The 60228-nt window shown below is 33.0% G+C and overlaps 3 protein-coding genes across 3 annotated transcripts in view; all 3 read right to left on the reverse strand.

Annotated features, from left to right (window-relative positions):
- Window positions 1–7078: 7078 nt before the first annotated feature.
- LOC139510464 (uncharacterized) lies at window positions 7079–10193 on the reverse strand. The gene is made up of 4 exons (XM_071297043.1): window positions 9735–10193; window positions 9085–9182; window positions 8512–8647; window positions 7079–7218 (listed from the first exon to the last, which is right to left on the reverse strand). Exons 1-4 carry the CDS (start codon window positions 10177–10179, stop codon window positions 7118–7120), a joined length of 780 nt encoding a protein of 259 aa, XP_071153144.1. The 5' UTR covers window positions 10180–10193; the 3' UTR covers window positions 7079–7117.
- Window positions 10194–25700: 15507 nt separating this feature from the next.
- LOC139510465 (uncharacterized) lies at window positions 25701–30135 on the reverse strand. Its single transcript, XM_071297044.1, has 5 exons — window positions 30049–30135; window positions 28076–28430; window positions 27400–27497; window positions 26903–27038; window positions 25701–25840 (listed from the first exon to the last, which is right to left on the reverse strand). The coding sequence occupies exons 2-5, from the start codon at window positions 28410–28412 to the stop codon at window positions 25740–25742; spliced, it is 672 nt and encodes a 223-aa protein (XP_071153145.1). The 5' UTR covers window positions 28413–28430; window positions 30049–30135; the 3' UTR covers window positions 25701–25739.
- A 29196-nt stretch (window positions 30136–59331) lies between these two features.
- LOC139511323 (uncharacterized) overlaps window positions 59332–60228 on the reverse strand; it is a 20220-nt gene continuing 19323 nt past the window's right edge. The window contains exons 10-11 of the mRNA XM_071297965.1: window positions 60109–60225; window positions 59332–59717 (exon numbers count right to left, since the gene is read on the reverse strand). Of these exons, the coding sequence (XP_071154066.1) occupies window positions 59464–59717; window positions 60109–60225 (371 nt within the window). The 3' untranslated portion in view covers window positions 59332–59463. The remainder of the gene's footprint in view (window positions 59718–60108; window positions 60226–60228) is intronic.

Here is a 60228-nt window from a genome sequence, read left to right on the forward strand (position 1 = left end):
CCCCTTTATACGCCATAACTCATAGTGGTGATCCTTATAAAGGATGCTTATACGGAGACAAGAAGAAGAAGAAGAATGACAAAACTATTTTATTTATTAATACTACTTTTTCTGTTAAGTCTGTTTTTTATGATATACATTTGACGTGACTCTGTACTTATCTATCCCGTCATACTTTGAACCACATAATTATTTTATTTATTATTATTACTTTTACTGTTTAGTCTGTGTTTTGTTATATCTACTCTACGTGACTCTGCATTTATATATGCCGTCATACTTTAAACGACAAAAATATTTTATGTCTACCTGTGCGAATTTCAAATGCGCAATTTTACACCATTCCTGAAGACCTTCCATCCTTTATGGGTAGATTTTACATAGATAAATAAAGTCGTATAAGATAATCAAAATGAGGATGTTAAATTTGATGTATGCTTTTTTGTGCTTCTTCGTTACATTTGTTGTTTTTATAGTGATTAAGATGGTAACACAATGTTGACTGCTGAACCCCTATTTTGACATTTTTACTTATTGAGTCTGTTTGTTTTCTTGACACATCGTTGACAATTAATGTAATGGAATTTGATGCGACTGTCATACAAGTGAGAGGTCTAGCTAGCTATAAAACCAGGTTCAATCCACCAATTTCTACATAAGAAAATGCCTGCACCAAGTCCGGAATATGACAGTTGTTATCCATTGTTTGATGTGTTTGAGCTTTTGATTTTGCTATTTGATTATGACTTATATCTAGAAATTGACTATAAGGGTCGGTTGTAAACAAAACTTTACGTTAAAAGAGATGATTTCAGCTTTCCAATTGTGAATTTCAATTTTAAACCAAGAGTTCCAAATGATGAAGTTGAAATCATCGCTTTGTAAATTTTACGGACACCATCACGAGTTGGTTGACCGTTATGGAATATCCGTTTCACAGATGATATCGGATATGTTCCTTATGTCGTAACTACAATCCCGTTCCCTTTTCACGAATGTGACCTACCGAATTAGACTATTTACCCCTATTTGTGACATTTTTACCTATTGTTTTTGATTGTTTTGTTAACACATCGTTGTCAATATAATGAAATTATATGCGACTGTCATACAAGTGAGAGGTTTACCTAACTTTAAAACTAGGTTCAATCCACCATTTTATACACAAGAGAATGTCTGTTCCAAGTCAGGAATATGACAGTTGTTATCCATTCGTTTGATGTGTTTGGACTTTTGATTTGGCCATTTGATTTTGGACTTTCCTTTTTGAATTTTCGTCGGAGTTCAGTATTTTTGTGCTTTTACTTTTTTTTTATGGCTCACAAACCTCCCACTTGCATACCAAAATTTTTATAGTTCCGTTGTATATCAATAGTGGGTGTTATTTTTCTTATGTGAATGTACTGATGTTGTGTCTTGATGGACAGACATTATCCTTTTTTCTATCATAATACATCAATGTGACAATTATTGGGACCAAGCAGTCAAAACGTTGTACAAACATAGCAAACATACATAACAACTTACTGAAAAATTTAAACAAATAAATCTAGCGAAGAAACCAACAGAAACGTTGTATTTTTTTAACCTTGCAATCAAAAAACGATGAACAGACCCTTCTGAACTCACGTGAATTCGTGATTAAATAAAATATTATAACAGTAAACATAATATTGATTTGTTTGTCACATGCTCAACGAAAATTCTATCTCTATAAGAAAGAAAGAGGTTGTTACCATACTATTGTACTCTTCGTCCAAATATTTATAGATATCAACAATTGATGAGCTCTATTAATTATACTGTTCATGCAAAAACTATAAAGATTTATAAAAATTATAAACGTGAGAGTCACTCCTTCTGGATAGTTTGTAATTTAATGTTTATGTTTGTATTGTTCACATGTGCTTTAATAGTTAATATAATTGTTTATACATATATATTCTCTGTAACTATGTTATTTGTAGTTTATAAGAAATAAAATTTATTCATTCATTCATTCATTCATGAGCAAAACAAATGACTATTCGGAAGTATTTTCAATTCCTAAAAAATCCCATAAACACACAGTAAAGTAAACACATATAAGAACAAACATCTAAATTTTTGAATAACTTTACAAATCGATCACTCAACTCAAGTACAGCTGTAAAAAAATTACCAAGACTGAAAACACAATTCAACTCGTCGTATTAATCCTATAAAACATATTGACAAATTATATATAATGTTCCGAAATAACGCAATACCGGATTGGTAATTGACTCTCATCTAGCATTAAGACATTATCAAATTCGTAAATCATTGGTCATATTATTTTTATAGCCATAAAACTTTACAAAATGAGAATTTGACAAAAGATACACAAAAATAATGCCAACTGAAAAACACACATATTCAAGAAATATAAAAGTGCATTTGAATAAGGTAACCACAAAATTTGCAGAGTAAAAATAATAAAGCGTCCATTTGTTCTTTGTTTTTGTTGGCAAATGATGCGTCTTTTTTAATTCTCTATATATCAAAGTGAGGATATCGGACTGATGTGTTGCAGAATCAGTGATAGATTCTGAAAAGTTTTTTGTGATTTTTCTGGTTTTTACTCTCTCAGTTACATTTACAGATCAGAAAAAAAATATTCTAGATTCGAGTTCGTCATTTGCAATTCCTCGGCGTGAATTGTTAATTTCGATATTGTGGAATAGAAAATGAAAAACCGTTCCTCAAATGTTAATAAATAAATTTGGTGTATTTACTGTCTTCTGATTGGTTAAAAGAATTAGCTTTATTTTCAATGTTATCAATTTTTATGGCGACACGCCCACTCTAACGTTGTGTATTCATACGCAAACATCTGCGTACGTTGTTATTCGTATTAATTCACATCTTTGAACCTTATTTTTGATAGAAATTTATGTATAATGAATGGTTATAATTTATTTTGAATTTATTGAACCATAAAATTAATTTTTGACTCTTCACATTTAACATAATCCGCTTCGCGGATTATTCAATGTGAAGAGTCAAAAATTAATTTTATGGTTCAATAAATTCAAAATAAATAATAGCCATTCATTAATTGTGGAAATGCGTTCAGCCTTAAACGATACCATTGATTATATAGATGTCACTGTGTTCCTTTCAATGCATATATTTGTATAACTAACGATCCGTTATTTACGCAAACTGTTTGTAAAAACTGCCATATGAGGCTCACATGATAACATAAACGGTATTAACAGATACACATTTTGACAATAAATGTATCTTTTGTGATGCTCATAACAAAAATAGCAGCAAAAACAAAGATTATAAAAAAGCTATAATCTATAAAAGGTGAGTCTACGTAAATAAATGTTCAACAAAAACAGAATGTTTTCCCTGAAAAACGTACTCTAGTTCAGGATGGTTTAAAAACGAAAGATTTTTTAAATTCATTTCATATTTCGGTTTTGAACTGACCGTCGCTGATGAGTCTTATGTAGACGAAACACTCGTCTGGCGTATTGCATTTTAAGCCTGATACCTTTTATAACTATTAACACCACTGGGTATATGCCACTGCTGGTTGACGTTTCGTCCGCGATCGCATCAACATTCCAGTAGTCAGCACTTCGATGTTGACATGAAAATCAATTATATAGTCATTTTTATTAACTTACTGATTGCAAACGTATGAATTATTTGAAATACCAAGGATTTTCTTAACCCAGGCAAAGATAACCTTAGCGGCGTTTGCCACAACGTTTTGAAATTTTGGGTCACCAATGCCCTTCATCTCTGCACTTGTTTCGATTCCAACAATTTAGATATGAGCGTCACTGATGAGTAAAATGTAGGTGAAACGTGCGTCTGACGTTTTAAATTATAAGCCTTGTACCTTTTAATAACTATTTACACCACTGGGTTGATGTCACTGCTTGTAGAAGTTTCGTCCCAGAGGGTATCATCAGCCCGCTAGTAAGGACTTCGATATTGACAGGAAAATCAATTATATGGTAATTTTTGTTAACTTACTGTTTGCAAACGTATGAAATATTCGAAATACTAAGGATTTTCTTATCCCAGTCATAAAAAACCCTAGCCGTATTTGGCCCAACTTTTTGAAATTTTGATTCATCAATGCTATTCAACTTTGTACTTGTTTGTCTTTCCAACTGTTTTGATCTGAGCATCACTGATGAGTCCTATGTAGACGAAATGTGCATCTGGCGTTTTAAATTATAAGCCTTGTACCTTTGATAACTTTTTACACCACTAGGTCGATGCCACTGCTCGAGGATATCACTAGCCCAGTAATCAGCTCTTTGGTGTTGACTTGAATATTAATTATGTGGTCATTTCTATAAATCTACCATTTGCAAAAGTATGAATTTTTCGAGATGCTAAGGATTTTTTTTATCCCAGGCATAAATAACCATAGCCGTATTTGGCACAACATTTTGAAATTTTAGGTCATCAATGATCTTAAACTTCACTTTGTACTTGTTTGTCTTTCGAACTATTTTGATCTGAGCGTCACTGATGAGTCTTATGAAGACGAAACGCGTGTCTGGCGTAATAGATTATAAGTCTGGTACCTTTGATAACTATTTAGTGAATTTACCTTGCTTTGCGTCTGTTGTTTTCTCGCAATCGATTTATGAATTTAAAACAGCGGTATACTACTGTTGCCTTTATGTGAGCTGATTGTGGTCAAATGTAAAAGTTTATTGGCTCTAATATAAGTTTTAAAGGGGGAGGGTTGGGATCCCGCTAACACGTTTAACCCCGCCACTTTATTTAAGTATGTGCCTGTCCCAAGTCAGGAGCCTGTAATTCAGTGGTTGTCGTTTGTTTTATGTGTTACATATTTGTTTTTTCATTTTTTTTTATATGAATAAGACCGTTAGTTTTCTCGTTTGAATTGTTTTACATTGTCTTATCGGGGCCTTTTATAGTTGACTATGCGGCATGAGCTTTGCTCATTGTTAAAGGCCGTACGGTGACCTATAGTTGTTAATGTCTGTGTCATGTTGGTCTCTTGTGGACATTTGTCTCATGGGCAATCATACCACATCTTCTTTTTTATATTTGAACAATCCTGAACAACTTTTGCAATGCTCAAATGACAAGTTATTTCATATTGTTAAGGAATAGACATCCGTGTTGAAGGCCGTACTTTAACCTATAATGGTTTACTTTTTTAAATTGTTATTTGGATGGAGAGTTGTCTCATTGGCACTCACACCACATCTGCCTTTATCTATTTATCGGAATGACAAATACAATTTATTATTAATATAGAATGTGGTATGATTGCCGATGAATTAACTCTTCAAAAGAGACCAAATGACACAGAAATCAACAGTTATGTGTCACTGTACGGCATTGACAATGTGCAAAGCCCATACAACATTGTCAGCATTATCTGCTCACATTTCCGGATTCACTGATATTCACCAGTTTTGTTTGGGATTCGTGTTGTTCCATTATGTGTTTTGATTTCAGTTTTGTTTTACTACTTCCTCTTTTGCAATGGTTTTGTCAGTTACAATTGGTTTTAATGTTCATTTGGTACATTTCGCTTCTCTTTTATTTATTCGTTCTCTCTTTTCCAAAGTTTTTCTGTGATCCGTAGATCATAACCAGATTTTGGTGTGGTTTGTGTTCTTCAGTCTTTACTTTTCAACGTAGTGTTTTTGTACAAATCGTAATTTTTTATTTCTTTGTCTTGACGTGAGTTCCGTCCGACCTATGGGTTTTGAATGTTTCACTTAGTACCTTAAGTCCTGTGTAACATTAGTAGAAATACTTTTTGTTGATATGACCGATTATCATGAGTAGAATGTTCTGCTCTTTGGCGTGTTCATTATCCGTTTACAATTCAAACCCAAATTACCGTAAAAAAGATTGCCAACTACTGTTGGGTTTCATAACCATGTACATATAGGGACATACAATTATCAGAATACTCATGAACAAAAAGAAAAATTCCATTAGAAGGGACACACAGTAAGTTACTTTTTAAATAATATAGGATAAAAAAAGAAATAATTATGACAACAATCATGTTCAATGAATGGTATTAAGCCAAATTGTCTATTTCGTTTATGTATTAAAGATAGTGCATGATGAATAGACATGTACATGTAAAAATGCACACTTGGAGATTTGGACTTTAATGAAAATTGTAAGATCTTAAAGAATTTTAAACAAATAAAATATGTGTTAGTCAGTAGTGTCGTATTTATTTAAAAGAAGTTTGATGAGTAATTTTCAACGAACTGTCAATCTGTATGACGATTCAATTACCAGTTCACGTACTGTGCTATCTGTAAACTCCTGCCTCTTTTTTTTTTAATATGTTTTTATAACATTTTAAAAGTCATTTTCATATTTTTAAGAGTTCATATGCAATGAACTTTTTACAGGTTGGACCATCAGTAGGTAAAAATAGACAATATTGAACCGTCCTTGAGTTATAAAAATACCACACTTTGAACTTTATCATATACACGTTTTGTTTTGTTATACAAAGACAATGCAAAGAATACAGTTCAAGCCTTTTTACATTAAAATAAAAACCCGAAATATTTGTGTAAATATAAAAAAGAAGATGTTGTATGATTATCAATGAGACGACCCGCCACAAGAGTCCTAAATGACACAGAAATTAACAACTATAGGTCACAGTACGGCCTTCAACATTGAGTAAAGCCTATTCCACATAGTCAGCTACAAAAGGCCCCGAACTGACAATGTAAAACAATTCAAACGAGAAAACTAACGGCCTAATGTATGTACAAAAAATGAATGAAAAACAAATATGTAACACATAAACAAACGAAAACCACTGAATTACAGGCTCCTTTTTGTTTTATATGTCTTGCTTTTTTCTGTTTTCCTGCTTTAAATTGCATTTTGTGTCAACTATGTTTGTCGTTCGTCAACTAGTCAGTTTTAATTCTTTTTTTGTAACTTCCTTTTTTTTATTGGCCAAAACATATGACTGGGTACAATTTCTAACAATGTCATGAACTGTGTCCTACAATTAAAATATTACCACAAAGTGCGTACATCAAATAAAAAAAACCAATAAATTTAATCGATTTTATTTTCTTTTGCAACAATCTCATCAGTAGTGTGGACACTTTGCATAACCGCAGTGAACACGTTCTGGAGGATAACATTGATCTATGTTGAAATACCTGTAGCGACTTCGCTTTGTTGTGTACCCTAAAATATAAATAGTATTAATGACATTTCTATCACAGACAGTTATTTTCTATAGTCTTTTGAAATCGGCATGAAAACCTAATAGCGGCTTAATAACAAAATAGGCGATATATTATCAAAACGAGATGATGTTATTTACGAGTTCATTTATTTGACAGCAATTCGGCATGACCACATCAAGATATAACAAAATGCTTTCTGCACTATCAGTGACAGTTGTGGCAATATAAATCTTCTCATATCTTCCTAACGTTGCATATTATTTTATTTTAAAGAAGAGCAAATATATTGCTGCTTTATATGCGGATACCTTTTACATCATAATTAGTTTAATGTTTTGATCAAGGTTTTGTGTTTACTATATTTCATGATATATGCCACTCGATAAGATATCAAAAAAACTTTCAACACGACGTTTTTTCATTTATTAAAGATGGCAGTACAATTAAAATAACACTTGATAAACTTTATGTTTGAAGCACACTTATTCATTTCCTTTCGTCATGAACACTAGCAAAAATTAGGCAAGTGTTCATATGTATTTCAATGTGTAAGTTAAAAAAGAACCATTATGAAAATTGAGGTATTACTCAGTCAGATTTGTCTGAGGAATATCTTTCGTACGTTTCTCAATAATTTCAAAATTTATCAAGGTCGATTTAAGAAATGTGTTTTATGGAATCACGTGTTCAAAAGCCGAGTTGATGATGTAATCGGAGACAAGCAGCGATATTGACTCAATGCATGTAAATCAAAATACACTTGGTGCATTTAAATACAATATCAGGACTTGGGTTTAACATAAACTACAATATATAGATAAAAAATATGAGCAAACAAATGTACCACTTACTAGTGCTCCTCATCATTGATTGAAAAAAATTATGTCCAGCAGTTCATTATCTAGAGCTGTATATTTAAGATAATAAACTACTCATATGATCTAATAACACAGTACTGTATGATAGGCCGACACACTCAAATGGACCAAATACCTTAGATTAGATAACACTTCACAGGCGAACTCATAATTTTGAGTTCAAATCGACTAGTATTTTTTCTTTGAACCTTGCATATTGCAGGCTTAAGGGGGGGAATCGAGACAAGCCAACTTGTAGGTCTTAGATTCAACTGAAATCCAGTCTACATATAGTAAGTATAACAAATACTACACATGAATCAAAATCTAGAATATACAACATGGTTTAGAAGATCAAAAGCATAGCCAGATATTTGGATCGTGTGGGAAATTCTTAGATATGATATTGAAACAAATTAAAAATTGCTATTAACCTCTGACGATATAACATTCTCCTTCTTTCATTCGATCAAAAGGTCCACAACCGGCACCTACATTTTTAAGTGTTTCAAGTCTAGCCATTGGTTGGCTGCTGCCTCTCCCACTGTACGGCTCCTTTTTCTTGTCATTCTAAACACATGCAATATAAGAGATAAATAAAATTCGTAATGACAGATTAATTAAATTCCTTTTTGTAGATATCGCTGAATAATACTTTAGGTTGTATTTTCTGCAAGGTTTGTAATGCTTATTTAAATGCAGTATATCTAATTATTAAATAACTTTAACGGAAATTTCCTATGCATTAGTAAAACTCGTTATAAGTTCATTAAAAAAAATGAAACTCGACTTGATATTTAATATCTTACTGCTTCAAATGGATACATAAAAATTGGCAAAACGTCAGGGTTGCAAGATATGAAATCCCAGCTAAAAGTTAATGTGTGACAGTGCTTATATAAAATATATAATAATATGCTAAACTTTATAACTTTTTTAGATGGTTTATCAAATAAATGTTACATGATGTTTGTGTCAGATGCTTTCGTTGCATAAATATCACTAACCTGACAAACTGTCAAAACATCAGTATGAATAGAAACAAATCCATTTCGTCTGTGATCTCGTGGTTTATAGTTTTTAGTAACCAATTTGATAACGAACACTGCAAATTGACAAGTATTGAATATATCATTATGTATCTATTAAATAACAGTGATCGTGTATTTGAAATCACATTGGCGGGGAAAAAACATGTTTTTCTTTATTGTTTTATTACTATAATCACTATACACCAAATATTTGGTCAAAACTAAGGCCCCCAACCACGGTAACACTAGGTAAACTTCATTATGTTTTCTTTCTTTTTCACTTTACAATATACATGAAATAACTCGCACATAAAGTCTTGTCTATTTTGTTATCCTAATTTGACCCTTAATAGAAATGATTCTAACGCTTTTACCCTAACAAAACAGTTTACTGGAGATGCGTTTTCAATAACACTGGAAGTCAATACTATACAAAAACGTTTAACATTACAAAACTGATTGATGAAATTTATGTTCCCATTAGGGTTTTGCATTAAAAGTGTATCTTATATAACTTAATTTTAAATAAATTTTAAATTTGAGATGACTCTGAATAATTGTACATGCTACAAAACCTTTCATATGCTATTCTTAGTAATAGAATATATGCAGATCTAATAACTTACCAAAGTCAATTTTCTTATGAGGTTTGCTACACGGGCAATGCTTTTGGTAGTAATCATAGCCATACTGTGCAGGTTGACCCTGTCCTGCATAATAGGGATCAACACCTCCTCCATATTGTGGGGCACCACCTCCTCCGTATTGGGGAGCACCACCTCCTCCATATTGTGGGGCACCACCTCCCCCATATTGAGCACCACCTCCAACGTAATGAGGATCACCATCATTAACTGTATGATGGGGATCACCTCCTGTTACTGTATGATAGGGATCACCACCTGTTACTGTATGATGGGAGTCACCACCTGTTACTGTATGATGGGGGTCGCCACCTGTTCCTCCATCATGCGGGTGACCACCTCCTCCAGGATAGTAGTTATATACAGGATCATATGCAGTCACCACAGCAAAAATTACAAAGAAAAGGACTGCAACATATCTTGACATATTTGTTTTCTGTTCTGTCTACAAAATATGTCATTCACATTTAATGTAACGAAGAGGGTCACGTTGAAGAGGGTATATCGGGGTTATGGGTGACAACTATTTAAAATGTATTGGAAGTCATTTGTGCGTTTTAACCCAGCAATAATTAAAACAGTGATCAGTCACTTATATTGTTTATATTTGCATGATACTGTGAATAACAAAGGAGCATCTCAGAAAATTTTACAATCTTCAGTCCACCAAGTATTAAAGAAAGGAACTATATTATGATTTCAAGAAAAAAAATCAAAGATTGTAAAGGCATAAAATAAACATTCATACACAAAATGCTTTGAAAAATGTACTGGTGAGATTTTGGAGGAACATTATTTAGAGAAAAATGGAATAATCTTAATCCGATAGGCAGCATGATTGTCAAAGGGAGAGAGAGTTGTTGCGTCGACAAGTTTGATGTCTCATGTTATTCATGCATTACACGCCATGAAAATACAAACTCAGTCTCACTGTTTAGCTATATATGCAATATGACAAAAACTTAACATTTCTAGAGCAGACTAGTATTATTGTATGAATTTATTTAAGGCCACAAAAACTACCCTCTTATGACTTAGTTAAAGACACGTCGTATTGGTCAATCAGTTCCAAGAGATGATTGTAAAGCTCATGTCAATTCTTAGATTATTTGTTTTACCAGGCACTTAAATAGTAATTTGTTATGTGAATAAAAAGATAAGTATCTACTATATTGTATGGTAAAACATGATAAATAATCCAATACATTAAAGATAAGTTTTTCAGCGATAAACAACTTGTTAAATGGAATAAGTTATGTATACAACAATGCCTTACCTCAATGAAGAACAAGATACCAAAAAAGTCAGGTTTGAATAAAAAGTGATGACATCCAGCTACTTATATACGTTTTTACCTGGTATGTTTGGTTCTCTACATTGTAACAGATGAGAATGAAAAGGTCAATAGACAGTTCGTTCCTCGGTGACCATTAATAAAAAAAAAATAGGTATACTCGTGTATTCATTTTTTATGATGTTGAAACCGTTTGACCTTTTCAATATTTTTTCGCCTTTTTAACACACGATTTGGAATAGGTGAATCACCCTGTATAACCCCGATACAGATGAAACCGGACGTTGACGCGCTCGAATCGAACACATCGTGTAACACTGAGTTCAGACAGTAAGAAATTAATACTTTTAAAGAAAATCCAATATCTATTCTTCGGATATTTTGCTCCAATATATTCTTTGCCATAATACTCATTAGTTACTAAAAGGTTTTTCAAATATGTGGAATTTTTATATACAAACATCAAATAACGCACTACGATATCAATGATAAAACGTGCTTGGTATTTTTAAATATTCAAAACTTAATGTTTCTTGTACCTCATAGTTTTTATAACATACATATTTGAAAATTTCATAGTTAAAATTTACAAACTTATAAAGGTCGTATGTTTGTGTTGTGTCTAGAAACAAAAAAGTACACGTTTTAAAGTGTCTTTATGTTCATGTTGTGTACGCTTCGTTGTCATTACACCTTTTTATACTGTACGCTTCGTTGACACAATATTGCGTTTGTCAATGAATTTTACGTGTATGAAATAATGCTTTGATATGATTATAACCAATATGCATGTTTAAAAAATAAATAATTTACCACCATAACATGCAGACAGCAACCCATAATATCCGTTGTATTGTCGAAACACTCTTGGAGGTATTTTGTACATGTAAAAAAAATCTTTATGTATACGAAAGTTGAATTGGTAGAAATACATTAACTCGACAGATGCAAATATGACTAAGCATACAGATACACACGTCCGAATATCTAATTTGATAGCATTTCAGAAAATGTTTACCATACGACAGTCAATGTACGGTTAGGGGTGGGTTAGGTGCCCGCTAACATGTTTAATCCCGCCATATTCTGTATGTGCCTGTCTAAAGCCAGGAGCTTGTAATCAGTGGTTATATATATTTTTGTGTTCACTATTGCAAAAAGTAGGCTGTTAGTTTTCTGTGTTATTTTTTAGCTGACTATGCGGTATGGGCTTTGTTCATTGTTGAAGGCCGTACAGGGACCTATAGTTGTTCATTTTTGTGTCGTCTGGTCTCTTGCGAAGAGTTGTTTCAATACCACATCTTCTTTTTGATGTAGACGGCAATCAAAAACAATTAATGGATTATAGGCTTTTGGTCTGAATCTCAGAGGCGGGTCCAAGGGGGTCATAGATTACAATAGAGTTACATTAAGGCTAGAGAATATGTGTATACAATGAACATGTAACTTATAGCCGTCAATAGTAATACAGTTTCTTGAATGAAAAGATATAAAGATGAAGAGATACTTCTTAATATTAACTGAATTGCTTTCTTCGATTATGTATTTTTTGTTTGTTTATTTTTTAAGGTATAAAGATAATGCTTAGTTTCCTCGAACATTACAGTCTTTCTACTGTGATGCGAAAATTTACATGATTGGTAATTCTGGTACTTTAAGCACCTAGAAGTCTATACCCACCCATATGCATTTCATTCAAATTTTGACTTATTTCGGAGAAGACCAAAAGGACCATATTTATATTCCCCAGTTACCTTTGGCGTCATCGGTAAATTATGCAATTGAGCAAAGCATCAATCAGTAACCATCAACCTAACCTTACACATTTGCTTAGTTTCTTTTATCATGTCTTAATAGTTATCAATAAAAAATTGAAACGTTTCACAGTTGATACTTTACAATTTCTGGACCCCTTTATTTGTTAATGACACGCGTGCGTAATAGCTGATTGTTGTCTGCTTAACGTTCAAGATAAGCACAAAGTAGCAACACATACTACATGTATGTCCTGGAAGGAGGCCCTCCGGAATTACGTCAGAAAAGTTTGGACTGCCACTTGATAAAATGAGGTAAATTGAATAAGGACACAAATGTTGCCTTTCAACAGGCCATTTATGGACCTCTCAAAAGGTTTTTCAAGGGTTCGTAAAGTACACGAGACATTGTATCGTATATTCCCATTCGTCCTTTGACGATAGTTTATGTATACTTCTTAATATAAGTCAGACCGTACGCATACGGTCCGACCGTATAAGTAATTTGAAAAAGTACCATACGGCCCAGACCGTACTCGTACGGTCCAAATACTCATACGGTCTGGAACATAATCACAGACTAATACTTTAGATACACATGATTTACCTCTTAGTTTTAATTCGCTTTGAAATAACTATCAGTTACTACAATTACTCTTTTGTCGAAATTTTATGTATATGGTTTTTGTGCCTTGTACCGACATTTTGAGTTGAGCCAATTGCAACTGTACAGGGTTTTTTATGTGTTTTTTTTTATAAGTTGTGCTGTTACACCAGTGTCCCAGGTTAAGGAGAGGGTTGGGGGCTCACATGTTTAATCCCGCCGCATTTTTTCGTGTCGGTCCTACGTCATGGGCCTGTATAACATAGGTCATATAGATCTGTCATATTTTTTTTCTTTGATAAATATACATAAGTTATAAATAAATAACCGTTAGTTTTCTCGTTTTTATTTTTTCACATTTTTTTTATATTGGTGTCTTTTATAGCCGACTATATGGTATAGGTTTTCCTCACTGTTAAATGTTGTACATTGAACTATAATAATTGCTTTATTCACCCACTTCATTTAAACTTTGGTGGAAAGTTGTATCACTGGCCATCACACCACATCTAAAAAGCTTTATATGTATAAATAAAAAAAAAAAAAAAAAAAAAAAACACCCATAGATAAAGCCATCAAAGGCATTCGGCAAACAAAGTTCAACGAGCTCCTATGTCTGCTTTCGTCTATGCGAATTTGGACCAACATCAGCATTTTGAAGAGCCTCAAATTGTGAAAAGGAAGTCATTAATGTTTTAATGACTGTTCTATACTTTTTGAAACTTTATTTCCTCTGGAATATATTTATCAACTGTTCATTTCATCTGGAATAACGTTGAAAGTCCCAATTTTCAATAGAAACATTCCTATCAGATGTACGCTGGTTGAACACTGCAATTTTGGCTTTGGGTGACTGGTGACTTAAGTTATACTATTTTGACTAATTTAAAGGATAAACATTTACAATAAAATACAGAAAAAGGGTTGCCGACATCATCTCGAATACCTTGACAAGAAAGTGATTTGTGACGGTTTTTGTCAACGAACTGTACAGTGATTTTTTTAAAAAGCACAACGAACGCGACACATTTAGTGGAACGAACAATACAGTAAGAGAAAACTTATTTACTATGATATTGCGTTTATTCTTAGTTCTAGGGAACATTTGAAGGCACGTAGTAATTCAAAGTATAGTTATTTGTTATTGCTTAAGGTATTAATACGCAAAGGTGTATGCACGAAAAGATATTCAGCATTGTTTATCTCATAAAACGTATGAAATTGCACCATGTCTGTGCGTTTTGCATCTAGCAGTTTTATCAAACGTTCTATGCAATATTTAAAACTAACAACAATTGTATAATTGAATAAATAAACTAGCATGCACATTGACATATTTATATATACTCAAATAAGTTCTAGAGAGGCATTCCAAATTGTTGTCATCCTAAATATTGTCCTGATTATCGCTTCGAACGCGTCAACGGCCGGTTTCATTTGTATCGGGGTTATACGGAGTGTAAATACTCAATTAATATTTGCTGATTGAAAGCTATGATTGAAAGCTATGCCCCAATCCATGATACCCAATATGAAGTTAAGATTTCATAAACATTTAGTAAATATCTAGAGACATAACCCCCTCTAATAAAAATGACAAGCTAAAGTATCTGTTCTATGTAATACTAGGGTGTCAAGCAAACACTTTATTGATTACGTTTTACATAATAAAATTGAGAAAGGAAATGGGGAATGTGTCAAAGCGTAAGCGTATTTACAAGTAATATTATATTGATTTGTTTGTCATATGCTATACAAACCTTCTTTTCCTATGAGCTGTATTCGTGCTCATGTCTTATCTATCTGAAATACGTGTAGAGACTTTATGAATCAGATGTTGGGAGTAGCATTTTACCGATTTCTGATGTATGAATTAGGCAGATGTTTTTGTCATCATAAAACATTTTAAAAGGGGAAAACCAACGGTTTAATCTATATTAAAAAACGATAAACGAGAAACACGTATAAATTACATAAACAAACGACAACTACTATACATAAGATTCCTGACTTAGGACAGGTGCTAACATTGGCAGCGGTATTAAACGTTTGAATGGTACCAAACCTTCTACCTTTTTCTGAAACAATAGTAGTCATAGAAAAACACACGATAAGATATCAAGTGGAATGCTTAACTCATAAAACAAACGTAAATTAACACACTATGAACGAATTAATTTGATCTGCGATACTTATATATATATATCTTCGTATTTCTGCACTCAGTAACAACTTTGACTAAAACGTGCCGTTGCACGCGTGGCTTATTTACAATTTAAAAGAAATAAAATGTTCAGTAATATTACGTTACATTAAATTGGTGCATGGAAAAAAAAAATATATATAAAAAAGTAAAATCACAAAAATACTGAACTTAGAGGAAGATCAATTGGGAAAGTCCATAATCACATGGCAAAATCAAATAACAAAACGCATCAAAAACGAATGGACAAAAACTGTCATATTCCTGACTTGGTACAGGCATTTTCAAATGTAGAAAATGGTGGATTAAACCTGGTTCTATAGCGCTAACCCTCTCACTTTAATGACAGTCTCATCAATTTCCGATATTTTTACATTGATGCGTTAAATAAACAGACACAATAAATATAACAGTGATTTAATTAAAAACTCTTTTTTGTTGTTGTGAATTGTTATTATCCTATGTAAATTTCTCGGTAAAACTATGTACATGTTATGCAGTTTTTTTAGAATATATGTGAAAGAGCAGATAGAGAGATCTGCTCTTTGAAGCCGTCGACCTTTGTACAAATGATTGCTGATGTAGGTCGTAGGTTCCATTGTACTATTGTATGTGGATATACACATCTTCCTATATCTATAGAAAGACAACTTGTAAGAGTCTTTATTTGTTTGAATTTGTTTAAAGTGGTTGGTATGTTTATGTCTTGTTCTATTGTCTGATTTAACTAGACGGTCTTTAGGGTAGATTGCTATGTGTTGGTATATGATTTATAGAACATCCCTAGTCTTGTTTGTATTTGTCTCAATTGTAATATAGGCCACTGTATATTTGCAGACTATTTTAAGAATCAAACATAAATGGCTAAATCGAAAAATAAACCGTAAGGCTTTTATGGGCAGACAAAATGACATACCAACACTTGTTTACTTGTCTGTTATTTGTCGTATTGTTGTATATGAAATGTGTATATTTCTTGACCTGGTTAAACTCTACATATATCTAGACAGTCAGTCTTAACCGATATTATTGACAATATAGAAAAAAGTAAAACAACAAAAAAATCAAAACGGAAAGTTTCTAATCAAACGGCTAAATCAAATGATAAAACACGTGAAACGAATGGACAACAACGGTCATATTTCTGACTTGGTGTAGGTTTGACTGTGTTCCTACCAATGCACATTGGTACTGCTAACGACAAGGAGTAAAACAGTTCCTGAGGCTGATATAATATCATACACGGTACCAAATATCTTCCAAGTGCTCCACGAAACCTCTTTCTAAATTATTAACATCTATTTTATCAGCAATCAAAGACGGGCTTCAAAGTTATTGTGAAACTGCTTATTCTAGAGGTGGCGTGAATCAGATGTGGATACTTAAAAATTCCAAAGATCTTTTAGAGTACATACAATCTAACTCTCTTTCATCTTGTAACAGTATTAAAACATTTGACTTTCTACTCTTTACACAAGTATTCCACATTCCAAACTAAAAGACAAATTGAAAGAGTTAGTATTACTTTCCTTCATAAAAAAGAATGACCAACGTAGATACAAGTATCTTGTCTTAGGGAGGGATAAATCCTACTTTGTAAAGAAACATTCTGATTCAAACAAAAAATTTTCTGAAACCGATATTATCAAGATGCTGGATTTCTTGATTGACAACATATTTGTAACGTTCGGAGGACGTGTTTTTCAACAGACTGTCGGCATCCCAATGGGAACAAACTGTGCCCCTCTACCTGCCGACTTGTGTCTTTATTATTATGAGGCTGACTTCATACAGGAACTTCTTAGGAAGAAAGATAAGAAGTTAGCAATATCCTTTAACTCTACTTTCCGCTATATAGATGACGTTCTTTCACTAAACAATTCAAAAGTTGGTGACTATGTGGAACGCATCTATCCAATCGAATTGGAGATAAAGGATACTACAGATACAGTTAAGTCGGCTTCATATCTTGACTTACATCTAGAAATTGACAATGAGGGTCGGTGGAAAACAAAACTTTACGACAAAAGAGATGATTTCAGCTTTCCAATTGTGAAATTTCCATTTCTAAGTAGCAACATTCCAGCAGCACCTGCATACGGGGTATATATCTCCCAATTGATACGATATTCCCGTGCTTGCATTTCCTATCATGATTTTCTTGATAGAGGGTTACTGCTCACAAGGAAGCTATTAAACCAAGAGTTCCAAATGGTGAAGTTGAAATCATCCCTTCGTAAATTTTACGGACGCCATCACGAGTTGGTTGACCGTTGTGGAATAACCGTTTCAAAAATGATATCGGATATGTTCCTTACGTCGTAACTACAATCCCCTTCCCTTTCATGAATGTGACCTACCGAATTAGACTATTTACCGGATTTGTAATCACATAAGCAACACGACGGGTGCCACATGTGGAGCAGGATCTGCTTACCCTTCCGGAGCACCTGAGATCACCCCTAGTTTTTGGTGGGGTTCGTGTTGTTTATTCTTTAGTTTTCTATGTTGTGTCATGTGTACTATTGTTTTTTTGTTTTTGTTTTTCATTTTTAGCCATGACGTTGTCAGTTTGTTTTAGATTTATGAGTTTGACTGTCCCTTTGGTATCTTTCGTCCCTCCTTTAGACAAGCAATGCATATTCAGTGATGCTCGACGCCAAAATTGTTGCAAATCAAAGGCTTGTTAGGTTCAGAAGATAAAAAAGCAATCAAAATATCAAGATTCATTTTCCGTTGTAGAAGATTTTTCCTTGCTTTGTCTCGGTTTAAGCTTATGTTGGTCAAACGTGAACGTTTTAGTATTTTCTATACAAGTTTTAAGATACACCGAAGAACTAAATTTTCGAAATGCACGAATTTTGCATCAATTATATTTGGTAAAAAGTTATTTTATTTGGTCATCGAACTTATTGACAACTCCTTTTTCAATATATATTCCTACTACCGGGAATATGTATTTTACTGATGTCAAAAGATATGTTCCATTGTAGTAACAAAAATCCCATCATCCTTTTTCCCAAATGTGATCTTCCGAATAACAATTATTAAGGAATTTCTCCTTTCATGAGCAACACGAAATATGCCCCATGTATATCATGGTTTGCTAACATTTCCTGAGCACCTGCGATGACCCCGGTTTTGTATGGGGTTCATGATTTTAAATTTCATTTTATTTTAAGTTTCCTTTTTATGACATGCCTTTGTCAGTTTATTTCTGATTTAGGAGTTTAAATATTTTTTTTGTACCTTTCCCTAATCTTTGATCAATTCTCCTTTTTTTGCTAACTTTTCAAAGACAACACCTTGTTGAGTTTGGTGAATCATCCACAGTTTTAGGTTGGTTCGTGTTGTTCAATCTTTAGTTTTCAATGTAATTTTTGTGTTCTTATTTGTCCTTTCGGTATTTTTTTTTTTATTTTTCCTTACAGTTTTGAATGTCTCCTTTAATTTGGTTTCTAAATTAACCTCTGTTTAACCTTTTAAGAAAACTTGTTGTTAATATGAACAATCATTATGATATGATTCAGCGAGAATAAGTTTGTACAACTACTTTGCCTTTCGGTGTGTCTATTATTGAAACTATTATTGCAAAAGAGGGACGAAAGATACCATAGGGACAGCCAAACTCATAAATCGAAAATAAACTGACAACGACTGGCTAAAAATGAAAGAAGACAAACAGACAAACAATAGAACACATGACACAACATAGAAAACTAAAGAATAAGCAACACGAACCCCTGCAAAAACTAGGGGTGATCTAAGGTACTTCAGAGGGGTAGGCAGATCCTGCTCCACATGTGGCACCCGTCGTGTTGCTTATGTTAAAACACATCCGGTAAATAGTCTTATTCGGTAGGTCACATTCATGAAAGGGAAGGGGGCTGTAGTTACGACGTAAGCAACATATCCGATATCATTTGTAAAACTGTTGTTCCATAACGGTCAACCATTGTGAATACGTCGTCGTATTGCAATTTATAATGGGTGAGTGACAATATCGGAAATATATCAGAATTAGAGAGTCAAATGGGCAGTTTTGAATTTGTATTTACTCAATCTATCAAACTATAAACTGTCCTCAGTCTAGGTACATGTTTATTGCAAGTTGATAATAATTCACCAAAAGCTATCTCAGATGTACCATTTAAATCCAAAAAACAAAAACACAATCAACATTTCGATATACCTACTTTGAAGGTATATGACCATGTACAGGGACATGCACTTATCGGAATACTCAGGAACGAAACCAAACCAAATCCAGTATCAGGTTAACTCTGTTATATATGGAATATCTGTATCATTGATGACGACAGATATGTTCCGTCGTCGTATTCACAACCATATCCTACTTTTCTCCGAATTGCTTTGATACCTTTCGTCTAATTTTTATGCATTCGTTTTTTTATGTTTTCCGAGACAACACCTCCTTGCGTTCCGTAGATCATCCTCGGGATTGGTCGGGTTAGTGTTGTTCAGTCTTTAGTTTTCTTTGAAGTGTTTTTGTACTCATTTGTCCTTTTATCGTCTCTCATGTTTTGTCTTGATGTGAGGTCCCTCCGACTCATGGGTTTTTAATATCTTCCTTGGTATCGCAATCAACATCTGTTTAACTTACTAAAAGTATTTGTTTTGTTGATGTGACCTATTATCATTATTTGACCAAAATTGTGCACAATTACTATGCCTTTCGGTGCCTCGTTTATTTAAACTAACATGTATATTGTATGGCATTGTATTGTATAGTAGAAAGTAAAAAAAAAAAAAATTCCGAGGAAAATTCAAAACGAAAAGTCTTTAATCAAATGACAAAAACGAAAGTTCAATCACATCAAATTAGTGTATTTTCATGAAATGGTATAGACTTTTTCTTATGCAGGAATTAGATTTCGGTATCCAGGTTATTCATCAATAAAAAAGAAACCTTTAATTGACGTTTTACGCAAAAAGCAAAAAAAATAATCATAAGGACAAGAGTTAACAGTCAGAACAGTACCTTTAAATCGTCATCGAGATGAAGGACCTATTCACAAGTAATCACCTACCAAACTCTTAACACTTTCGTTTTTACCGGATTTGTAATCACATAAGCAACACGACGGGTGCCACATGTGGAGCAGAATCTGCTTACCCTTCCGGAGCACCTGAGATCAACCCTAGTTTTTGGTTGGGTTCGTGTTGTTTATTCTTTAGTTTTCTATGTTGTGTCATGTGTACTATTGTTTTTCTGTTTGTCTTTTTCATTTTTAGCCATGGCGTTGTCAGTTTGTTTTAGATTTATGAGTTTGACTCTCCCTTTGGTATCTTTCGTCCCTCTTTTATTACCACTGGGTCGATGTCTCTGCTGGTGGACATTATGTCCCCGAGGACATTATCCGCCCAGTAGCAAAACTACAATTGCATGAACTTACGAAGATCAAACAGGAAACTGGCTTGGACGTCGCCCAGTATAAAAAAGTCCGAAACAGACGTCACCATGGACACGGTGTCGTCTGATATGACAGGTGTCCCCTCATCACCAGACATGACAAATATCTCAAACACGACTCATTCAGATCATCGTTCTAGTGACAATATCAATATTACACATATACAGCCATGTTCAGTTCTCCTTAAAGACATTTTGGTTTTTGATGACACAGTACAACACTGTTACATTTCAAAATGTGAGACCAAAGGCTGCAAAACTTCTGCTATTTTAATTACAGATGCTGAATTCACTAGCAGTTTGACCAAGAAGTCATATTTTACCAGAAGTTACGATGATCTGAATTGTAAATCGATAAATGTCGTCTACGGATTAGAGTGCAACCTTTGCGGATTGGTAAACGTCGGTGAAACGAAAGGAAGGCTAAACAAACGTATGTGCGGTCAAAGATCAGACATTAACCTCAATGCTAACGAATTCTATACCAGCATTTCAATCAGCCCGATCATTCCATCGTTTCTATGACAGTTCGCATTATCGAAAAGATATACCATAGCTCTAACAATACTAATCTTTCAACGACTCTCCGTAGACAAAAAGAAGACTACTGGATTAGACAATTGGGAACTGCAACACCGTATGGCTGCAATGACAAAATTGATGGTAAAGGTATTCTATCTATTCCTTCGTGTAACTCGGTTGTGATGAATATTTTCAACTCGACTCCTCGACGTAGACGCAGTCATAGTCATCGTCATTATACATCACCTTCTCTGCATGATGTCTCTATTAATGACTTGCTGTCATTCATACAAAAGCCGTTAGGTATTCATCACATTCGCACGAAACTTTATTCATTACCCCTTTCAAAACTTCATTCTCTGTTCAATTTATGTTTGGAATCCACTGTTACAAACCCTCATTCAAACCAATACAAACTTCAAGCTATAATTTCAGATATTGCAAGTCACAGACTTTTCAAGCCAGTTCGCATTGGAAAAGATGAAAAAAAGAAAAGATCTTTTCTAAATCTTTCCTTTGCCAACAAAGGTCTCGATGGCGTCAACCTAGGCAATATCCTTCATCATAAATTAGTTCAATCGAAAATACCTTATTTCAAAGACCAGTCTGTACCAATAATTTCTTATACCTATACCAAACCTATTGCAACTAAAATTTTCAATTACAAACGCGTTTTGCAAAATCTCGATATTGACGACTTCAAGTCTAAACCTCCTGATTGCACTTGTGCTAGTTCCCAATTCACATATAATCCTGCTGGCCACGTTATTACCGGTGACCTTAACATTGTTAATAACACTTCTCTACGAAATATCCGAAATATCGTGAGCCTAAATCCATCAATTGGAAATACAACTTTAAAATTTTGATGGACTCAGTCGAGGATTATACCAGGCAATGGGCTAAACGTGAAAAAGAAGACGTAGACACTCTATCCGAATGGATTAAGGCAGTGAGGTCGTTAATACAAATCAGAATTAAGAAACTGAATGGGTCCATCAATGCCCATGCTACGTCAATCTTTAAAGACCCAAATGATGCTAAACACTTATCCGACCTCCATGATAAATATGTTGTTGTCCCCGCAGACAAAGCCCCAAATAACATCGTTTTTGTCTGTAAAAGTCACTACATTAATTGCTTGATAAACGAATTAGGTATAGACAATTCACTTGGAAACTCAACATATACCCTCACGACACTTACCAAAGAGGAAATCCTGGATAATCATAGGTCTGTTCTTTGTTCCTTTGGTATTTCAACCAAAGATGAAGAACTGGATCTTCCATCACTGTGTTGGATACCAAAACTACATAAGTGTCCTTACAAACAACGGTATATTGCTGGGTCTTCCAAGTGCTCCACGAAACCTCTTTCTAAATTATTAACATCTATTTTATCAGCAATCAAAGACGGCCTTTAAAGTTATTGTGAAACTGCATATTCTAGAGGTGGCGTGAATCAGATGTGGATACTTAAAAATTCCAAAGATCTTTTAGAGTACATACAATCTAACTCTCTTTCATCTTGTAACAGTATTAAAACATTTGACTTTTCTACTCTTTACACAAGTATTCCACATTCCAAACTAAAAGACAAATTGAAAGAGTTGGTATTACTTTGCCTCATAAAAAAGAATGGCCAACGTAGATACAAGTATCTTGTCTAAGGGAGGGATAAATCATACTTTGTAACAACTTTTTTAAATTTTGGATCCTCAATGCTCTTCAACTTTGTTCTTGTTTGGCTTTATAAATATTTTGATATGAGCGTCACTGATGAGTCTTATGTAGACGAAATGCGCGTCTGGCGTACTAAATTATAATCCTGGTACCTTTGATAACTATTTACACCACTTGGTCGACGCCACTGCTGGTGGACGTTTCGTCCCCGAGGGTATCTACAGCCCAGTAGTCAACACTTCTGTGTTGACATGAATATCAATAATGTGGTCATTTTCATAAATTTCCTGTTTACAAAACTTTGAATTTTTCGAAAAACTAAGGATTTTCTTATCCAAGGCATAGATTACTTTAGCCGTATTTGGCACAACTTTTTTAAATTTTGGATCCTCAATGCTCTTCAACTTTGTTCTTGTTTGGCTTTATAAATATTTTGATATGAGCGTCACTGATGAGTCTTATGTAGACGAAACGCGCGTCTGGCGTACTAAATTATAATCCTGGTACCTTTGATAACTATTGTAAAGAATCACTCTGATTCAAACAAAAAATTCTCTGAAACCGATATTATCAAGATGCTTGATTTCTTGATTGACAACATATTTGTAACGTTCGGAGAACGTGTTTTGCAACAGACTATCGGCATCCCAATAGGAACAAACTGTGCCCCTCTACTTGCCGACTTGTTTCTTTATTATTATGAGGCTGACTTCATGCAGGAACTTCTTAGGGAGAAAGATAAGAAGTAAGCAATATCCTTTAACTCTACTTTCCGCTATATAGATGACGTTCTTTCACTGAACAATTCAAAATTTGGTGACTATGTGGAACGCATCTATCCCATTGAATTGGAGATAAAGGATACAACAGATACAGTTAAGTCGGCTTCATATCTTGACTTACATCTAGAAATTGACAATGAGGGTCGGTTGAAAACAAAACTTTACGACAAAAGGGATGATTTCAGCTTTCCAATTGTGAACTTTCCATTTCTAAGTAGCAACATTCCAGCAGCACCTGCATACGGGGTATATATCTCCCAATTGATACGATATTCCTGTGCTTGCATTCCCTATCATGATTTTTTTGATAGAGGGTTACTGCTCACAAGGAAGCTATTAAACCAAGAGTTCCAAATGGTGAAGTTGAAATCATCCCTTCGTAAATTTTACGGACGCCATCACGAGTTGGTTGACCGTTATGGAATAACCGTTTCACAAATGATATCGGATATGTTCCTTACGTCGTAACTACAATCCCCTTCCCTTTCATAAATGTGACCTACCGAATTAGACTATTTACCGGATTTGTAATCACACAAGCAACACGACGGGTGCCACATGTGAAGCATAATCTGCTTACCCTTCCGGAGCACCTGAGATCACCCCTAGTTTTTGGTTGGGTTCGTGTTGTTTATTCTTTAGTTTTCTATGTTGTGTCATGTGTACTATTGTTTTTCTGTTTGTCTTTTTTCCTTTTTAGCCATGGCGTTGTCAGTTTGTTTTAGATTTATGAGTTTGACTGTCCCTTTGGTATCTTTCGTCCCTCTTTTAGACATAATATAATATACTTGTTTTGTATCTTGGAAACAGATAAAAAGTCTAAAACTTCTGACTATTTGCATCTAAACACGAAATATTTTTTTTCATGTCTTGCTTTTTTCTCCCTTGATATTTTAAATTACGTTAGTGTATAAACTTTGTCGGATTCTTTTTAACCTTTTAGTATAAAATTTTCTTTTTGTATCTCCCTCCTTTTTTTTATGATTTATTGATGTTGGTGTTTGAACGCTACTTTTAAGAGCCACTTTTGTGCTATTTAGTGGCAGTCAGTTTTTATGGTTAGAGGAAGCCGGAGTACCAGGAGAAAACCAACGGCCTTCGTTATGGTTAGAGGAAGCCGGAGTACCAGGAGAAAACCAACGGCCTTCGATATGGTTAGAGGAAGCCGGAGTACCAGGAGAAAACCAACGGCCTTCGTTGTGGTTAGAGGAAGCCGGCGTACCAGGAGAAAACCAACGGCCTTCGTTATGGTTAGAGGAAGCCGGAGTACCAGGAGAAAACCAACGGCCTTCGTTATGGTTATAGGAAGCCGGAGTACCAGGAGAAAACCAACGGCCTTCGTTATGGTTAGAGGAAGCCGGAATACCAGGAGAAAACCAACGGCCTTCGTTATGGTTAGAGGAAGCCGGAGTACCAGGAGAAAACCAACGGCCTTCGTTATGGTTAGAGGAAGCCGGAGTACCAGGAGAAAACCAACGGCCTTCGTTATGGTTAGAGGAAGCCGGAGTACCAGGAGAAAACCAACGGATAGGATAACTGAAAATCATAGTCAATTAAGATTGGACTAAAACACATAACTTGTACTATTCACATTAAACAATATTTTGAACTGTGTCCTAAAATAAAAAAAAACCACGTAGATGGCCATGTTACACAATATAAAAATAAAACAATTAATTTAGTAGCTTTTATTTTCTTTTGCAACAGCTTCATCAATAGTAAGGACACTTTGGATAGCCGCAGTGAACACGTTCTGGAGGATGACATTGGTCTATGTTGAAATACCTGTAGCGACTTGGCTTTGTTGTGTACCCTTAAATATAAATAGTATTGTTTTAATAAACCAAATTGCATAATAAATGCCGTTTTTTCCTGAATCTTCAAAAAAGATGATGGGTCAGTATTTTCTCCCCTAAAGCAATGATGTGTGTTTAAATGCATAGAAACGCATATTTCAGTTATTGCTCATCGTTTAATATCAATATGAAATCATAGATTTTTAAGTGAATTGATAAAAGTAAGTATATATTGAACATGAATCTAAATAATAACAGCATTTATTTAATAACTCTACTGTTTCGTTTTCTGATGATCAATGGTTGCTACAATATATGCGTTTACTTTTGGTACCATAGTTAATCTAATGTTTTGAGAAATGTTGAGTGTTAACAGCATAGCATAATATATGTTGCGCGATGAGGTTTAAATTCCAATAAAACTGTAGTCAGCTCTACAATTTTAAACTAGTCATTCAGAATAAATCGATCATTATGTGCTATGCTATTTTAATTATATCAGCTTTTCGTACTGTTTAGCTTGTTTTGTATATCTTAATAATTTGTTTTATCACATGACAGTTCAATTAAAGTACAATTTACAACTTGTTAATTGAAGCACACTTATTCATTTACTTTCGTCAGAAACACATTAAAAAAATAAAAGCAAATGTTCATATGTAATTCAATACGTGTGAATATATACACCTTGAAAAAAGTATTACAACACTTCAATTGAAAACAATGTAAAATGACAGTGTTGTAGGATGTGTATAATTTGGGTTTTCATTTTACATTGTTTTCAATGGAAGTGTATATATGTTAAAAAAAACAAAAGGACTGTAAAGAATAGTGAAGTATGTCTAAATGAGAGTTAATTTTTACGCTTCTTTATGATTTCTATAGATTTCTATCATAGGAGGTAATTAATAAAACATGTGAAATTTACCAAAGCACTAGTAAGCGGACAGATGACGAGATCAGAGACAAGCAGCACTATCAACCAGATACCTGTAAATTAAAAAACATTTGGTGCATTCGAAAAGTCTATCTACATTTAAGTTTACCGAAAATGAAAGTATTAAAAAGTTGTTATTTACCTCTGACGATATAACATTTTCCTTCACGCATGCCATCAAAAGGTCCACAACCGGCACCTACATTTTTAAGTGTTTCAAGTCTAGCCATTGGTTGGCTGCTGCCTCTCCTACTGAACGGCTTCTTTTTCTTGTCATTCTAAACACATACAATATAAGAAATAAACACATGGTGAAATAGCAGATTCATATAACTTCTACTTTTTTATATCGCCGAATGATACTTTATATGACAGTTTTTACCATTCGTTTGATGTGTTTGAGCTTTTAATTTTGACATCTAATAAAGGAGACTTCCGTTTTGAATTTTCTTCGGAGTAAGGTATTTTTGTTGATTTTTTTTCTTCTGCTTTATTTTAAAACAGCATACCTAATAAGAAAAAAGTCTTTAAGGAAATTTCATATCCATTTGTAAAACTGGGTCTAATCTAATTTAAACGTATTTTGGAAAAGGTAAAATAAAAAAAATGTACAAATATAAACATTCACTTATGACTTACCTGACAAACTGCTAAAACGTCAGTATGAATAGAGAAATAATTCCGACGTCTGTTGCCTCGTGGTTTATAGTTTTTAGTTACCAATTTGATAACGAACACTAAAAAGCATAGAATATAATTATTATTATGTATCTCAGTCTTTTACAGAAAGTGTGCACTTGAAATTGCATTGTATCCTGTTATTTATATAACGGAATACCTAGGTAACCTTCATTATATGTTTTTTTTCTGTTTTGGATTCGAAATAATCAAGGAAATAATCGCATTTAAAGTCATGTGGATTTTTTAGCCTAATTTTTGCCTTTATAGTAATTACTGAAAACGCTCTTAAAATCTTATTTAGAGATAATACTTTAGTAAAATGAAAAACATTACAAAACTGCAACTTTTACAATGAGTTGCTTCCTATATTTAACATCTATATTATACAAAACTACAATGTTGTATTCATTATCTAGTTAAAAATAAACCAACTTTTCAATCATAATGTAACAATACAAATTAAAGAAGTAAAAGAGACGGCTAGAAATAGTACACACTTTTGACTCAAGGTTTGAACACATGTAGAGGAAAGAAATACTTTTCAAAGCTTTTGCAGCTTACACAAATATCTAAAGTTATCTCAACGTTAAAATTTAGTCAAAATTTAGAAGTATACCCTTATTTAATAACTTACCAAAGTCTATTTTCTTATGAGATTTGCTACAAGGGCAATGCTTTTTGTAGTAGTCATAACCATACTGTACAGGTTGATCCTGCCCTCCATAATAGTGGTCAACACCTCCTCCATATTGGGGAGCACCACTTCCTCCATATTGGGACGCACCATCTCCTTTATATTGTGGGGCACCGCCTCCTCCATACTGAGGGGCACCACCACCTCCATATTGTGGGGCACCGCCTCCTCCATATTGTGGGGCGACACCGCCTCCATAAACGGGGTCATAAACAGGATCATATGCACTCACCACAGCAAAAATAACAACGAAAAGCATTGCAACATATCTTAACATAATTGATTTCTGTTCTTTCTACAAAATATTTTAATCACATTTCAATTAACATAGAGGGTCAATGCTTAAGGCTGAAGACTTGGGGTATGAGAGACAACTATAAAAACCTATTGGTAGTTATTTGTGCGTTTAAACCTTGTAGTCGTTGAAACAGTGTTCAAGCATGTATATTGTTTCCATTTGCATGGTTATGTGGATGATGCAGAAGCATCTTAGAAATTATACAATGGTCGCTCCACCAAGAATTGCGTTAAGGAATTATAGTATTATTTTTAAACTAAAAGCGGAAAGGTACTAGATAAAATTTCATAAAAAAAAAGACATGTCGTATAAGTAAATCAGTTCCCAGAGATGACTGTAAAACTTATGCTGATTTTTAGTGTCGTTAAGCAGTTATATAGTTATATAGATTTTTGTGATTTTTTGCGTTGAGGCCTATGTCGGGTGTGTCTATTTTTCTGTGTTGGTCTTTGCATTATGTATTCGGGTTTTGTTTTCTGTAATAAGTTAATAGTATAGTAAATACTTCAGTTTCATTATGTATATCTATTACAAATGTATATTCATTTGATAAAATTTACTGTTTGCATAGCATAAATTGTTCTAAATAATAAGGATGTTCTTATCCCAAGCATAAAAACATAGCCGTATTTGACACAAGCTTTTTCAACTTTTGATCTTCAGTGCTGTACAACTTTGTACTTTTTTTCACTTTCCATCTTTTATATCTGGGCTTCACTGGTGAGTCTTTTGTGGGCGTATTGAATTTTAAACCTGATGCCTTTTGTTATCTATTAATCATGTGTTTCTTTGTCTAATGCGTTCTCCTATTTATTTGTATTGTAGTCCTGTACTATTATGTTGTCATTTCAATGTTATATTTAACATTGTCATTAAAGTGCGAGGTTTGGCATGCCACAAAACCAGGTTCAACCCACCATTTTTATCTTTAAAACTGTCCTGTACCAAGTCAGGGAAATGGCCATTGTTATATTATAGTTCGTTTCTGTGTGTGTAACATTTTAACGTTGTGTTTCCGTTGTGTTGTTTGTTTTCTTTTATATTTGAGTGTGAATTCACATTACTATAAGACGTGTCACGGTACTTTTCTATCCCAAATTCATGTATTTGGTTTTGATGTTATATTTGTTATTCTCATCGGATTTTGTCTAATGCTTAGTCCGTTTCTGTGTATGTTACATTTTAATGTTGTGTCGTTGTTCTCCTATATTAAATGCGTTTCCCTCAGTTTTAGTTTGTTACCCCAATTTTGTTTGTTGTCCATAGATTTACGAGTTTTGAACAACGGTATACTACTGTTGCCTTTATTTAGTGTCGTTAAGCCAGCTGAAGGACGCCTCCCGGTTCGGGTTTTTCTCGCTACATTGAGTCCCATTGGTGGCCTTCGGCTATAGTCTGCTCTATGGTCGGGTTGTTGCCGCTTTGATACATTCCCCAATTCCTTTCCCAATTTTATGTAAATAGTAATGTGTTTTATAAATTTAAACAATAAATTTCTACTTTTTTCCTGGCTCAATTAAACGATAAAACTTAATTGAAACCCAAATTATTAAAGAGAAGTTTTTAAACGATATACCACTTTTTTAATTGAATAAGTTATACAACAATGCCTTACCTCAATGAAGTACAAGATACCAAAAAAGTCAGGTTTGAAATAACAATGGCACTCAGCTACTTATATACGCTTGTACCTATTCTCTACATTATAACAGATGAGAATGAAAAGGTCAACAGACAGTTCGTTCATCGGTGAATGTTACAAAAAAAATATGTCTACTCGTTTATTTATTTTTTCCATGATGATTTGTCTTTTTGACCTTTTCATTGTAAAAGTATTTTTTTCGCCTTTTTTAACAAATAATGGAACACTTAGGTTAATGTTAATATATATATTTATATATATGTTTTCCTCCCTTATATTCGAAATATTGCAAAGATCAGGCATTGTGAGGACCTCTTGCAAGTTTCGACAGTTTTAGCTTTGAAAAGTTTCTGGCAATTTTAATTGCAAACGTTTAGTTCTACCCTTGAACGAATTGTTGTCTCTTTGACATATTCCCAATTTCCATACAATTTCAACTTAATAGATGTTTCATAGAATCGGGACTGAACGTGAAATGGGAAAAGAATCTGCAACAACCATATGGATATATCTGTTCTATGTTCTACTGTGGTTGCAATCAAAGAAGATTTTTAAACTGTATTGGTTACGTTTTAACATAAGTGTATATTTTGGTTTGTCATATGCTCGTTTAACTTCTATTTCTACAAGTTATATACACAGGTATTCGAGCTTATGTTTAACCTTCCTGTATTACGTGTAGAGGTTACATGAATCTGATGTTGGCATTATCAATTACCAAAGTTCTGTTTTCTTTTTTGTTGTATTATTTTGGCATACTAATACATTTGAATTAAGCTGAAAATCTTAGATAAAAAAAAATAACACATTACTTAAACACTCAAATTGTGAATTATTATGGATTGTGGTCTGAAGTATATATTAAGTATTTAAAAATATCAGAATTTTCGAAATACTATGAATTTTCAACCCAATGAATTGATTACATCAGCTATATTTGGCCAAACCTAATGGATTATATAGGTCCTTAATGTTTTCAATCACGTTACTTATTTGGCCTTTTAAATATTTTAATTCGAGCGTCAATAATCAGTCTTTTGAAGACAAAGCGCGCGTCTGACATACACATTAATTATAATACTGGTATACACGATGAGTTCATTGGAATAAAAGAGGATATAGATATAAAAACTAGTTATACACGTGAGGCCTGTTAGTTGTTATCTTGTGTCAATGTAATTCCCTTATGTTACTCATGCTGGCATTATCAAATCGTATATTCCAATATGTTTTAAAAATCGTGATTTCTTACAGTTATATTTTTATATTTTTACGAGCATTTCATAGCTTGCTGTTCGGTGTGACCCAAGGCTCCGTGTTGAAGACTATACTTTGAACTATGATAGTTTACTTGAACTTGGATGAAGAGTAATCTTATTGGCACTTTAACCACAGCTTCTTATATCTATTAAGCTTATATTCTTGCATTTGAAATGTTTATGCTGATATGTTATAAAGTGAATCTATTTGTTAAACTTATAACAGTAAAAGACATTAAAAAATGTTTTGCATTTATGTTCAATTGAAAGATCAATTCTCTTATTGAGACTTGAACATTACAGAAATAGGAAGCCGAACAGTATAACGTAATATGTCAAGGTCACATATGGTTTTAAACCGAAATATTTCAGTTCAACAATATTATGAAAATCAGGGTATGCTGTATGATAACCAATAAGAAAACTATCTACCAGAGTTCAAATGAATAGGCCGTAAGCAACTTGAGTCGAGTATAAAAGGCTCATACATGCAAAATGTTGATAAATAAAAATGAGAAAACAAAACGCCTATAATTGATAACAAAACACCTTATGAAAAAGAAAAATGATATATATAATCTTACGACAACCACTTAGCTACAAGCTTTAAGCTCGATAAAGGCACTTAACGCTTCTGGCGGTTTAAAAATGTTTGTGAGCGCTCAACCACCATACTCCCTAAGTATAACCTTGGGTAGTGGTGTGACAGCATATCAGAAGAACGAGCTGTAAAAATCAGTAGCAATTGGTTTAGCTCCAGGTATCGGTACGAGGCAAAAATAACGCAGTTTCAATTACTCTCTAAACTTGAAAATCTCAGAATTGAAAACAAATGTTTTAATTTGGATCAGTCAATAGTTTTAATCATAAATGATAAAAAATCAATCCGATCTGAATTAGAAAAACTAGTTATAGGATGAAAAATGTGTGTACCAGGATAGGAATATGATAGCTTTTTTTCACGTGGTCTGTTGTTGGCCTTGCTTTTTGACTTAATCTTTTTGAATTATCTAGAATTTGGATGGCTTTTGTCTACGTTCCTTACCTTTGCCCAACACCCCTAAGTTTTTTATGCAGTTCATTTTGTTGAGTCTTTTTTGCTGTATTTTTTTGTCTTTTCATTATTTTTGGGGGGTGGGGATGGATGATTTTGCACAGACATCGGTTTAAATTTCATATATGAGTATCGTTACCGGAATTTGCATATTTTTAAAATGGTTATAAATATTTTTTGAACATTTATCATGATTCGCCAAGAATCGACAGGAATGATTCAAAACGATTACCCTGTTTGTCATCTATGAAAAAAAAACAAGAGGAAGAGGTAGGAAATATAAAACAATTACATCACGAGGAATTCGCTTTTTGCTGTAACTGGTAAAACATTTGAGACTTTTTCTCTGTAAAAAGAAAACAACCCATGTATTTAACTGTCCCTCTGGTATCTTTCGTCCCTCTTTTTTAATGTTGTCTGTACATCGTTTTTCTAAATTTTTTTACCTTTAGTTTGATACGTGATTACATGGATTTTGAACTTTTAAATCTTTCACCATTCCATGACCAGTTCACATTTCATGTAACCTGTAAACTTTTCACCGTATGATTTTTTTCATCATTTTACAAATGTTAGAGGTCAGTTGGAGGTTTTTTTTTTTAAAGTTTATAAATGAATAAATTGGTTACAGATAGTAGCCTTAGAAAAAGTTTATTGAAAAATATTTTCAGAAGGAAAATGTTATTAACTCCTTTGCTGGCATGGCATAACATAATACTTAGCAGGTAATACGGAATAATAACCATTGACAGAAAGAGGACAGGCTCTATGATTTCCCTTGTATGATTTATTGATTCTAAAAGCAAATGTTATGTTTCGAAGTTTTTCGTGTTGACTTATTATTTGATTTGGCTGAAGATGCAAGTAAAACGCTTATAATACTTATCTTAAATATTGTGTACCTTGTGAGTTAGAAGAATTGTTCCGTACGGACACACATTTGTTACTTATGCGAACCGTAGTTTTTTATTCCCTGTATTTCAGGGATACTAATCAAAAGTCTGTACAATTTTCAATGTTAAAAGGAGATCAACAGGACTAAATAACATACAATTATAATTTGCTTATTTTAACATATTTCCTAACGAACAAATCCATGTACATATTTATAGTTTAGAGACAGATAATAAACAAATGCAACGTAAATAACCAGTTCTTACATGTATGCATATAAATACATCATCAATGTTCTATTTTTGCTGAATTGGTTTGGGAAATTTCAACAAAAGCATCTTCATGGGGATGGAATTTACTGTTACAGTCCTGCCTGTAACAACTGTTTGCAGTGTCATGGAATCAACAATTATAATATTTAACCAGAGAGCTTGGAAATCTAGTTATACACAAAATATATTTCTGAATTCGAAAGCTTAGTTCAGAAGTGCTTATCTCATCAGATAGATAATACATATAACTTAAACAAGCAGGCTATCGTATGGTGACCTATAGTTGTTAATTTCTATGTTGTTTTGGTCTCTTGTGAAGAGTTTTCTCATTGAATTGGCGATCATAACACATCTTCTTTTTTATATTCATACATCCATAACAAAATAGGACACAAAGAACATATCTGAGAGTACTCTGGCAGCTAATTCAAACAACTAAGCACGTTTCAAAGACCAAGAGTATGACAACTTTAAAAATACAGATCACGGTAGAGATGTTTTTACTTGAGCTTACCACAGAGTTTTAAACAATTCGATAAAGCACATGTCATGCAGATTTAGCACACAATACCGACATGTTGTATGATTGCCATGAAACAACCATACATTATAGTTCAAATAACGGGGTGTAGTCAATGACAGGCAACTGTATGACTTTCAACAGTGAGGGAAACAAACATATAGAATTGTTCAGCTATTAAAAGCGCCGGTAAATTGTTGGTGTTTTCTCTCAATTTGGCTATCTCGGATCCATTTATAGAACAGGAAAAATAATTGCAAGATTTGGATGTCTTCATTAAAGGGCATTGGGTTGAATGTATTTTTTTATTTTTATATTTTGTCATCAAATACCTACAGCGTTCCTGCATTTTCATAATATTTCTCAAATGAGAAACCTAGTCTATTCTTATAACTACTGCATTATCGTTCAAAGGTTCTCTGACATCCTTCCGTGAATTTATTTCAAATAATAAATGCATAATGTTTACATTTTACAAAGAAACTACATGTAAGGTCGACAACGTTCATTCGAGGGTACCAATCTGCTCGGTCACCCTCTCAGCTATGTGTCAATACACCAGTTCCGGGGTAGGTCTTTTTGTTGAATCTATCATGTGGATTACATCACCACGTGTGTAGGCATCGGCAATTCATACTTTGTAAAACGTCACCATTGTCTGAGCAGAAATTTGATGAAAAAAGTAAAATCACAAAATACTGAAGTGAGGGGAAAATCAAATCGGAAACTCCCTAATCACAAGGCAAAATCAAATGACAAAACATATCAAAAACGAATAGACAACAACTGTCATATTCCTGACTTAGTACAGACATTTTCAAATGTAGAAATGAACTAGAACTAGGGGTATGGCAAAGAACGTCACGGGCTTTTTATAAAATAACTTATTGGAAGGTACATAAATCTTGATGAGAAATATTCTGCAACAACTTCACACAAAAAATACACGATGGTCTTGCAGTATAGAGTTTGGGTACTGACGTTGTTTATTGTCTTAAAGAAGTGTTAAGGTATTCTTTTGTTCGTCTTTATGAATATAACCTTTACCGTTTTATTGGTCTTTGGTGATATCCACTTGACGTAGGCTGTACTTATAAATCCCTTTATTAAAAACTTAGAAAGAAATGAATGAGGTTGTGAAGTTTGATATATGCATTTTTGTGCTTCTTTACTTAATATTTGTTTTGTTTTTTATTGTTATTAGGAAACTTTTTGTACTTTTACGTCCTGTCATTATTTTTTTATGATATTCTCGTATTCTTGTCTATCATGTTTGCGAATGTGCATTGTCTATTTTCGTTTTGGTGTTGCTTCGAAAACTTGTTTGTTGCTTGTCTTTTAATTGTCATTGTGTTATTATACTATGATAATTTAGCCCAGTCTTTTAATTTCACCTTTCGGTATATTGATGATGTACTGTCTCTAAATAATAATATATTCAGTGATCACTTACATTTAACATTTAAAGTGAACTTGAAATTAAAGATACTACCGACACAGATAAATCTGCTTCATATTTAGATCTCATTCTCGAAATGACTACTGATGGCAGGTCAAATACCAAAATTTATGACAAACGTGTAGATTTTAATTTTCCTAGAGTCAACTTTCCATTTCTGTGTAGCTACATCCCAGCGATACTCTAGAGCTATCTCAAAGTACGTTGATTTTGTTGAAGGAGGAATAATGCTTTCTCAAAAGTTGCTATCTCAAAGTACGTTGATTTTGTTGAAGGAGGAATAATGCTTTCTCAAAAGTTGCTAATAAAGGACTATGAATCAATCAAATAAAGGTCATCACTCAAGAAATTTTACGGTCGCCATCATGAGCTAATGGGCCATTATGACAAAAGTGTGTCAGAAATCATATCTGACATTCTTCCTCAGTCATAATAACCTTCCATCATTACCGAACCGAACAAAGAAATAACACGACGGGTGCTGTATACGCTTGGAAATGCTTACTCTTCCGGAGCACCTGATTTCACTCCCGATTTTTAGTGGAGTTCGTGTTGTTTCTCATTTATTATTTATAACTGTTGAAGCAAATGTCCTTTAGTCTTGTGAGTCTTTGTTTACTCCTTGGTTTTGACTGTTATTGTCTTATGTATTCCTGTCTTTAATTTTTGCTAATATGCTTGGTCTATATGCCATTTTGTTCTTTTTTGTTACATATTTGTTTGTTTTCTTATAACACAATGTTGACTGTTGTACCCTATCTTTGATATTTTTACCCATAATGTCTGTATGTTGCATTCACACATCGTTGTCAATATAATGAAATCTTATTCGACTGTTATACACGTGAAAGGTTTATCATGCTATAAAACCAGGGTTAATCCTCCTTTTTCTACATAAGAAAACCCCTGTACTAATTCAGAAATATGACAGTTGTTACACATTCGTTCTATGTGTTTGAGCTTTAATTTTACCATTTGATTGGGGACTTTCCGTTTTACACTTTTCCTTGAAGTTCAGTATATTTTTGTTATACATTCGTTTGATGTATTTGGGCTTTAATTTTACCACTAGATTAGGGACTTTCCATTTTACATTTTTTCTCGAGCTCGAAGTTCGGTATTTTTGTGATTTTACGAATATAGTCCTTAGTGTGGACAGTGTGTTACTTGCCAATTTTTTGTTATACCCCTTCCAAATTTATTTCTCCATGTTTTATGCCTCATATAGCAAGTTGGGGGTTAAAATGACACTGTAAAAAAAAATTGGGTCATAAATATTAATGTAAAGTAGTGATTAGGTCCAGCTGAAAAAGGTAAAAAATTAGCACTTCGGAAGCTGTCAAAAGATTTCAAGACACCCTTAACATAAAATTGTCCATATTTTGAGTTAGAGCTGATGAAGTTTTCTATAAGTTTGATATAATTTGTCCCAAAAGTAGTACAACACACTGTAAAAATATTATTGAGAAAGCGCAGGTGGGAGTTTTTTAATTTTCATTTATTGTCTAAAAGAAATGCACTACGAAATAACTGTGTACTCGGACCATGTCTGTATTTTTGTCTATCTGATGAGTTAAGCCTTTTTCAACTGATTTTTATAGTTCGTTCTTATGATGTACTGTTATACCACTGTCCCAGGTTAGGGGGGAGGGTTGGGATCCCGCTAAGTTAAACATGTTTAACCCCGCCACATTATTTAAATATGTACCTGTCCCAAGTCGGGAGCCTGTAATTCAGTGGTTGTCGTTTGTTTATATGTTACATATTTGTTTTTCGTCTTCCTTTTTTTTTTATATAAACTAGAACACACCCGCGAAATCGCAGGGAAATAGAGCGTATGTAAACTGTAAAAAAAAATATGCTGACTGGAGAATTTCAGGAGAGATATCAAAATTCAAAGGTACTTAGGGACTGGACACATTTTTTTGCCCTCCTCCTATTTTCCAAATACCGATTTTTATATCTGATGATACATGCTAGTACTCAAAATGATAGCAGAAAGCAAATTCATATACTTTATTTCATAGTCTTTGTATGTTCGAAGTACAGAAAAACACAAACCGGAAGTCTAATCTGACTTAAAGTTTTGTCCAATGAATATCCGGACGCATTCTTTTTCGTTTTTTATCCCAAATAACCCAAACTTAATGATCATAAGAATGGATGACAAATGCGACTATACATGTTACCTATATGACACAGAGGCATGATGATTAATTTATTGTGAAAGGAGGTGAAGCGACACCAAAAATGAGGTCTTCTCGTTTAATAGTATAGATAAGGCCGTTAGTTTTCTCGTTTGAATTGTTTTACATTGTCTTATTGGGGCCTTTTATAGCTAACAATGCGGTATGGGCTTTGCTCATTGTTGAAGGCCGTACGGTGACCTATAGTTGTTAATGTCTGTGTCATTTTGGTCTCTTGTGGACATTTGTCTCATTGGTAATCATACCACATCTTCTTTTTTATAAGCGAACGGGTGAAAAAAAATGATCGTATATTGCACAAAACATTTGTGAAATTGAAATCTAATAAACTGGCCACCCTCCCATCAGTCGTACAGGAATGAAGATTTCGTACTTACGAAACATAAGTTCTTGATTTGATGAGACTGTCATCAAAGTGATAGGGTTAGCGCTATAAAACCAGGTTTAATTCACCATTTTCTACATTTGAAAATGCCTGTACCAAGTCAGGAATATGACAGTTCTTGTCCATTCGTTTTTGATGCGTTTTGTTATTTGATTTTGCCATGTGATTATGGACTTTCCGAATTGATTTTCCTCTAAGTTCAGTATTTTTGTGATTTTACTTTTTTCTTTCTATACTACTCTGTAGAATGACGATTCGGAAAAATCTTGAAACTTTAAAAAGAGCAGGCATAGCTAGGTGCACTCTCTATCTGGTAAATGAAATCATAAAGGCGTGCAAAATAGATATTTTCCAGTGAGAGACATGATTCCTGAAATGACGTATTAGAATAGTTATCAAAGGTACCAGGATTATAATTTAGTACGCCAGACGCGCGTTTCGTCTACATAAGACTAATCAGTGACGCTCATATCAAAATATTTATAAAGCCAAACAAGTTCAAAGTTGAAAAGCATTGAGGATCCAAAATTCCAAAAAGTTGTGCCAAATACGGCAAAGGTAATCTATGCCTTGGATAAGAAAATCCTTAGATTTTCGTAAAATTCAATGTTTTGTAAACAGGAAATTTATAAAAATGACCACATTATTGATATTCATGTCAACACCGAAATGTTGACTACTGGGCTGGTGATACCCTCGGGGACGAAACGTCCACCAGCAGTGGCATCGACCCAGTGGTGTAAATAGTTATCAAAGGACTATAATTTAGTACGCCAGACGCGCGTTTATTGTCTCATCATTATTGTCTCTTATTGTTGAATTTGAAGTTGGTTAACGTGTTTTTTAATATTTAACCTGTGATGTCACTGTTTGTGGCATTCATACATTCGTGTGACGCATAGTTTATTATTCTTTTGTGCTGTATTTGTGTTATGTCGTAAATTAAGTGTTCGTTCTGTGGTTTACATGTTGAAATGTACTACTATTTATTATTTATTTCTCTGTCCTGAAAATTCTTGCATTTATTTGTAGTGAATTTCTTTCAAGTTACATTGTCATTTAACATTGCAATGCAGAAGAAGAAGAAGAAGAAGAAGAAGAAGAAGAAGAATTTTTTTCCCCAATTATGGAACCCAAATGGAAAAAACTTAACAACATCAATAATTTTCATAATACAATACAAACAATGAGATAAATAAAAGAAAAATACATAAGCAGGAGATTTGGTTAGTCATTTAACCAGGTTAAATTCACCATTGTTTTCTTAAATTGTCCTGTAGCAAGTCAGTAATACGGCAGTTGTTATCACATAGTCCGTTTCTATGTATGCTGGCGTTTGTTTTTGCAGCTGTTCAGTGTTTCTATTCCGTTTGGTTTCCTCTTATAGTTTTAAAATGTGTTTCCCTTAATTTTGGTTTGTGACCCGCATTTGTTTTAGATTAATCGATATATGACGATTGATCAGCGGTATACTACTATTGCGATAACGTCATGCACATAAAAACAATACAGGAAGAAATAAAAGTGAAACAAGATGGAGTGTTGATTTTGATAGTCTTCTCTATGAAAAGTTCAGAGCCAAAACATAGAACTTGAACATTGTCTTTAATTGTTTGATGTGAATCCAATTTATTGTTCTTTAAATTATCGATTTTTGATTAGTCTGCGCGACATTAAAACATTTCTATTCGTTACGCCATTGGAAAGAGTAAATTATCTCCATCGTATTAGCCAATTAAAATCTGACATTTTAACGTGAAGCATTATAAAATTAATAAAACATATGACAAGAGTCATTATCAGACATTTTGCATATTAAAGGTTAACTTTAGTAAACAAAGTTCTATTAAGTCCCTGGTATTGAGCGCTAGAAAATCAAGTTCTTTGCATTCACCAGATAGGATATGTAAATTTGAAAATAAGTTTAAATATGTAAAAAAATATAACACTTTGAATGTTCTTATTCTGGATGCTTTTCAATCCAACAAGATTTTGATGAAGGATATTTTCCCACAAGTTTAAGTAAGAGAGCACAAACCATGATGTCCGAGTGCTATGTGGCATAGGAACTTGTTTATCTTCAATATAAAAAGATAAAACAATCTGCAGTTATTTCAAATTTCCAAAAAACTGGGTTGACACTTTGATGGACAAAATGTACACATTATGGAAGCAAACTATCATGCTAATGATTAAATAATTTGCAGACATCGACAACTGAACCCACTCAGGCACCGAGGTCCCTGCTAAAAAAGATAATTGTAGGTAGACTAAAATGTACACCAGCAACAACAAAATGTCTGCCTTAGTTTCGTATTAAAACCACCCAAATACTTGTATGTGAAACGTACATTATTTGTAATTTTAGATTCAATAATGGTTTGACGAGCTTTCGTGATAAAATAAATAATGCCCCAAAACATCCTGTAGCCGTATCGCTATTTTTTTTAATATTATTCTGTTTCAGTCAATGTATCCCCCCAAAAATGTAATTCCGCAGTATGGGTGAAATTAACAAGGTTGTCGATTGTTTTACCTTTTGAAAAGTTGTTTTATTTGGATTTTTCAGATATTTACCTTCAGTTATACATGTTATATTGATTCTGGTTTAGCCAAATCCGTGGTATACGAAAGACTACTCTTGATATTTATATCATTACAGACTTAAAGTCATAAGAAACGAGTGACCGGTGAAAAATAATGTTCTTCCAATTCTTGAACCAATGCATACAAACATCATAAACTTAGTCTTCTGTGCACGAATTTATCATTTTTTTTTGCATAAATTTCGTGTTATCGTGAATTTTTTTTTCACTCGGTCAGTGTTGTTGTGAAAATATGGCAGGTAATTAAAGTTCGTGTTTTGAAACCGAAGTTTAACGATTGTCACCTGTTTGTCTACAATCAAAAAACAATCAACAAAAAAGCATAGGAATTGAGCACATGTTCAACATGTAAATTCAGATAATAGTTTATTTTATGGACATCCATGCGTATTGCGATCACCGGATTTTTACGAGATGGGTCACACTGAGTTCACTTTGCATACGGAAAATATGTCGGGGAAATTGCTTCCTGGAAGGAAGCAATTAAAATAAAGTAAACTTCTTCTAAATATGAATATATTAAAGAATTTTCTTCAGAAAAAAAGTATATGTACATAACTTTTATAATGAAAACTATCCATTGAGTTATAAAAAAAACATATGCATTATTTTGTTAAATTTGAGGTTTCTTATGACTTTAATAACCAATCCAATTCAAACTGCTGTATTGTTTGTAAATATACAAGAAGATACCGTATAGTATAAATTGTCAATGAGACAACTCTCCACCAACATAGTAGATTACTGCATCCGTATTCAAATTATCATTCTCTTTTTATTTATTATCTCTTCAATTAAAAACAAGAAGCTTATAAATCCAAATCGTATTACCAGTAGTCATTATACCTAAGAAGTACAAATGTACAACAGAAAATAATTATTGGTAAAATCGTCGACGTCCATTTTCACTTAATCTTTGATGTTGTCATATTATCGCTGTTGTTTTTTTACAGTGTTTCTTTATCTTTTAAGAGCACTTATCCATCTATCTACTATAGTTTCCACACCTCACTTGTTATACATTAAAATAACTCTATAAGGAGTCGATTGACTAATTTATAACTTTTATTTATTTTAAGATAATGTCCTTCTTGTCATTTTTCTATTTCAAATTTCAAATTATGTATGGTGTTTACATATCACAATCTTTTCTGTGTTAAACTTTAATAGCATTATGTATTCGGGTTTAGTTTTCTGTAATTAGTTAATACTTCAGTTTCATTATGTATATCTCTTTCATATTCATTTGTTAAAATTTACTGTTTGCAATAGCATGAATTGTTCTATATAATAAGGATGTTCTTATCCCGGGCATAAAAACAATGCCGTATTTGGCAAAACCTTTTCAACTTTTGATCTTCAGTGCTGTACAACTTTGTACCTTTTTCACTTTCGATCTTTTATATCTGGGCGTTATGTATTCGGGTTTAGTTTTCTGTAATTAGTTAATACTTCAGTTTCTTTATGTATATCTCTTTCATATTCATTTGATAAAATCTACTGTTTGCAATAGCATGAATTGTTCTATATAATAAGAATGTTCTTATCCCGGGCATAAAAACAATGCCGTATTTGGCGAAACCTTTTCAACTTTAGTGCTGTACAACTTTGTACTTTTTTCACTTTCGATCTTTTATATCTGGGCGTCACTTGTAAGTCTTGTGTGGACAATGCGCGTTTTTGGCGTATTGAATTTTAAACCTGATGCTTTTTGTTATCTATTAATCATGTTTTTCTTTGTCTAATATGTTCTCCTATTTTTTGTATTGTAGTCCTGTAATATTATGTTGTCATTTCAATGTTATATTTAACCTTGCCATTAAAGTGCGAGGTTTGGCATGCCACAAAACCAGGTTCAACCCACCACTTTTATTCCCCGTTAAAAGTGTCCTGTACCAAGTCAGGAAGATGGCCATTGTTATATTATTGTTCGTTTCTGTGTGTGTTGCATTTTAACGTTAAGTCGTTTGTGTTTTCTCTTATTTTTGAGATATTGAGATAAGACGTGGCACGGTACTTGTCTATCCCAAATTCATGTATTTGGTTTTCATGTTATATTTGTGTTTTGTCTGATGCTTGGTCCGTTTCTGTGTGTGTTACGTTTCGGTGTTATGTCGTTGTTCTCCTCTTATATTTAATGCGTTTCCCTCGGTTTTAGTTTGTTACCCCGATTTTGTTTTTTGTCCATGGATTTATGAGTTTTGAACAGCGGTATACTACTGTTGCCTTTATTGATACGTTATTCTCGTGCTTGTTCACACTATACGGACTTCAGGTACAGGAGTGTGCTCCTTACGCAGAAACTGCTCCAACAAAGTTATGAGGAGGACAGATTAAAATTGCCATCCGTAAATTTTATGGACACCATCACCAATTGGTGGATCCATACGATGTTTCTTTGACCAAACTAGTTAAGGACATTTTTATCACATGGTAAATTGTGGTTTGTCATTACGTCGTCTAATCTTTTAATTACCAAACGTGACTGATTACCGATTGTGACTGTTTTGTTGAGTGTGAATTCGCATTACCATAAGACGTGTTACGGTACTTAACTATCCCAAATTTATGTATTTGAATGTTTCTCATCGGATTTTGTCAAATATGTTGACGGCTTTTCTATTATATTCATGTGTTATAGTAAAGAAAATTAATCACCGCCTTCATTTATTAGATTTGATTTTGTTCAACGTAATCTGTACGATGTTTAACGTTTGAAGTTAGATAAAAAAAAAACAATTAAACCGGACATAGCTGTATGATATAGTTAATTGCTACCTTAGTTTGCTATTAATAAGTATTGAAATGTGTATTGTTATCAAATGTAATATCAGTATTTAGTTCAAATATAATCTTAAATCAATAGGATTCTATCTTATTCATTCAAATGTGACGTCATTTTTCATTTTTTATTGATCTGTTTTACAAATTCAAATGTGACGTCATTTTGAATTTTTTTTTTTACAATTTCTAATATGATGTCACTTGGCGTTGAGGTTTAAAATTATTCGGGTGTGTTGCCTTTTGTCGGGTTATGTAAAGTATTTCGGTTGTTTTCTGTAATTAGTTAATACTTCAGTTTTATCGTGTACATCTTTTGTACAGTCATTTTATAAAATTTACTGTTTGCAAAAGTATTAATTATTCTAAATATTAGGGATGTTCTGGTACCTAACAGAAAGCCCTGGCCGTTTTCGGCACAACTTTTTTTAACTTTTGGTCCTCGACGCTGTTCAATTTTGCACTTGTTTCGGCTTTCAGACTTTTTTTTATCTGGGCGTTACTAGTAAGTCTTGTGTGGACAAAATGCACTTCTGGCGTATTAAAATTTTAAAACTTGTTGCCTTTTGTTAGCTATTATTTGTCTGTTTCTTTGTCAATTGTGTTCTCCTATTGATTGATATTGTAGTCCTGTAATGTTGTGTTGTCATTTTAATGTTATATTTCACATGGCCATAAAAGCGGGAGGTTTGGCATGCCACAAAACCAGGTTCAACCCACCATTTTTTCTTTTTAAAAAATGTCCTGTACCAAGTCAGGAATATGGCCATTGTTGTATCATAGTACGTTTCTGTGTGTGTTACATTTTAACGTTGTGTTTCCGTTGTGTCGTTTGTTTTCTCTTATTTTTGGGTGTGAATTCACATTACTATAAGACGTGTCACGGTACTTATCTATCCAAAATTCATGTATTTGGTTTTGATGTTTTATTTGTTATTCTTATAGGATTTTGTCTAATGCTTAGTCCGTTTCTGTGTGTGTGTGTGTGTGTGTGTGTGTGTGTGTGTTACATTTTAATGTTGTGTCGTTGTTCTCCTCTTGTATTTAATGCATTTCCCTCAGCTGTAGTTTGTTACCCCGATGTTGTTTTTTGTCCATGGATTTATGAGTTTTGAATAGCGGTATACTACTGTTGCCTTTATTTCTCTCAATCTACTGAAGTTTTTTTTTATTGATAATGAATAGATCAAGATATGGAATTTTGTTTTATTGATTGAATAATTTGGTTCAAATACTTCACTTTAGTGAAATGTTATACCACGACGAGTTAAAAACATCTTTTTAAGTGATGTTTGTGTTTTAAATGATCATAAAATGTCCGTCTTTAAAATCATTGATACGATCAGGTCAATAATCAGATAATGCACTTTGAATCATTATGGTATTTTTCAACGCCATATAAAAACAGAAATATTCATTTTTAGATGGTGACATTGCCTTGTCACCATCTTATTGTGTTTATATATCTCAACTTGTACGATTCGCTCGTGTATGTAACAATGTATTAGATTTTAGCGAGAGAAATTTATGTATTACCGAAAAATTATTACACCAGGGTTTTCGATATCACAAACTAGTCAAAACATTTACTTTTTGATATCGGTATAAGGAAATAATTTGTAAATATAACTCAACATGCAGACATCTTATACGTGAAGGTATTTCACATCCAATTTTTAATCGTAATATTCTTTACAAAGCACAAAAATGTCAGTATTCACCTAAAAAGCTCACAAAGCCTTTAAACAGACTTATTAAGAAGGGATATAGTTACGATACTTTTGTCAGGTCATTAAAGATTGCAAATTTTGGTTTTATTATTGATTGACTTATAGGGTCTTTGCATCGGAACTAAACACATTTATTTAAAAAAAAAAAACAGTTGTTGGCATGACACGGGTTATGTTCTTCTCATATATTTTATGATAGTATGATACTTAACCCCTAACGGGAGGGATTGTGTCTGATATTCATATGATGAAGACATAATCTTTCAATCAGTATAATTGAGGTCTGGAGGTGGCATGTCAGTTAACTGCTAGTAGTCTGTTGTTATTAATGTATTATTGTTATTTTATTTATTTCCTTTAGTTAAATCTTCTGACATCGGATTCGGACTTCTCTTGAACTGAATTTTTATGTGCGTATTGTTATGCGTTTACTTTCTACATTGGCTAGAGGTATAGGGGTAGGGTTGAGATCTCATAAACATGCTTAACCACGCCGCAATTTTGCGCCTGTCCCAAGTCAGGAGCCTCTGGCCTTTGTTAGTCTTGTATGATTTTTAAGTTTAGTTTCTTGTGTATAATTCGGAGTTTAGTATGACGTCCATTATCACTGTACTAGTATACATATTTTTTCAGGGACCAGCTGAAGGACACCTACGGGTGCGGGAGTTTCTCGCTACCTTCGGCTGTTGTCTGCTCTATGGTCGGGTTGTTGTCGCTTTGACACATTCCTCATTTCCTTTCTCAATTTTATATATCACGTCAACTATGTGTTTTCGTTATATGTGTTTCTATTTTTGTCCATCTGATGAGTTAAGCCTTTTTCAAAGGATTATTATAGTTTGTTCTTATGTTTTACTGTTACAATACGTTCCCAGGTAAGAGGGAGAATTGGGATCCCGCTAACATGTTTAACCCCACAGCATGCTGTACGTATGTGCCTGTCCCAAATTAGGAGCCTGTAATTCAGTGGTTGTCGTTTGTTTACATGTTACATATTTGTTTTTCGTTATTTGTTTTTGTACATAACTTAGATCGTTAGTTTTCTGGTTTGAATTGGTTGACATTTTTCATTTCGGGGCCTTTTATAGCTGACTAAGCGGTATGGGCTTTGCTCATTGTTGAAGGCCGTATGGTGGCCAATAGTTGTATATTTCAGTGTCATTTGGTATCTTTTGGAGAGTTGTATCGTTTGCAGATCTTTTTTTTATAGGTAAATAATAATGTTGCATTATGAATGTTCAAACCAAAGAAGCTGGAAATAATTAATTAATGTTTAAATATGTGTCAATAAATATAATTTAAGCGGTAAATGCTGCAATATATATATATTGTTCACATCAAATAGTTTTATTTATGCTCAGATTTTTTTAAAATCATGAAATGTCATGCTTTAGATATTAAAAACAATATATTTTACTTTTGCATAATAATTTATTAAACAGACTACTTGAGTATATAAATATTTATTGCGTGTATTTGAAATATTTTTAAAGTGCGTACCGGGAATTGTAACAGTAAAACATTAAAAAAAAACTTTAATTGCTTAAATCCACTTTCTTTGGTCTCTGGCGGATATTTGACTCATTAGCAATCATACCACATATATCTTTATTGTCTAACTTCATCAATATAAGCAAAGTATTACACATCATATAACGACGAGTTAAATTATTTATTGAAACATCTTTCCTATATCTCTCGTATCGTTATTATTTCAAAAAATGTATCGAATAAACTTGGGAACAGGATCTCTTTTAAATAGTGTTATTCCATTGCCAATCAGGGTGCACAAAACATGTTTAATTCGAAGGTTTTCAAATGTATTACATCAGAATAAAATAAGTCTTCAATGAAATACATGGAAGTTGTACACTTATTAACCATCTTGTTAGATATTGTTTCAGTGTTGTCCTTTTCGATGGTTGACGTGTGTGACGACGATGACATTAAATGTAAATATCCATTAATGTCAGAACCCGGAGAGATAATTTATGGACGGTGCCACAGGGATGTTACACTTCGACGTTTACAAAGAGCAAGTTTTCTCACTTGTCTTAAAGAATGTATGAGAACAGCAAACTGTACAAACATTGGATACAGACGTAACTGGAAATTGTGTGATATCAATGGTGATCCAAAACCAAAACAGAATCTTGTCCAGGAAGATGGATGTCTGTTTTCAAATGTTTCCTCCTGGTCAAAAGTAAGCTACATATTTTCAAGTACAAAAAAAATATCTCGAGAAAATGATTTGGTGTTTGATTACAGAGAAGTACCATGGTCGGTATAGACTGTCCTTACACAGTTAAAACAATCCCGGTTTCATAATATGTCAGATAATTGTTATCGATTCAGCATTTATTTTACAAAATGAACTGGTGTCGTTTTTTGTATTACTTATACATTTTCAAATCGTTGATTTTTAAAACACTTGAAGCTGTTAACTAACTGATTTTGAATACATAATTGAATCCATGTCAAACTGTTGATTTATTTAAAAGCCGAAACCTGGATGATTAACATAACACAGTTGTTATCGGAATTATCTCAGAAAAATAATAAAACTTCTGTACACGAAACTTAGAAATGGAATATGTCTTCGTAAACATAATTATCATAAATTTAATTTGTAAATAATAAGTGCATGCTCTCTTAGTAGGTGCTTGTTTTAGCATCAATTACAAACAACCAAATCATATACAATGTATTTTTCCTCTGTTTTTTTTTTAATTCAAAAGTCAAATAATATACAGTGCTGTTACTATGAAACCAGAATCTAATTAGCCATGAACTAATTAACCCACCATTTTGTTCTGAAAATGTCCTGTACCTAGTCTGGAATATGGCAGTTGTATTCAAATAGTTCGTTTCTTTGAATGTTGGGGTTTATTTTTGTGCACTTCTGTGTTCCTGTTCTTTCTTTGTTTTCCTCTATTAGTTGATGTGTTTCCCTCGGTTTTAGTTTTTAACCTAGACTCGTTTTCTCTCAATCGATTTATGACTTTTGAACAGCGGTATACCACTGCCTGTATTTATTACAGTGGCACAAACATATGACATACAAGTAACAAACTAATAAAAATAAATTACATAACACTAACAAATAAATAACCGGACATAATAATGAATTGGTCCTCCATGCTCTTCAAATTCGTACTTTATTTTGGCCCTTTTCACTGTTTTTGATTCGAGCATCACTGATGAGTCTTCTTTAGACGAAACACGCGTCTGGCGTAAAATCAAAATTTAATCCTGGTATCTATGATGACTTTATTTATACGTACTTAAATGAAATTTCGTTATACTACATAATAATTTGAAGTGGCTTTCTCCATAGGGACTTATGTCGTACTTTTGATTTATCCTCGAGTCTTTGAACGAGGTACAGATGGCTTTTGTCTAGATCCCAACATAGAAAGTTAAAAATATTTTTTCAAAATACCTGTTTTATTTATCTTGAAAATAATTAAACTTGCAGATCATGAAAGGCATGTTCTTAAATTGAAATACATTGAGAGATGTATAGAATTTTGATTTAATAATTTCGATTATTACTTTTGATACAGAGAAAAAAGTAAAAGTGACATTAATTTTCACAAAAGACGGAGTTATGATAACTGTTAAAAAAATATAACAAGTAGATATAAAGCATAAAATGTATATCTGTTATAAGTAAACTAATAGTTGTCTGCTTGCAGAAGAGGATCGCAACTAGGCTACTTATTAAAAAAGTTTTAATTATTCATGTATATATGTATATTTAAAAACACTAAATGGATTTTATCTTCATTTCGAATGATTTTTTTTTCTCTAGAAATTAGCCGGAAAATGTGCTGAACATAAATGTGAATATGGATACAAATGTCTTCCAAACCTAACTTCAGTTTCATGTGAGCTAGCATGTAAGTAGAAACACATTTAATAGTCAACTTAATCAAAGTTAAGATTGGAAATGGGGAATGTGTCAAAGAGACAACAACCCGACCAAAGAGTAAGTAACAGCCAAAGACAACCAATGGGTCTTCAACACAGCGATAGCGGAACATCCCGCACATGGAGGCGTGCTTCAGTATAGTGATAAATTGTATAAAAAGAGTAACCCCCCCTTTGGCCACAGTTGACTGTCACTGTGTAAACTCTATGTCTTAAACCGATAGTATTTGCATTTAATGAACGTTTTACTTTTGAATATTTCAGGTTTATTTTGTATTTATCAGATTTTAAACACCGAAACATTTTCATTGGAAATACTAAGGATTTTCTTATCCCAGGTATAGATTACCTTAGCCGTATTTGGCACAACCGTTTGGAATTTTGGGTCATCAATGTTTTTCAACTTTGTACTTGTTAAACTATCTACTTATTTTAATTTGAGCTTCACTGATGAGTCTTATGTAGACGAAACGCGCGTCGGGCGTATAAAATTATAAGCCTGATACCTCTGATAACTAATTTCATAACTATGAATTTAAATTTTTCGTTTCTTTGTATTTAGATTGTTCTGGAAATCCTGATATTTCGTATGCATCATCAAAGGAACCATTTGGAATATCTAGAGACGTTGGATATGGATTGGTGTATGGTTGTAATAAAGGACGCAACATTCGTGGTAGACCATTCGCTGTCTGTCTGAGAACAGGGACATGGAAAACCTTGTTTATCTGTGGTATTACTTATCATTTTCCATCAATTATCAGACACATCTCATAAAAAGAAGGTTAATACAAGAAACAAAAAAGAAGACTGTGTGACCGTACGACACTTTACTTCACTTTAACTGTCATGTCCAAATGCAATGTGCAGTGAAATTGTGTTCAATATCCTTATTTTGAACTTATGTTAAAACCGTTCACATAAAAATTGACGTGATATCAAACTACATAAAATCAACCGTTTTTCAAACTTATATGGCGCACAGAACCGAAACAGAATATTAATGCCCCTCTAATATTATGAATATTATGAATGTGGAATACACTAGGAACTCGAGCTTAAAATTCTTATAATAACACACACAAGATTTCATGTTGTATATTTTTGAAAACTGGGCTATTTCCACCATATTTAATGCTTTAAGCAAATGAAATGTTCAGTTTTGAGTAGATAGGAAAATATGCAAATTATAACTAGTTAACAATAGAAAATGAATCTCAAATCGGCTGTTATTGTATTTTGTCTTTCGTGAAATAAATTGATAAAAAATTGAGATTTAACTGTGTTTTTTTAATGATGGAATTACTTGTATAGCAGTCAAAAATTCTTTGTTGATAGCATATGTTATTTCAAATGCCGTTTCTACATTTAGGTGAAGGAACCATAGTATCACATCGTAAGACAACTGGACAAAGTTCTTCATATCTATGTAGTTCTTCTTTCTACTGTAACTCTGATGCTGGTGTCGATGGAATCATAAGTGAAAATAACATGTTTCACACACTGGCTGAACACAGGCCTAGGTGGTGGGTCGACCTTGGAAGAGTCCATAACATTCATAAAGTGGTACTTACTAATGCAATGTTCATGTTTGGTAAGTTCGTGTAATGTATATTAAAAAAGTTATGGGCAATCATCCTCTTTATGAATAATTACGTATCAATAGTTTATACTATTTCAAAATGATGTGTATGTTTAAACTAAAGCAGTTAAAACTGGCGGTTAAAGAGATAATCCAAAATTTACAGCAGTACTTGTGTTCCGAAGGTCAGTTCTTTCTTATAAGACTTTAAAGGTAGGTTTAAAAAAGGCATGTAGAAAGGTGATACATGAAAAATTCAGGATATACCTGGTTTCTATGATGTTAAACTTTAGGTGAAATGTAAAAAAGAGTAAAAATTGCAAGATTTGGTTGAAAAGATAGGGATTTGAATTGATGATCTGACCCCTTAATGCATTCGTAATTTGTTTTAGTTGCCCCGATTTTCTTTATCAATTAACTTCTACAAGCTAATCGTAATTGCTTTCGTCTTTGTTGCATCAAACGTCTTGCATTTTATAATTTCTGAGGATATTTCATTTGTACTGAACTTCTGAATATCAATATCAATATCAAAATGTTAGATTGCATTTTTAAACGTGTTAATAGTGGCCCCTCAATTCTTGTAACTACTCAAGGAAAACACACGAATAACGTACATTAGTGTGTACTCCCTGACATTTTAAGGGTGCTGGTGTTATAACGTGATTGAACCTAAATTGTCCATCAATACATTGTGTATTTAGGAAATCTTTGGAACAATAAGGAACGACGTTTATCAGTCACATCTTCATTTGTTTTAAAAATATAAATAACGCAAGAAACTTGAATCTGGGGTTCTATGATCTGAACTGTTAAGGCTAAAAGTGATCAAAACTTAAAAAAAAAAACTCAAAATCTGAAGAAAAATGATGAACAGCTTATGTGTCAACAGTTAACAAATAACAGCACAGACACCATCGGATTGAACAACATTACACATACCAATACCCAGTGGTCAACTACTATGATCCAAAAAGTACATTGTTCTCGCTTGGCATGTTGGCGTTTTCATCTTCATTCTCAATTTTATTACAACCCGCTTCTGCATTTTAAATGTTTTCTTTTATACTTCTGGAACTGCGCAATTTTGAGTTAAAATAGTACACAAATAAATCAAAATTAAAATCCAAACTTTCGTTTTTTTATTTTTAATCATAGATATAAAAAGAAGATTTGGTATGATTGCAAATGATACAACTCTCCACAAGGGACCAAATGACACGAAATTAACGGTTATAGGATATTGTATTTTTGTTTAATAACATATGTTTTTGGATATTTCAAAACACCATTATTTTTTTATTTTGGGTTTCTGTAGAATAATTTGTAAACCTGAGGTTACGTGGTTGCTAAAGCTTGTACACAGGTTAAATAAGGGGAGACATTTGATTGGTAAACTTCCAGTGATGGTTATTTTCTCATATGCAATGAAATGTTATGTGAATTTTTTTCTATAGTACTGGACAGGATAACTTAACTCATGCCAAGTATTTCTTTATTTGAAACAAAGATAAATTCTACACAATTTTTTGAAAAGTGCAGATTCAACAAAGACTAATATAATGGTGGTATTACACCTTAAACAAAGATTCAAGATAAGGTGAACGGTAATTTTGCTTAAAACGTGTATCGATACAGTCAGGATCCTACTTCGTCAAAATTATCTCCCCATTACGCCAGTTCATTTTCACAATCGTAGAAACGGAAGCCATTGTAGGGATGACGCGCTACCAATTTTGCTCTTGGAAACCGATAAATTTATCCATATTGTACCATTACTATCCTTATATGTCAGTTGTATTTTTAAAGACAAATGTATCAACTAGCTAATGAGCATCAGTTAATAATCTTGTCTGCATTGATTCAACTTAAAACTATTGTCTGATCGGTTGTCAGGTGGAATTTTCGAAAATTCATAAACATTTAAAAAAATTCTAAATAAATATTTCGTGGAAGGGCAGACTAGATTTTTTTTAGTGTATGAAGACTATAAACTCTAGTTATCACACACAAAAAATTGGAATTTTTCGAAGATATGCATTTTCATCATCCAACTTGAAAGACTGTCGTCAAGTACTTTCAGTAAAAAAATAGTTATTCGAACACACCTTCTCTGTTTTTGTGACTCATTAGATAGGTATTTCACTTGACCTATATATTTCATCTTTTAGTACTGTGATTTTTTTGTGTTATAACGTCAACCTGTAGCTTTAATGTATATAAATGATAGAATTTCAAGCGAGACGATGTATGAAATATTCTTGCTTTGTACGATATCAAGACAAAATACTCAACTCAAACACGCCTTAACATAAAACGGTGCACTCGATTTTCTCTTTTCGATACAATTGTTACCCATTTTTGGAATTTTTTCTTCAGTCACATAATGGAAGGGCAGACACGAAAATTACTGAAGTAATAGAATGATATGGTTTCCGTCCGTGGTAATTTTTTCAAAAATCGGAGGTTATGCATTTTTGTCATCCAACTTGAAAGATACCCATGTCGTCGACTTGATATCTAATTGTTCTGCTTAACTATGAACTAGATAAATTGAAAACTTATGCAAATGGTGTTTTTAAAATAAAACACCTCGTAATTGAGAAGAAAATTGCAATTTTGTTTGTTTCTATTAACTTTTAAAAATTTTGTCACTATAGTAAACAATACAGTAAACATTTATCGCCTTCTCTAACAAAGAGCTTCGATTCTTTTGTTTTATTTCAACCTGGTTTCCGACTGGATAAGACATAAACAAGTTAACAGAATCCACAATGTGTATTTTTGTAAAACATAGCAGATTATAGCATTGTCTTCGTGGAATTTCCGAAAATCTATGAAATAAGTATATTTATATATGGTATATTTAATTTATGATTTAACTTCTATTATCATTATACATTACAGCGTATCGACTAAAAAAACTGGAAGTGCATGTCGAAAAGAGTACAAGTGAAATAGAAATTTGTGGTACGCATGCGTTCGTAGCTCATGCCAAAACAGGAGAAGTTATAGAAATTAAATGTCCGACATTACTTGAAGGACAAAAGGTTGTTGTAACAATGGTCAATGAAAGGGTGGATTATTTTCATCTTGCGGAAGTTGAAGTTTATGGTGGATGATGATCTACAGAATTTTATTCAATTAAATAAATACAATGAACGCGAAACACTAGTAACTTTAGATACAAAAGAAGACTTGAAGAATAAAGCTTGTAAAATAACTGACAAAGTTATATATATATATAATTCTATTTCTTACTTTTTATTTTATAAAACGGATTAGAAATGTGACATCTTGTACTTTTCTGGTGTGGCGATAAAAACCTATATATTTCAACATGTTTCGGCTACCAGTATGCTCCTCAAATCCGGACAGAATGCGTTAAATTACCTGTTAAAAGCCCAATAAAATCATTCTTTAAATTTTAAGCCAGTCATAAAACAGATTTTATTGAAGCTACCCTACTCCTGTGACATAGATTGATTACTAGACAAAGTCGAATTATCCAAAATAAAGATAAAATAAAAAAAACACTACAAAGACATTTAGTGGATTCATTTCAATTCATGAATCATGATAAAACAAACTCGCTCTGCTCTTGGATGGACATCTATTTGTTTATATGTTTGACTTTGTGGCTAATGGTACACAATGTCTTTTCTGCGTGTAATTGTATCGATTAAGCACTGTGTGGTGATGGAGTGAAATAGAAAACAAAGGGTTTGGGATATCCTTCCATGACATAAAATAAGTATATGGACAGAAAGCTGTAGTCATGTGTTCTGTACTTCATCGTAAAAATAATAATATGTAGGTGAAAGTCAATGAAACTGCATGCTCACAACATATATTAATATTTTGTTTAGTAGACAGTTAATCAATTATTTTTTATGTTACCTATACAAAATTTCACAACAACCATATCTCTTGTTGCGGTTTGAAAATAACACTGTCTATATAAAAATAATTTTAATATTAATCGTCTGAAGCGTTGTTCTGTGTTTACCTTCAACAGAAAAGCTCAAAGCCAATGTTTTGAAAGTCATGGATGCACAAGACACGTAACATGGAAAGAGTTATACGAGCAACCAAACGTTCAAATGCGTTTTTCTTCAATATGTAAGTTTGTTTTTGTTTTAAACATTAATAAAGTTAGAACATATTGCAGAATTTAAAAAAATCTTTCATTTGAAGTCAAAACTGACAAGAGTTGTATGTTTGTTTACAAATTTGTAATGCTCGATACCAAAGACCATAAACTTTGTGTTTCATAGTTAAAATCTACTCTGTTTAATTAAAAAGATACTTAATTTTCTTTGAATAATTTTAGTGGATACATATGTCTAAAACGACATAAATCAGCTTCTGGATAAAAAGTTTGTTATTTAAAAGGAGTGAAATCAAGTAATCTAGAACACGTAAATTCTTATCTAATGAGAAAGGTCAATAAATGAGCGAGATATACTTACTTGGGTGTGGTGAGATGATTGAAGCTGTTTATTTTCTTTTTGAAAACACACATTTATTGAATACAGTTTATCGACAGGTTGTACGTGTTCCTATGGACACCAATTGTGCCCCTTTAATAGCAGACTGGTTCTTGCACTGTTATAAATCACAGTTTATGACCAAACGCAATAAAACCCGTGGCCGTTGCATTTATTAGATAAATTCAACACTACCTACCTTCTGATTTCTAGATATACTGCCGAAATTAACACAAAGGAACTCACTTTAAATGAATCTAATATAAACGAAAATAACTGTCCTGTTCATGGTATAGATATTTCAGTTTATTACCAGAAACTGTACACAAAAATTACTACATAGGGGACGATATTGACGTATAATTATATGCTTATATATTCAGGACGATAATATGTAATACAATGTAGCTTTCGTATAGTTTAAAGAAGTTGAAATCATCCCTTCGTAAATTTTACGGACGCCATCACGAGTTGGTTGACCGTTATGAAATAATCGTTTCACAGATGATATCGGATATGTTCCTTATGTCGTAACTACAATACCCTTCCCTTTTCACGAATGTTACCTACCGAATAAGACTATTTACCGGATTTGTAATAACATAATCAACATGACGGGTCCCACATGTGGAACAGGATTTGCTTATCCTTCCGGAGTACCTGAGATCATCCCCATTTTTTTGGTGGGGTTCGTGTTGCTTAGTCTTGAGTTTTCTATGTTGTGTCTTCTGTACTATTATTTGTCTGTTTGTCTTTTTATTTTTAACATGGCATTGTCAGTTTATTTTCTATCTATCTATGAATTTGACTCTCCCGCTGGTATCTTTCGTCCCTCTTTTAAAGGCTTATATATAAAAAGAAGATGTGGTATGATTGCCCATGAGACAAGAGACCAAATGACACAGAAATAAACAACTATAGGTCACCGTTTGGCCTTAAGCAATGAGCGAAGCCCATACCGCATAGTCTGCTATAAAAGGCACCGCAATAACAATGTAAAACAATTCTAATAAGAAAACAATCGACCTTATTTATGTACAAAAATGAACGAAAAACAAATATGTAACACATACACAAACGACAACCACTTAATTACATGGTCCTGAATTCGGACAGGTACATATATACAGAATGTGGCGGGATTTAATATGTTAGCGGGATCCCTACCTTCCCCAAACCTGGGACAGTGGTGTAAAAGTTCAAAATAATAACGAACTATAAAAATCAGTTGAAATATGCTTAACTCATCAGATGGATACAAATACAAATACTACACAGAGTGGACGTGGCCGGCTACTTGTATATTCCGACAACAAAAAGACACTTAATACAGATTTGAGAGTACTCGAAGATACTGAGAGCTAGTTCAAAGCCACCAACAAATTAAAAAAAATCATGCATTTAAGACTAAATTATCAATCAGTATACATCCATCACCAATTGGGTTAGTGTAAAGACGCCATAAACAGGCAGGGAAAAAACATGAACTTGAGCAATGCTAAGAAAATAGCCCTTGTGTAATATGATTATCAACCCTGCTTTATACTTGACCAACACACTGAGCCGGATTTTAAAATATATAAAAAATGTAAAAATCAAAACTTAAAAAATTGTAACTTTCAAAAATAAAGAAAAGAAAAAATTGAAAATAACTTAAGACGACCTAATCAGCAAGCGCCGGAAATTAATCCTCAACAGGTTGATGGTATTCCGTAACTAAATAAGAAGAAGAAGAAGAGTCTACTCGGACACAATATTCCGACTCCGTGACTATCAGTCTTTGTTCTTAATCCTTAACGCAACAATTCACAATTTCAATGTCTTTAGGTATGGCCTACCGTTATTGAAGGGAACATAAAACCATCGAGGCGGTTATTTGTTTTTTCAATACACGATGTTTACACTTTACAATATAATAGTGTGTATGCTATGAAGGCAATATAGTATATTTTTTTTTAAAAAGAACACATTTCATTTTTGTAATTTTTCACGTTTAAATGAAACAAACATGTAGAACATTCGAAGCAAGAAAAAATATAAACGCTACCAGAGTGAACTCTTAACAAACCAAAGTATGGTGCATCAACAAGGCAAGTATACTTCTAGACTATAAGAACAGGGCCGTAATCTCTCATTCTGCATAAATGATTAGTTCTGTCCAATGTCAAAATGTAATATCACAATATTGAACGTATTCAAGACAATCAGTTGAAATTAAAGAACCTTTGTGAGCACGCTCGCATATTCCACGCCCCCAAGTCAATTTATAATTATTTTTGTTTACATTTCGTGCATTCAATTAATTTGCTAGCCTGGGATCCTAGGATGTCAGGCTACTCGTTTGTAATTTCTGCAAAATTTTCACTTTGGTTTATCCGGGAAAGTATACAATTTACAAATATCATTTTTGCGAAATTCATATATTTTATTGCTTGCTCCAGTTTTATTCCACATGTCAACCCTTGAGACCGTCCATTTATGCACATTTAACGCAACAACAAAAAACGAACACAGTATGAAATTGATATAATTTAAAGATTTTGTTCTACATGATCTATTTATTTATTATAAGATTGTTATTTCATGTCCCAACTGAATTGATCTGAATTTAATTTAAAAGTTATACCTTCATAAAAATCAATTTCAATTAGTGAAATTTTAATGATGTAATATCATTTTGGTTTATGAAAATTTTTCCATGCATATTTAAATTACTAGTCGTATATAGAATACGCCAAAACGAGTACCATATCTCATACCCTGTTTCCAGCAGCTGAGTCAATAATTTGTTGAACTTTTTGATAAGGTCGGTTTAATTAAAAGAAACCAGTTATTGTTATCGGCTTTATACTAGCTGTCAGTAACTGCGAGTACTCTCAAATCTGTACTTTTGTTGTTGTTGGGATGTACAAGTACACGGTTACGTCCACTCTGTGTAGTATATGTATTTCTATGTGTATCAATCTGCTGAGTTAGGCCATTTCCAACTGATTTTTATAGTTCGTTCTTTAGTTATACTGTAACACCACTGTCCCAGGTTAAGAATAGGGTTGGGATCACGTTAACATGTTTAACCACGCCACATTCTGTACGTATGTGCCTGTCCCAAAAAAGTAAAATCACCAAAATACTGAAACCCGAGTAAAAATCAAATGGAAAGTTCCTGATCACATTGCAAAATCAAATGACAAAACACATCAAACGAATGGAAAACAACTGTCATATTCCTGACATTTTCTAACTTCTAATCTAAGTCAGAGGCCTGTAATTCAGTGGTTGTCGTTTGTTGCTGTGTAACATCTCAAAATATTTGTCGATTAGCAAATTAGACAAAAAAGAAACGTTAAATTATATTTGTAAGATCACTTTTATTTTTTGTATCAAATCAATAAGAGAACAATAACAAATATTTCTCTATTTCAAATAGTATTGCACATTTTCGGACGATTGTAATAGGACGAGTATAAAATTCAAGTTAACATGTCTATACCGTGTATGACCACCTCTTGTATTTAAAACCGCCTGACTCCTCCGTCGAGCTATATCAATTTGACGTCGAATAAAGTCTTGAGGGATGCTCTTTTATTTCTGGTAACCGACATAATCTCCAAACGTGTAGTCTTGTCGATCCTCAAATTTGTTACCGCTATAATTTTCTGCTTCCACATCGTTATATCATGACTTTTTACTTATTTTGTTGTTTTCATATTTCATGCAAAGTAAGAATGAAGAAAACATAATATAACAAAATGGTACTCAACTCCGTTGAGGCTACAATAATAATCGCTCATTGGTCCTCTAAAAAATGTTGAGGCTTTCATCATAGTTTAAATACCACAATTCTTGGATTAGAATCTTCATTATATGTTACATAGCTAAATAACAAGCAGCATTTAAAGAAGCAATTTCCGTCACCCCAAGCATTCTTAATCTAGCAATTTTCTGTTTATTTTCTTTAAACATTCCATGTCCTTAGGAATTATGATAAATATACAGCTTGCATATAGTTTGTTAATGCCAATACAGCAATCACTATTTACGCTCTGATATTTGTTTTCGAAATCATGTTGTTTATTATTGATTTCAGTTCATCTTTGAATTAAGTACATGTTCTTATACTTGTGTAGTAATCCTACAATGTCTTCTTCATGTATTCAGCGCATTATCAACCTTGTAGTTAAAAAATTATATACATTTTGTCTCAATGCATCTTACATCATGTCAATTTTGCTGTACTAAATACCTCCTTATAAACAGGAGGAAATTGAATATTTGGGGCTGATAGAGAAAACTTATACAGAAGCGTTGCATGTTTAGTATTTAACCTCCGAAGTTCTTTCGTTATGTCAAACAGTATATTCATGCTTTCACGTTTTCTTGAATGTGATTTGCAGATTTCAAATTGAAGTGAATTTCGTATTACAATGTGCAGTTTCTTCGCTCCTTCAACATCCATAAGACCATGCAAATCTAAAACAAACATATATTGTTGATTATCAGTTTTAAATTGTCCATATTTTGAAACATTAGACCTAGTTTTATTACAAAATATAGGGTTTTGTCAAGTTCGTGATCTTTTCATTTTCACATTTTCTTCTTACAGTATTCATGGATAGTTGTATATAATTTGTGATCATACCATATCTCATTATAATCATATTTTTAAACTTTCCCTTAACTGATTTTTAAGCAATGTTTGATATTTCACTGATATGAATTAAACTGATGATAGTGGATAATATAAAAGCTAATTCTGTACCGATAATTTATTTGACTGTCCTAATTCCTGAACATCTTAAATGTATAATAACCCACATTCGTTATCCTGTTCTGTGTTGAAATAATTGATGCAAAATCTTACCTGGCTGTGTTAATACTAGGGCTAACAATAATGCCATTTCAGTGTCATTCAGACTTTGATATTTCAACCTTTGAACTGATTCAAACACTTCATTTAAAAACTCCTGTTCTTCTCTGTCTG

This window comes from Mytilus edulis, chromosome 2 (assembly GCF_963676685.1).
Source record: "Mytilus edulis chromosome 2, xbMytEdul2.2, whole genome shotgun sequence".
NCBI classification, from domain to species: Eukaryota; Metazoa; Mollusca; class Bivalvia; order Mytilida; family Mytilidae; genus Mytilus; species Mytilus edulis.

Bases quoted from the DNA above. Each gene is read 5' to 3' on its own strand.
- LOC139510464 (XM_071297043.1), bottom strand. From the start codon at position 10,179: ATGTCAAGATATGTTGCAGTCCTTTTCTTTGTAATTTTTGCTGTGGTG. The intron at 8,648-9,084 runs GTTAGTGATATT...GCATGTGTTTAG, and splicing joins ATGTTTTGACAGTTTGTCAG to AATGACAAGAAAAAGGAGCC. The intron at 7,219-8,511 runs GTTAATAGCAAT...TTTATATTTTAG, and splicing joins AGAATGTTATATCGTCAGAG to GGTACACAACAAAGCGAAGT.
- LOC139510465 (XM_071297044.1), bottom strand. From the start codon at position 28,412: ATGTTAAGATATGTTGCAATGCTTTTCGTTGTTATTTTTGCTGTGGTG. The intron at 27,498-28,075 runs GTAAGTTATTAA...TATGCTTTTTAG, and splicing joins TCATAAGAAAATAGACTTTG to TGTTCGTTATCAAATTGGTA. The intron at 27,039-27,399 runs GTAAGTCATAAG...GTATGTGTTTAG, and splicing joins ACGTTTTAGCAGTTTGTCAG to AATGACAAGAAAAAGAAGCC.